General features: G+C 37.7%; 6 protein-coding genes and 1 long non-coding RNA gene across 7 annotated transcripts; all 7 read right to left on the reverse strand.

The window, feature by feature from the left end:
- Window positions 1-648: 648 nt before the first annotated feature.
- LOC117371981 (troponin I, fast skeletal muscle-like) lies at window positions 649-7,297 on the reverse strand. The gene is made up of 7 exons (XM_033967681.2): window positions 7,222-7,297; window positions 2,271-2,306; window positions 2,127-2,163; window positions 1,929-2,057; window positions 1,768-1,857; window positions 1,510-1,686; window positions 649-1,317 (listed from the first exon to the last, which is right to left on the reverse strand). The coding sequence occupies exons 2-7, from the start codon at window positions 2,279-2,281 to the stop codon at window positions 1,237-1,239; spliced, it is 525 nt and encodes a 174-aa protein (XP_033823572.1). The 5' UTR covers window positions 2,282-2,306; window positions 7,222-7,297; the 3' UTR covers window positions 649-1,236.
- A 539-nt stretch (window positions 7,298-7,836) lies between these two features.
- LOC129456316 (uncharacterized) lies at window positions 7,837-8,546 on the reverse strand. Its single transcript, XR_008648714.1, has 3 exons — window positions 8,485-8,546; window positions 8,367-8,422; window positions 7,837-7,904 (listed from the first exon to the last, which is right to left on the reverse strand). It is a non-coding gene; the product is annotated as an uncharacterized LOC129456316 (long non-coding RNA).
- A 664-nt stretch (window positions 8,547-9,210) lies between these two features.
- LOC117371980 (troponin I, fast skeletal muscle-like) lies at window positions 9,211-14,237 on the reverse strand. The gene is made up of 7 exons (XM_033967680.2): window positions 14,168-14,237; window positions 12,429-12,462; window positions 12,252-12,288; window positions 12,027-12,155; window positions 10,074-10,163; window positions 9,809-9,985; window positions 9,211-9,456 (listed from the first exon to the last, which is right to left on the reverse strand). The coding sequence occupies exons 2-7, from the start codon at window positions 12,434-12,436 to the stop codon at window positions 9,361-9,363; spliced, it is 537 nt and encodes a 178-aa protein (XP_033823571.1). The 5' UTR covers window positions 12,437-12,462; window positions 14,168-14,237; the 3' UTR covers window positions 9,211-9,360.
- Window positions 14,238-15,685: 1,448 nt separating this feature from the next.
- LOC117372593 (uncharacterized) lies at window positions 15,686-20,132 on the reverse strand. Its single transcript, XM_033968417.2, has 4 exons — window positions 19,498-20,132; window positions 19,348-19,419; window positions 19,072-19,256; window positions 15,686-18,660 (listed from the first exon to the last, which is right to left on the reverse strand). The coding sequence occupies exons 1-4, from the start codon at window positions 19,580-19,582 to the stop codon at window positions 17,788-17,790; spliced, it is 1,215 nt and encodes a 404-aa protein (XP_033824308.1). The 5' UTR covers window positions 19,583-20,132; the 3' UTR covers window positions 15,686-17,787.
- A 2,903-nt stretch (window positions 20,133-23,035) lies between these two features.
- syt8 (synaptotagmin VIII) lies at window positions 23,036-30,660 on the reverse strand. Its single transcript, XM_033967754.2, has 9 exons — window positions 30,501-30,660; window positions 28,003-28,158; window positions 27,768-27,931; window positions 26,504-26,599; window positions 26,249-26,416; window positions 25,424-25,591; window positions 24,949-25,066; window positions 24,479-24,612; window positions 23,036-23,708 (listed from the first exon to the last, which is right to left on the reverse strand). Exons 2-9 carry the CDS (start codon window positions 28,145-28,147, stop codon window positions 23,460-23,462), a joined length of 1,242 nt encoding a protein of 413 aa, XP_033823645.1. The 5' UTR covers window positions 28,148-28,158; window positions 30,501-30,660; the 3' UTR covers window positions 23,036-23,459.
- Window positions 30,661-32,188: 1,528 nt separating this feature from the next.
- On the reverse strand, window positions 32,189-37,893 carry dldh (dihydrolipoamide dehydrogenase). Its single transcript, XM_033967753.2, has 14 exons — window positions 37,744-37,893; window positions 36,825-36,900; window positions 36,652-36,731; window positions 36,489-36,557; window positions 36,336-36,405; window positions 36,118-36,218; window positions 35,882-36,022; window positions 34,972-35,073; window positions 34,697-34,887; window positions 34,023-34,193; window positions 33,437-33,626; window positions 32,904-33,041; window positions 32,733-32,822; window positions 32,189-32,402 (listed from the first exon to the last, which is right to left on the reverse strand). The coding sequence occupies exons 1-14, from the start codon at window positions 37,780-37,782 to the stop codon at window positions 32,337-32,339; spliced, it is 1,524 nt and encodes a 507-aa protein (XP_033823644.1). The 5' UTR covers window positions 37,783-37,893; the 3' UTR covers window positions 32,189-32,336.
- A 2,690-nt stretch (window positions 37,894-40,583) lies between these two features.
- Window positions 40,584-45,270, reverse strand: LOC117372885 (nuclear factor 7, brain-like). Its single transcript, XM_033968761.2, has 3 exons — window positions 45,177-45,270; window positions 44,469-44,917; window positions 40,584-42,364 (listed from the first exon to the last, which is right to left on the reverse strand). The coding sequence occupies exons 2-3, from the start codon at window positions 44,907-44,909 to the stop codon at window positions 41,423-41,425; spliced, it is 1,383 nt and encodes a 460-aa protein (XP_033824652.1). The 5' UTR covers window positions 44,910-44,917; window positions 45,177-45,270; the 3' UTR covers window positions 40,584-41,422.
- Window positions 45,271-56,570: the final 11,300 nt, after the last annotated feature.

Genomic DNA, 56,570 nt, shown 5'->3' on the forward strand with positions numbered 1-56,570 from the left:
TGAAACCACAATGGATAAAGCTTCATGTGTCTGTGGCTCAGGGAAGCCACTGTCAGCTCTACAGATCCAGTTAAACCCGCAGAGAGCGTGCTGGCGCTTAGATAAACGCGCAGGATTACTGTAGATTAGCATAAAGGCAGCATGCTAATGCTAATGCTAACAGGTGATCCAGCACAGCTGTGAGACCCGTGTGAGACTGACTCCAACTGCTCTTTCTACTCACACTGACTCACACCCAGAGGACTGGTGAGTGTCTGCTCTCACTTTAAACGCATGGAAATAAACATTTTAGAGTTGTATACTCTATTAAAATGTTTACAGTTGAGTTTTCTTATTAGTTAACGCTAGCATAGCACAGGTATGTGCTAAAACTAAAGCTCAGTTAGCAAACAGTAATATAACAGCTATTTTCAATAGGCAACAGTTTTGTTAGTTACAAAAATAACAAAAAGTAATATACAACTGATGGACAGCATCAATACTGATGAACATTTAATTTGACAATAGATATGATTACATAGTTGTTATCGCTATAAATGAGCAGGTGGTGTGTGACAGTTTCATCTTGCGCAGTACAAATTTGGGAAAACATGCTTGTCATATGTTTAGCAAGTTTTTGAACAGTAAAACCATGAGTTACACAGTGTGTGGAGTAGTCCACTGCTTAGCAGAAGTATTTAATTTAAGAACGGCTATAGAAGTGTTACTACTCAGAACAATCTGATGAACACAATCCTCTTTACATACAGAATATACATCACAGTGCAGTGAAAGTACAGGCAAAAGCAAGTATCACTGAACAGTTTTATTCCATCTTAAACACCTGTGACTATCCTTTCCTAACCATAGATCTACATAACATATTCCCTGTTCAACTGTCAAACTGCCATTGAAGCAAAACACCTTATCTTATGAAAGCCTGCTCTTCAGCTTCTTATACAAATGCAAAGATCTTATTTGATAACGTTGTTATAGGTAGCCAGCGCATACAAAAGCCTCTTTATTTACACTGAGAAAGTTTGTCTGGGTTCACATCTAAGTATTGCTTGGTTTGATTTCCTCCAGTGCAATCCCGCTTTGAAAGACAGACAGACTTTCTGTGTAAATACAATGAAAATGACAGGCCAGGCTACTGTAATGCTGCACATATAGAACAAAACTGTTCAGTTTCAAAGTCATGGCCTGAATTATGTTCTGGAAGTTATTCCTGTGTCTCAAAGTAGAGCTAGGTTCAATTTAACTATCGAACATCTTCTTTCTATCAGACTTGTCTTCAATGTTCTTACGCCAGTCTCCAACATCACGCAGCTGCTTATCCTGTAACACAGAACAGTTATTTTTATTTTAAAAGTTAAAATAAGCAGGCTGAGTGGGCATTAAATCCTGATCTTTAGGACAAGCTTAAATTAAGTATGAAATGTAACTTTATAAAGTCTATCCCCTTGAGCACATCTGTTCTTTGTTTTTCAATACACTTTTATGTTTTATGTTGTTTCAGCAAACACTCACCTCCTCTTTGACCTCCTTTTTGACCTGCTTCAGGTTGGCCCTCAGGTCCATGTTGACTGTGTGTTTGGAGCCCAGCAGAGCTTTGAGCATGGCATCAGCAGACATACGCACTTTCTTCAGCCTGGGCCTCTTAAACTTACCCCTCAGATCCACTATCTTAATATTGAGATCCCTGACCTACATGAAGAGGACAAATTAACACAGCTTAATTTAAACAAAGTAAATTTTTTGTTTTGTTTTGTTTTGTTTTTTTCTCACCTCATCAAGAACCATGTTTAGTTTGAACTCTAAGCAGTATCTCTCCTCTTCACTAAGGTCGATCTGCTCATGAAGTTTTTGACATAGTTCCTAAAATATACCATATTTATTGAATACATTCTGTATGATTTTAGTGTGTCATTTGTGGCAGTAGGTCTCACTATAAGCTCGTCTTTGGAGTAGGGCAGCTCCAGAGGGGGACACTTCTCCTTCAGGAACTTCTCCCTCTCCTCAGCCTTCGCAGAAGCTTCAGTGTCCAGTAAAGTATTGGCTACAACGAGCATGCAGCTCTGCAAATGCAGCATGATCAAGAGGTAAGCATGACATCACTTCCACAACTCATGTGAGTCTGATGTTACCTTTAGAGTGTGTTTGCGCCTAGCAGACAGTCTTTTCCTGTAACCCGAAACACAGTTCATTCACTCTATGAATCTGGGTTTACCACTACTATACTGCTTGACCCATTTATTTTGATTTGGCAAATAAATGAAAAAGATACTCACTCGGAGGCCATCTTGGGGGAAGTATTCTTGTAAGCTCTAAAATGCAAGATGCGTTGTCGTTAGACCAAGCTTTTACAACAACAATTTTCATAACTTTTGCTTAACTCAGAAAACTTCAGTAACAAAATACAGGGCTCTTCTTTGCAACCCGGTCAAATACACATCATAAGAAAAAGTATACACATATATGCCACGAGTATCCCCACATCAATCCTGTTAATATCTCAGAATCAGCTAGGGGTGGGTGATATCGAAAAAAAAGAATATGTCCATGTTTTTAGCAGTATCCCAATAACAATATTCAGACAATATTATGTTACATCTAGCTCATGCCAGGTTAGGGTTAAGGCAGCAGTCTAGAGCGGCTTTCAGGTCATTAGACGTGTGTTATCAAGTGAACCATGTGGAACTGTGTTGCTTTGGTCAAATGCGTGCCACAGTACACTGTAGTTGGTATAACAGGCAGTCTGCAACTAACCCACTTAAAATACATGCAGAATCCACCGCACACTGAGTTATAAATCCATCATCAGAATGCACAAGACCGCAAGTATTCCAAAACATTAAACGTAATGAGGGGAGCTCAGACAGCCCTCTGAGTTATTGTTGTTGTGTTGTTGACTCCAATCAGGAGGAGTCAACAACAGAATGAACCAACCTTTTTTCCCATAGAAATAGTTTCTAATCGTCTGAATACAGCTTTCAAAGACTGTGACCACAAGAGCACAGCAGTACTCCACTCTTCATGTAAGTGGCACACTGCACTGCTCTAACACAGCCATCACAATAGCTCTGAGTGCAGTCTGAGGAAGGCATTAGGTTAACAGAAATGTGTTAAAATGTATTTTTAAATGTATTAACTAGAATCTTATTAAATTGAGTGATAGTGATGGGTAACTTATTACATAGCTAAATATATATATATATATATATTTTTTTTTAATAGGCAATCTTAATTACATTAATAATTTATATTTTATGTCAATTATATATTATTATACAGAACCACTGTCCACTGATCTATTCTGTCATCACCACCCAATCTATCTTAATCAAAACAATTGCACACTATCTGCCATTGTAATAGTTCTTCTCACATTGGGGCCTGATGAATCGTGATAATTCTAGCTTAAGTTGTCAGTCTAATTCTAGGAAAATTCATGGAACTGATCTGTGTAACCTGCTTGGTGTTAATGCGTGGCAGAACCATAATGCTATTTTTGGCGGCTCCAGTAGCATAGCTTTGTCTATGAGGGTTCAGCATTGTGATCCAGATAGGAACAACTACTAGATACTCGGTAAATGTGGCCCAGTTACTCCCAATGCACAGAGGGTGATTCACGTAAACTTCCCTGATTGTAGAGAGCCAGCAACAGGTCAAAAAGTATCTTTAGATCTGTACAAGTGTCAGAAAGAAAGGCCTTTGTTTGAATATCCTCTAATGCAGACTTAAGTCCAACATAACAACCATTAGCCTCTTTCAAAAGCTCCAAAGTACTGATACCATAATCTTATATAACTGTGCCTCTGGAGAATGAAAAAGTAGTGCTTACATTATACATGTTAAGGCATGTTAAGGTCCTATAATGACTTTTTTGTTTTCCTAATGAACATTTTGCTGTTTGACTGTTATGACCCTAGGTCTTAAGGTCTTTTCATTTGTTAGTATTTGTCTGTTATGTTTACTGTGTGACTGAATCTGTCACCTTTCCCCCATGAAATCCTTGCTGTGTGAGCCCTTGCTGGTGATTGAAGGACTGTTTCCCCGCCTGGCCAATCCTGTGGCTCACCTGTAGCCACCTCCCCTACTTAAAGGGATCCAGCACACCTGCTTGGGGCTGCTGGTCTGTGTGGCCAGTATGCCATTCTGTATGTGTCTCAGTTAGTTCATTAGTCACTTGTTTGTCCCTGTGTCTAACTTTGTGTGTGAGACACTAGTTTAGTTTTCTTTCTTCTTATTTTGTCACTCAATTCTGTTTGCAGGCATGTGACTTTATTTGTTTTGGGACACTCCTGGTTTCTTTTTGTGTTATGTGTCCCTTAGTTTTGTCACTCGTTTTTAGTAGGCCTATGCGACCAGTTTTTAGAGACAAAATGCATCTGTAAACATGTTATTTTTGGTTTCTTAGTTTTGTTTTTTGTTTGTATACATTTACATAAATATTTTAGTCCACTTTTGTTACTTTGCCTTTTACAACCCTGTAAATTAAATTACTACTTTATTTCACAATTTTTCCAAACAGTTTTTGTTACTTCCCTGACCCTAGACAAGCTGGGTTGAAACATTGACATATTAAGGAAGACAAGAAGTGTTTCCTTTTGCATCTTGAAGCAGGGTGATCTCACAGACAGCTAGAGCAGGTTATGTAGCTGTGAATAATCGTAACAGGCAGGAAGGTCTCTGGAGATCATATATATAAGTATGGGATAAAACATGTATTGTGAACCGTGCAGGATAAGTCTTTGCAGAGACAATGCCTCTTGATTGAACCTCTCCTATAGCACAATCTTGTTTGATAAATCAATAGTAATAATATAGCATAAATAAATATGTTTGTTTGCTAATAAACTGTTTCATAATGAATCAGGATGTTGGTAAAATATCAGATTTCATAAAATTGTGTTTATAGATATATTAGATTCTAAAAATGCAAACCCTAAAAAGGCTTCCAGGGTGAGTGGTGAAACATCTTCAATTTAAAAAAAAATATATTTTTTTTTTTATCATGGATAATCTCTGACAAATGTTATGTTGGGTCTTAAATGACACTTCGTCTTTACTAAAAAGCAACATGCCAACCCCAGATTTTCATGCTTATGATAAATTTGTTAAAACTCTTTAACAGAGCTCATGACAGTCGATTGTCAAACTTTCTCTTTTACTGATTTTATTCTACATTTAAAGTGTAAAGTCTGGACAGTGGTGTAGCTCTCCAAGAATATCCCTCCCTTTTGACAGGTTTACAGTAGAAATGCCTATCCGGTTGCCTTCTGTATACTTTAAGAGATAAGGCAACAGACACTACTGGAGTTGTTTGTAATGTTTAGGAGCTGGTGCGGACCTGCGGATTATCCATCTATTCCTGTGACCACAGCTGTTCCTCACGTCTTCATTATATGGGTAAAAATGACAGGGGCTTGTCTTAAAAAGAAAAGACATCAACAACTAAACAGACAACTACTGCAGGCATCTCAAAACCCAGAGCTGCCTGCAGAACAAATGGCAACTGTCAACTGTAAACTAATAAAAGGTTGGCGCTATCTCCGGGGATGACATTGTATTTTCAGAACCACAAAACTCTCAGGACTTGACACCATGTTGCCGTGGTGAAGGGGTCCTATCTGCGGGGTTTAAATATGGTCCGAAATTCTGTCTTAAGTGAACGTGTGGCGTGTATTTCATGAGGGATTGTCCCTCAAGGGAGGGTTAGGAGGGCGTGTAGTAACCCAACACTGTGGAACATCCCTTGGACAACTAAGACATTAGAGCAGAGTGCCGAAATAACCTGACCTCAGAGGAAAGTTCACTTTGTCGGCCTCGCACTCAGAGGAGAAAGAATAACTGTCTGAAATGGGTTTGCTAAAATAGTGCCAGTCTTACCGGGCTATAAAGCGGTGCCAATGTAAATACTTGGCATTGCCCTTTGCTTAGATATTTGTATTTCAAAATAAAATCTAAAATTAAAGTGCATTTATTTGACAAGACAATACAGTCCTATTACTGTATCACTATGTAAACAAATAATGTGCTTTAACCGTAAAACATAAACAGGAAGAAATTGGCCTTTTCTGTGTTATATGTTAATAGATTATTTGTTTAAATCAATAAAAAATACTTAATGGCTTTAAATACTTAAGGTTTGTTATCCTTGACCCTAAATAATTTTTACAATAATCAAAAAATGTCTTTGCACAGAGATTACATAGATACATAATCACATAAATAAGTAAGAAACCAATTCAACCAATTCACTGAAATTTTAAAAGGTCAGTGTTATGTAAACAGAATTTTAATGTAATTTGCCACATTAAGTTATACATTCCTGTTCGTCAATAAGAGGATGCCTTATCAAAAGTAGCATGTCTCTAACTGATAAAGATTTCCAATAACAACCTCCTATAGCAAACTAATAAATCCGACATTTATGTTCAGCACAAATCCAGATTAACTTTATCAAAGATTCTAATTTTTTTTTTTATAGCTTGGAAGTCCTTGGATTATCATGCAGTTTGAGGATGGCAGCGGTTGGCCACAGATTAGAGCAGATTTTCCTGGGAAACGTCAGGGCGATGACAGCAGGATAAACACTTGACGGATTGGTTTTCAGGTTCATGCCTTGTAGTGGTGTTGCCTTTCAGCGAGCCTCTTCACTAGACCATACATCACCCCTACGCCACCGGGGACGCCTAAAAATGTATCCCGGCTTTTCTAAACTCAGATGAAGAACTAGTCCCTCAGCCTTCACAAAACAATGCCCAAGAACAAATTGGGACAACTGGACATTTCCATCGTCAACACAGAGTGATCGAATTTTTAAGGTTGTAATCAAATTGACGTCATCTGTGTGGAAATAATCTGACGTCAATTAGAAGCAAACCATAAAATCTCGAAATTCCTGATTGTTAACAGCCAAGTGCTATGGATAGCACCCTCACACTTCAAGATGCTGCGACAAACATGCAAACAGTTAGGGTGTCTCAATAAAACGGTCCACAGGTTATTAAGATAAAGGTGAAGGAAAGATTTATTGAAAGATTTGAATATCAGTAGTTTTAGTTTACAAGCATTAGTCTGAAGTCAAATTTAAAGCTAACTAGTATATTAAAATTGATGAACACAAACGTTAGCATCAAGAAAAAGTTGAACATGTAAAGTTAACAAGCTAGAAATTAAAGCAAATTAAATTCAAAAGCAAATTTCTTCTACTCTGTCAAGCAGGTCCAGACCAACCTTGTCCGAGAAGAGTTTTGGCTTGCTAAAGTCCAGCAGCACAGACCAGTCCCGGAGCACAGTGAGTGCTAAGAAGGTATATATTGCAATCTGTGATAGGCTCTAAATCCTCCACTTTCTCTTTATGGAAGTGGATTACTGGTCAAACCAATGGGCTGGCAAGGTCATGAAATACAGTACAGTGTCATCTGTCCCCTTCCTCGGCCCGCCTCATTATAAATAACCCACCCTTTAAGATTGTCATTCGTATTATCTAGTGTCATCTGTTGGACACAATGGACCACAACTACATCAATTTATAGCAAACGTTTTAAAATTGAAAATATAATAGCGACAGGTCTATGTAAAAATGTGACCATACCAGCTTTTCTGATATGCATTTTAGAGTCTTTCTGCTATGTTTAAGACTAGTTTTTGTATTTTGGGGATTAATATTGAACAAAATGTAACAAAATAATTTAGTGTGTTGTGTTATTGTTTCATAAAATTGGGACAAATTACCCATGAAAAAAAACTTGACTATTTTTTCCTTTTACTTCTATATTCTAATATTTTAAAATGACAAAACAGATATATGAATCATTGTTTAAAAGCGTTGGGAACTCACCATGAGTTGTTGCAGGCAGCCGCTCCGGATTAGTGCAAACTACATGCCTGCATTGCAAACAAGCTGAAACAGAAAACTCACATAGCAGAGCATCACACGCTGTTTTATTATACATTACATGGATAATTAAGTTGAAGTAGTAGTAATAGTAATTTGTACTATGTAATTCAAATAATAGAGATGCACCAATCCGCCTTTTGTCAGTCCCTGTCAATATTAATACTGTATCGATGTACTGTACAGTATATCTGCTGGTACCCTGATAAAGTACCAATACTAGTACCAATACCAGTGCAGACTAAAAATAGCATTTATTTCCTTATATCAGAACTACGGTATGTACAACTGACCCAGATGTATTCAGTAACTGTTATCTATCCTTCAAGTGACTACAGAGCAGCCTTATATGAATTTCATTTTAGGTTTTAACACTATGGAATGTTCTGGGCCCACATCAACCAGTAAAGGATCTTATTCCATTAATTTGTTCGCCCAACCAGCATATCAACTGATTGTTTATTTAAGTGCTTTTACGTACCTTCAACATTTCATTTTTCTGACTTCCAGGGTGCTGTAATCTCTAAGTCTAACCTGCTGAAATAAATAAATAGTGTGAAATAATTCATTAGTTAAGTATCATATTTCTTTTAGCCCACCTGCGTCTTCGTTAAGGACGTGTTTAGGGTGGCCCCCCATTTTGCCAGTCCGCTCAGTCACTCTGACACCCTTAGAGGCTTTGCACCTATTAAAACGGCAACCTCCAGGAAACAGGACTCAAACCTGGACTAGATCCACTGGTGTTCAATGTTATATCACATGATACCGAGAAGTGACATCTGATCATTTATGTTTGTGCATAAGATGATCAGTGAGATTTTGGTTCAGTTGAATCACTTTTAGGCTTCAGTTTGAAAATGTAGAAATTAAATCTTTCCTTTTAGTTCATGATTTGGGGTCATTACATAAATCTAATTGCTGGGTTTCAGATGGCATCATAATATTCTAAAGGCTAATAATATTTAGTACACATGGGGACAGATAAATTAATGCAGATAAAATGCAGATTTTTGTCATATAGTGGTTTTAGCGTCCAGTTACTAACAGAAATGATCAGGTTCAATATTTGTGAATTTACATTTTGGATATTTCAAGAAAAAGTATACTGCAATCAATAGGGAAAAGTGGCTCTTACCCCCCATCTGAGTGTATGACAACATCACATTGAAAACCACCAATCTGCCTCCTATGGTAATATTGTGACATAGGCTATACTCGGCAATCGTCTGTAACTGAACTCTAAATGCCTCGAAAAGACATTGGGCATTTTTCCATTTTTTGTGAGTGAAAAAGTTAAGCAGTAAAGTGTGATAAAAGTTGAAAAATGTTTTATTGAGTCCGGTTTTACAGCATGGCCTATAGCTTCTTGTGCCTTTAACATGCACTTGTGTTCAGTAGATACAGTATTATGACTATTATAACGTGTTTGCAGGAGAAATGGGATTGATATAAATTAGGTAGATAAAGTGTGTGATCTAAGCCTCAGCCTCAAACATCTTCTTCCTTCCGTCCATGCCAGACTTGTCTTCAATATTTTTACGCCAGTCACCAACGTCACGCAGCTCCTTATCCTGAAACAGCAAAACAAAAACCTATTAGGGAAAATTAAACTAACCATTACGGTATGAAATTTCTGATCTGCTTTATGAGTTATAAACAACACATATATTAGTTAAAATATTTGTCTAGTATTGAGTAGTTTTTCAATTTTAGATTTTTAATTTTATTTCACGTAAGATTATATGCCAATAATAAACATACATATATACATAAATACATTGAAACCAGTAAAACAACTCATTGATATTGCAGTGCGGTGAACACACAAAATTGCAAATAATAATAATAATAATAATAAAAAAGAAATTAACAAATGGGTAAACAGGTAAATCCAAGTGAGTGTTACGTTTATGAAATTCTCACCTCGTCCTTGACCTCCTTCTTGACCTGTTTGAGGTTGGCTCTCAGGTCCAGGTTGACTGTGTGTTTGGAGCCCAGCAGAGCTTTGAGCATAGCGTCAGCAGACATACGCACTTTCCTCAAAACTGGTTTCTTAAATTTGCCCATCAGATCCTGGACTTTGATCTTCAGGTCGTCAATCTAAAAAGGCACAAAAGCTGACATATTTTAGTTGTGTAATAATCTTACCAAAAATAACAAAGAAAAAGATATCTGAGCAGTTCTGTACCTCTTTGTTGGACTTGGTAACTTTCATCTCCAGATCGTATCGCTCCTCATCAATCACATCGATTTTGCGGTGGATTTCTTTGCACATTTCCTGGAAGGAGAAACCATATTGTGAACTAGTTACTACAAATAATAGCAACATATATATTTTTGAGCGACAGATAAATATATATATATATATATTTTTTTTTATTCTGTTTGGGACCGATTGCAGTTAACTGTTCAAGGAAGATATACACAGAAAAGAATGACTGTTGTATTCCATTTAAAACAATTTGCATGTTTGGCCTGTACGTTCTCTCAACCCACAACCTTCCATAAACTTTCATTTCAAGCACATAAAATACACAATAAAAAAGTTGTTCAAGTTAGATTATATCATTGCACGACACAGCAGATATCTGACAGGAGTTGAGGTGTAGAATGCTGATTACGATTAAGGTGACTTTCATCTGTTCAGCTCTCTCATGGCTGAAGTTCCTGTAGATGTTTTTCTTGGCACACACGAGTCTATGGAGCTCAACAGTTCAGCTCACCTCTTGGGGTTTAAAAGTAAAATTACTACTGAGCGTCCCGTGTGCCTCAAATGTTTGAATTCTCGGGAAAAACATGGAGAAAAATGAATTTACTTCTGGAACCTGAGCAGGTCTCAATGTGTTTGGGACCGTAGTCTATGTCATATGGAAGGAGCATATGATATACAATCCTTATAATACAGAATAGAGCATTTAAAGGGTAATACCAACTTCTTATGAAATGATAATATAGTATGCCTTTCTTTTATTTCTCAGTGGTTGCTGGTTGTAGCTGCCTGTTGTTGGGAAAGTGTGGCGTGCATCTGCTCCCACAATCCTGGCTCCAGCCCAGTGGCCCTTAAATACCGGCGACGATCCACCCCACCACTGGAGCCATCCACAGCCAACGGTATGTGATATTAAGCATGTAATAAATGTCAGCTCATGGCCAGAACACTCTCCTCTAAATCTGTATCAAAAAGACATAAAAAACATTTATGTTGCCGTAAAATTAAATGTCCACCATTTCAGGTCCCATACACAGTGCAGGGGTACGTGAGCCAGGTAGAGTATGTGTGGTTTGGCTTGTGTTGAGTGATATGGGCACATCTCATCCACAAATCGGACCTTGGCCCAAACAAAGTCATTTTAAATCCCGTGTTAGTGTCGACTTATGTTTCATCCAGCAGCTTATCGTGCATTGGCCTTGATTGAAAAGAGATTCACAAAACATCAATTCGTAAAAGCCTTTGATTTTGGGGATACAAACACAATGGATGATTTTCAGAATCTTTCATAGATCGGCCATAATGTTATTAATGTAGGTCCATATTTCTTTTTTATTTTTATTATTGATTTATTTATGTATATATGTAGGTATTTATTTTTTAAATAAGTGGAACCGCATAGTGCCACTTTTTTGAATAAGTTATTACACATCAGTCAGCTATATAAAGTTAGCCTGGCAGCCAGACTCTTGATCTAGAAACACAACACCCTTTCCTCTGTTGCCAAGTGTTTCAAGTCAAACTCAAATAAAGTTGTGCAATCAGGTATGTTTATTTCAGTGATACGTGGGAAACCGACAAGCTGATTGGTCATCTATCATTACAACAAAACTTCTGTCACTGATAAACGTGAGTGTTTAATGCTTTGCTCATTGATTCAGCAGAGGTCTGTGATGCACAACTGTTTAATTTTCTTTTTTTCGTGTCAGCTGCCATTTTTATTTTGTTTAGATTTTTTTTTTTTTTTTTCCACTGCAATAGTGTAATTTATTTTTTTTATTAGAGTAGGAAACGCATATTAGGCTAATAGAATATAGTTATTTGATAATTGTAATTCTACTTTTTCATTATTAAATCTTGTATAAATCCCATTTATAATAAGTTTCATTAACCATCTCATTGTATTGTTCCGTGTGTTACTTGGGTTCATACTTGTAGCTCTTGCATGCTCCGGGGCAGGGACAGAGGGGGGCAGTTTTCATCCATGTATCGCTCCCTCTCCTCCTCTCGCTCTCTCTCCTCCTCCTCCAGCAGGCCTTTGGCAATGGACAGCATCAAGCTCTGCCAGGGGAAAAACCAAGCAAGTAACTCAAACTATCATCACCTTGTGTATTTCCACACACTGGACCAGTCTAAACATCCCCAAAAATGCCCTACCTTTAAATGATGCTTCCGACTCGAGGACATCTTTTTTCTTTTTCACCAAAGTAAATTTATAAAGACAAAAAGTACTTACATTGATAAACAATTCAACTATATCCACACATGTATTGTATATAAAAATAAATACACATGAATGCGATATAAGGGGAAAAACAGGTTTGTTTTACTCACTCTGACATCTTCGCGGTTTGTTTCACTTCACACCCTATAGAAAAAATATTTCCAGAAAATCAGGAAAGCATTTTTTAATATTTAGCTCCAAATAAATGATAATGCTGTATATCAAAAACATGCCAAGACAACACATTCATACTAGAAAGTGTTTTAGGAAAATAGGATTTAAACCACCAATTTCTCACAATCCAGAAGCAACAAAAACATTATTAGGCAAAACTTGACTTAAACTTCTTCTGTATTGAGTCCGTTTTAGGTAATTAAAGCACGTTTTCATTTTTACAAAGTATCATTATATATACTCCTGTGAAGTGTCTATCCCTGTGTAATGCTGGGTGCACAGGGCCATGACAGTCTGAGGATGAACAGGACAAGAATACCTCTGCCTCATCTTTTCCCAATATAAAGTACACTTAGATGTAACCCAAAACCAACTCGAGCATCATCAAGTCCGCCTTAAGGAAAAAGCCCTGTCTATATCGGGACACCCAAGGGGGGTCCAGTTGTCTCACTGGGGAATCATTGTAATGAGCAGTCTGTCTTCTGGGAGATTATTTCAAACACTTGATAGCTCCTCTGTTAGCCCAAACAACTTTGACTCGGCACGGATGTCAGCTGGACTAAAATTAGAGTGTCGAACAATCTAACAAAACAAAAACTTAACAACAGTACATTTCCTCAAGTCTAAAAGGAAACAGGAAACTCGTTGATTCATGAAATAGTGACTAAAATGCATATTTACACATCTACAAAACAAATATAAGAACAGCAGTCATAGCCATATTTAGAAATGTTTCAATACAATGTAAGGAATTCTATTGCAGAAAATGCCGCAAAATGCACAGTAAACATATATATTGAAATACATTACAGTAATGCCAAACAGTAACATTTTGGGAATCTCTACATATGATAAAGCCCAAATTTACGAGTCTTTGTACCAACACAATCATTATTGAAAAAAGTGCATCCAAAACATCTTATAACCTCCAGCAAAACATAACAAATTACCATAGTTTACCTTGGTAACAACAAACAAACAACCAAATTCACTTTCACATTTTATATCCACTCATATTAACTCCATAGTCCCTTAAAGGTGTGCTGTGTAACTTTTCTGGTGAAGAGTACACCACCTGCTTGTCTCCATTTTATTGTTTGCTTGAAGTGTTCCACTGTGTGGCATTAACTGTATTTAACAAGCATTTAATTCATTGTAGGCATTTTTTCTGCACTATACATTGAAAAGTGGGTCCACCTCTGTGCAGGTCTGACCTGTAACTGCGTCCTACTGTCTTGCTGTGGAACATTCCAGGCAATGCAATAAAATTCTTACATGGAAAACAAATAATAAAATCTCTTCTATGTTTTTGCCCTAATGTTACTATTCAACCTGCAATGTTCTGAAAAGTAAAGCACTTTGACCATGCTTACACAAATTCAAGTGATCCTTGAGGTCAGTGACAGCAAATCACTCCAAACTAACTGTGATGACACGGCGGTAAACCCTGGGACTATCATCTTACAACTCAACACAACAACGTGCCCCGTCCCAACAAGCTTCATTGAAACAGCTCTCTATTCTCTTCAGAATCATAGTGTAAACCGTATCACTGCCAGAAACAATAAAACACACAAATTGTATTGTATATAGATGAGGTCTCAATTGTGATATGTCACATTGAAAAATATTACCCATGGTTTGCCATATTTATGATTATTGTATTATGTCTTACCTTATCTGCTGGAAACCGAGACTGAATTCAGGAAGGCCTTTTCTTTGGCCAGATAACTTGGTATATATTGCATTCCCCAAAGGCAAAGGGAACCCCATCATTCTCTTTATGGAAGTTCGTTTTCTCCAGACCAATCGGCAGTGCAACATCTGAAATCTTAGATCCGACCCCCCCACACCCACTCCCCAATCTCCTCCCTACGTGTCTATTATAAAACACTTATCCCCCAAGAGTACTATTAACTGTGCAAATTCCAAGGGTCTTCCCCAAAAAGAAGGCGCGGTTAGAATAAAAAAATGTCATGAACAGGCCAATTAATAGACTCAGTAATGTCCCTTATTATATCTTTAAAATAGTTGTTGTAACATATAAATTGTACCAAATGTATCAAAGAGGTTTTCCAGTGAGTAAGACGTAGCAAGTGTTGTGATGAAAGTCAAAGGGGAAGCAGGTGGAAGGGATGAGTGGGTTTTCTAAAACAGTCATTTAAGAAGCTATAGGCAGGCTATTAAGAAGCTGCTAACAGGAGCTGGCCAAGTGGGAACATAATACAAGGCAAAGGGCTGTCAAACATACCAAGGCGATTTATGTTGTATTTTAAAGTTATTATACATTAGGATTAGATACAATTTACTCAAGACGCACTCCTAACCATCCGACGTGCTTAACTTCTTTATTTTTTTTTGCAGTTAGGTTGTCTGTAGGGATTTCACAATATAAAATATTTGTGTTTTTGATTATTGGAAGAGACAGTTGTTTTATAGTTGCAGTTCTTAAAAAATAAATAAATATATATATATATATATATATATATATATATATATATATATATATATATATATATATATATATATATATATATATATATATATATATATATATATATATATATTATAGACAGTACAAACTATAAAAGACGTTAGATATTTTGACTTGAGTCAATAGGGAGTATATACATCAGGGTTTGAAGGGCATGACTGGACAATAAGAATGGCTTCTATTCTTATATGAGAGTGTATAGTTGTGGGTCTATTATTTTGGCCTGTATAGTCAAGACTATAGATTAACAGAATAATTTTGACACCCTAGTTTATTAATATTAATGTGAAGGAAAACTACATTTTTCTGACTATTATTCTTGCATATTAATAGTATTTATAATCCCCATTTTCAATTGGGTGCAAGTGACAGGTGGATTAGCCAATTGTGGACACACATAGTCCATTCATATTTGAAAAAAACAAGGAAAAAGTATCACAGGGATTTTTGCAGGATCAATGAGCAAGCACTAAACTGTTAAACTAAGGTGAGATAAATTAGATTTTATTTGTAAATAATAGGTGACCAGTAACATCGTTTGTTTCACATGTCACTGAAAAAAACAAATCTGATGCATGATCACGGCTTGGGACGCAACAGAGGGCGTGGAGTCCAGACAGATATCACCCTATATAAAAAAATACAGATAATATTCTGAATTTGCTGGGCATGGTAGTAATAGTTCACTCATGAAAAGTAAAGCCCATTAATTTCCTCTTTTATTGGTGAACAGTACAAATATATCCGATTTAAGAAATATGATAAATACATTGCTTCACAGACCTCAACATCATATTCACTGAGAACATTCGGGACCACTGAGAAATCACCTGAGAACAAGTTAGAAAACCATTTAGTCCGATGGTGGTAGGTGGAGGTATTCTTTACAAAAACATTTACAATGGAAAATCAAACATATAATACTACAACTACTACTGCAGTGCCTTGTACAAGTTTTGAACACATCTTGAATATCGTCACCAACCATAACTATACACGCACTGCTAGAACTATATTACAGCCAGGACCACTTAGCACTATTTTCATGGTTCAATAATTTTTTGCTCCAAAAAATAAACATCCAGAAAATAATGAACATTTTACAATATACCATTAAAATCTGAGTTTCCATATACAAAGTGTGCAATTGTCACCATACGGTCACAAAACGACTCCAAACAAGGCACCATACTTTTAGCATCAACTCTTACATCAAGATTTACTGTGCTCCCAGGGAATATTTCAGATTGATACAATGTCTTACAAAATATAGATTTTTATTAAGGCTGCCCATAAGAAAATACACATTATTAGGATGCCATTTCACTGTTCCCCAAAGATCTTTTGTATATCACGTAAACGATACCAAAATTCAATAATTACTGTTAATGCGCAGATGTTTGATGTAAACTGTTTTATCAGTATAGATTTGCTATTTATTAAATTCCTAATCTTGTGAATTACTACATGATTCTGTTGTCCCAGTCATCTAATTAACCGTTTTCAGTCATTTTAAGTATATCTTATATATTCATCAATAGTTTAGCTGTAAAATAACAGCTTATTACTTTAATTAAATCATATAAAATACAATGCCTTAAAACCATTTAGTAAAACTTGAACGTCAAGTCCAGCCACTGTCAGTCATACATCTTACTATAGAAAGATGAACTGAAGTGCTGCTTCATTTTATCAGGAAAGGTTGACCAGGATACAGGGAAAAAGTTGAGGAAATACCTTCCATTGTGGATAATTGTACTGTTAGTGCAAAGTCATCTCTTGCAGCGTTGACCCTGAATTGCCGTTCAGTGGCATAGACACCTGACAATACTTACAGTCCAAAGATGCACAACCAACTTCACTGCATACATACACCAAAATCACATGAGCCCCACCAAACTAAAGAAATTAAACTAAAAAGCGGGCTACAAACTTCCTCATGGAGGACACGATCTGGTCATTACACCTTCTCTTAAGAAAAAAAACAAAACAAAAAACAGACAAAAAATAGATTTAAAAATGTGTCCATGTGCAATAGTTCATCAAAATATAAGCAGATCATACATGTCCAGTCAGTACTGATAGTTAACTGGGCTCCACTTAACAGCAGAGCAGATACGCCAGCCATTTTAAATTTCAGCCAAGGGATAAAATTGTTAAATACAAAATAATAATGTACTTGCACATATTTCACCAGGTAGTAACCACACAAAAATATAAAATTTCAAGTAAGATTATGCATTGAACCTAAAACAATGTTTCAACCAAGTATATTAAAATTTCCTTGTGATAAAATAGAAGCATGCATACATGACTGGTGCATTTGGTGCATCACAAAGTAGGTTTAAAATGAAAGTAGATTTATGTATCCACAACACTGCCAGACAAAGAAAGTGATAAATCTGAGAAAACAATTGATTTGTAGGAGAACTTTCAATTTCCATTCTGTTACTGAAAAATGTTGGCTGCATCAACACCAAATCTTCTATTTTAGGGACTGTTAAACAAACCTAATTATGTGAATAGATTCTCCAGCCGTATCTGAATGACATCAGTTATCTCTTACAAACTGCAGTAATGTATATTGTTATCAGTATGGCACAGATCTGAAGCAGGACTATATGAATTCTACAGCCAGCACTTTTCACATCTGTACACCACATGGCTGTATGCAAGTCTATTTTCCCGTTCACATTTATAGGTACGAGGAAAAAAACATCAAGTTTTACGACCACCAAACTGATGTGGGACAAATATATGCAGCTGGATCATGTGTGTTATTGTCCATGTTTATTTTACAGTCATGTCCATGCCACTTTGCGAGAGATGGCCTGTTTGAAGCATTCAGGATCCACATTGCCTCCTGGTCGCAATGCTTTTTCAAGGCTCACCAATACATTCTGATGGCACTCCCTGATGTTCACCGGATACTTGGCTCTTAGCAATTCATAGGCAGCAATAAGCCTCATGTTTTGCTTCACCATTAGGTACTGAATTATGCAAGTGGGGGCAAGAGAAAACCCATCCCGACAGTGAACAAGGACCCTCTTCTTCTTTTCTGTGGAGGCGTCAATGCATTCATTGATATCCTCAAAGCACCGCTGTTTTAAGGCGGGACCGTCTCCCAGAGCATCCGGTACGTCACTGATATCCACCTTAAGCCTGGACCAGCTGTGACGCGCCCCTCTAGAGCATGTACAAGGGATGAGATTGAGATTTGGGCCAGATTCACCTGGCACGTTACTCATGTCTATTATACTGTCAATGTTGTTACGACACAAAGTACGGCCATTGTAAGCAGCGTTTAGATTCCCGACAAAGATGTAGTCAGTTACTTTAGAGATGACTGGTTCGGAGTACTGGAACTGTTCACTGGGTTTAGGGTCAGGGACATCCGGTCCCCTGGCTCCAGCGGGACCTGTTGCGGCTCTTCGACTGTAGTTTCGCAGTTTTTTGGAACCGGAGCGAGATGGAGGGTTGGATTCAGACTCAGAGCTGCTGTTCCAGGGCGGAGAGAAGAGAGAGAAGCGGCTGGAGGACTTGTTTTTGTTGAGGAACTCAACAGGACTGGACAGACCCGAGCTGTAGGTGGTGGAGGCTGAGGCGCAGAACAGAGAGGCACGCTCCAGAGAGCCAGTGCTGCTGGCTGCCCCTGCACTGTGGGCCTGCTCCATCTGAAACACACACAAGGAAGTGGGCAATGGATTCTTTCAACAGTATTTCAGTCCAATAACTGCTAATAATAATGACAACAGAGTGGAGCCAATAAAAACAGAGTAGAGCCAATAAAAACATCACAACAATTACTTACAAAATAAACCACAGTTTTTGAAGAACTTTTTTACAAAATGATTATCACATTTGATATAAGTAAATTAACTCTTTTCAGTAAATCCACTTTAATCTTTTTCTCCAAGTGTTCTTCCTACTACAAGTACACAGTACTTCTTTACCTTACCTGGAGTAGACATCTCTGTCATTCTGTTCCCATATTCTCCCTGACTATTACCAAGTCTTGAGTAAACACATCAACTTGTTTACTCAATCTTTAGTAGATATATCTAACTTTATAACTGTTACTCTACCTGGGCTTTGAGATTGTTCTTCCATTCCTGGGTCTCCAATGCCTTGAATCGCCCACTGCTGTCAGAGGAGACAGACACGCAGAGGGGCCGGTGCAGTCTGGGGGGCAGCTGGGGGGTGAGGGCCACCGGTACGGGGCGCACATCTATCTGGTCGTGCCTGTTCATCATCAAATCAGGACAGGAGCCTGAGTTGGGCGAGAAATTTAAAAGTAAACAATGAATGATATCTATGGGTTAAAAATTATTGATATAATTTTCCCTGCATAAGTTACATACCTGCACATTCAGAGCGGGTGATGGACTGAATTTGGAGTGTGTTTTGGGTTTTAAACAAGTTTTTCACTATGCCTAAAAAGACATGCATGCAGTATGAATTAGACGTGGGAATGGCATTCATGGAATTATTTGAAAGTAGTGCGAGCTTACCAAGCCGCCCATTCTGCTTTTGGAGGACCTTTTTATCCAGGAGTTTTTGAGCACTTTGTTTGTTCCACTCTTCCTCAGTCCCCATGGTTCGCCTCCTGCTGACAGGGGCAGAAGAGGTTGTCTTAGGCGACCCCCCATCTTAGCCAAGCCGGGAAACACTTCACCTCCATGGGATGCACATCTTGCAGGCTCCGTGCATGGACCCTAGCGTCTGCAGCTATGTTAGCCGCTAAGCACAGGCTAACAAAGCTAGTTCTTTTGTCAGTTCAGGGTTTGAAAGTCATGCTGTCATACTGATGCAGACACTTAGCAAACTACTTCTGAAACGAACCTGTGACGTTTACTTGCAATGGCCACAATTACATATTTGTCCTTTTGGTAGTATGCTAAAGGATAGCCATAGTAGTACTGCGAGCATAGCGAGCTACCCACCGCTTATTGGCAACCCTATCTAAGGGAAGCTGGTTTTGTTGCTCATTCACGCCCAAAGTAAGTCAGCTGCTAGACTTCAAGACCCAATGCCAGCAACAATCACTTAAAATGTGATAATTTATGCGGTGCTCGATGCTGGCAGGCTCCCAAACAGCTCCGCCAGCCGAGCATCTCCTCCGCTGTGAGCCCAACCACCTGTGCGCAACTGCGGCTTTGCTCTTCAATGTTTATCCCTGCTCACTGCCTCGTAGGAAATAAACCAACACCGCGTGCAGATTTATTATCCTTTCTTTTATAGTAACTATATTCTTTTGGGGTCATTGCCACTTATTAACAATAACACTGAATATAATATAATATAATAAAATAAGGTCTTTTGGAGGATAGTGTTTCGCCTTCAAGTCCTAACTTGGGGAAATTCTATTTTAAACCATCCAAAGTGTTGGAAGTTCTCATTCAGTTAAGACAATGGATATAATATGATCTTATTATACTTTCATAGACCACTTATAGATCTATGTTGACCAGCATTTATTAACCACCATTTTACACAGTAGCAAGTATTGTTCTTTTTTGTTGCTTTCATTTATCATAAGGAAGCAACAAAAAAGAACAAAGATTTCAATTGATAACGTCAAATTAATGTTAAAAATAATAGCAGTTTAAGTCCTGTAATATTTACCTAAAATACAGAACACAGATCACTGCATTTTGCCATCATAATTTTACTTTTTTCCATGCAGCGTAAAATAAATGTAGTTATCACACTGTGGCAACCTTCTGCTCCCTCCCTCTCCATTTTCTTGCTTACAGGTGAAAACCATCAGCACAAATGGAGGCTGTGAGTTTTAGAATATCCCAAAGCATAAAAATACATGTTTCATTAAAAAACAATCAATCAACTCACTAGACCTCACTTCTGTTTCTAAAAGCCCAACATACAAGAAGTAGCGAAGTACAGTAGAATTAAAAAACAATGTTACTTGCAGATATTCCCATTAGTGACCATTGTAGATATAAATAAAATAAAAAAAGAAACATTTTTCACATTTTGTACACGCCATTAGCACACACAATTGCAGTATGTTTGCAAGGATTTTTCTATACTACTTCTTACTTGTTTGCAGGTGCTAGATGTCCAGCTGTCCTCAGTGTATATCAGATATCAGGAGCTGTGTGAGAGAACAATCAACAGTCATCTACAGGCTGATCTGATGAGCATCTTGAGTTCATCTGCTTTGGTAATTGGAGGATGGCCGGGTATCTCTCCTGGTTCCCTGGTAACCCACCGACCTGCTGATGTCACTGCTCTCCATAATCAAGTGAGTGGATCCAGCTATTATTGCCTTTGTCAATACAAGGAAGGAATATTCACATCATAAAAGAGGAGCTAGAAAAGCCTGTCTGACCCTCCCATAAGTTCAAATAATACCAGAAGCTTGCATCAGAAAGGGCGCCTGAGGTACAAAATCAGTAAATTGCAGTGCATCTAAAAGTATTGTACTATATTTGTGCGAGTCCCAAACCTGGATAAGCCATATATATATATACATACATACATACATACATACACACACACTTGAAGGCATACGATTTGCTATACCTTCTCTGTAAAAGCTAAAATGAAATGTTATCTTGACTCAAGTTTATGTGTTGCCTTTCTTATATGGTTGAATGCTAAACTATTGGTGTAAAATGACCTGTTGTGTGTATAAGTGTGGCATTAGCTAAGAGCTGCTGAGATGCTAATACATTTGCATATCAATAGGCTCCTTGAGCTGCGAGACTCGTCAGCATTGCGTTCACTCAGAGCCCCTCTCACCTGCTGCCTTCTTTACTTTGAGTGTGAAAATGACAACAGTGTTTAGGATCAGACCATTGCGGCAATGAAGGGAGGTGTATACAGTTTTGATATTTGATTTATTTTTTGTTAAAAGACTTTTTCCAAACAAGGAGTAGCACTAATAAAAAGCCATCTGAATGGTCTGTTGTTGTAATATTGAAGTATCTATATCTACTGTACAACACCCAAAGACATCTTACATTTCATGGAATTAAAAACAGATATTAAGAACTCAAGAAGTACGATTCATTGCCTCACATTGACATAAAGAGTTTGTTTGATAGTTTGATTCCCCATTGTCTAAACAGATGAGAAAATACTCTTTTTGCTTGTTGCTTTATTATAAACTCATAAAGGTGCTTGAAACATTTGCTATTTGAATATTAAATATATTAGATATTCAAATAAGGATCACCTAGCCGACCACAGTCTCAGCAGAATCTGTGGAAAACACTGAATTATGGGTAGTAGTGGGGGAAGCAGTATTTTGTACTGTGAGAAGTACTTTTTATTAGAGCTGTAGTCAACTAAAGAAATTCTTGACTAAAGACTAAAGACATTTCCTGTTGAGTTAACTCATAGCAAACATTCTCCTATCTATTGGTGTCCCATATAATTCATTATAATCTAAATAAAATGATTAGCCAACTAATACAAAATTTGGTTAACTAAGGCTCCATCAACTAATTAAACGACTTAAGGCCTACTTTTTTATTGTACTCTAGTCAAAACAATTTGTCTAGTACTTTTACTCCTTTGTATTGTACTTTATTTTATTTGATGTCAGATTCCAACATGTAGCAAGCACCTGAAATTCCCAATTATTTGTGCACTTGTGACTTTACCCTTATGTCCAGGAACTGACTAACAAGGCTGTAGCATTGTTTACTTCCTGGTCTGTGGTTGTGGTCCCTGGGACTTCCTGATGAATCTTTGGTCTCTGAGGTCCTGATCCAGCAACTGAGACTCCTGCTGAGCTCAGCTTAATTAGACTTAATTTAATTGACTTTACTCCTTTGAAATGGAAGACATACATAGACTCATCTGATGGCTTTTTAAGTTAGAAAGATAAATATCCCTTACCCAGGAGAAGAAGGATGCATTCAATGACAATTAGATTTTTTTCTTCAAGGACAATACTTTGGCTTCTAGTTTGTTTCAGTTTTAAGCTTGTTTGATCCTGACATGGTTTAATCCCTCTTCTGCCTTGTTTTACCCTTATGATAGTACTCATTAGAAATTATTTCTGGAGGTGGTGTAAAATGTTTGTAAATCACTACAAACGTTTTTGAATCGGAAAAAGTGGAATTTAATATACAGCTGTGACAAATAAAGTGCTTATACAGAAATAATTTGCTGATTTGATTTTGATACATTATTAAGAATACTATTAAAGGTACACTGTGTAACTTTTCAGATGTAGAGTCAGCCGTTCTCTTCATTGAGATGTTATTTGCTTGCCTGGAATGCATCTAATTGGATTTATTCAATGACATGCGATCTTAGTGTGACTCACTTTCTGTTCTCCATGGAGATCGATGAGTTATTACCATATTGCACCACATTCCAGGCAATAAAATAACATCTCCATGGAGACAAGAAGATGGCAGACACGCCACCAGAAAAGTTACATAGTGCACCTTTAAATTTATCATTTTAAAAAAGAGTCCTTGGGAAGTTTGTATGATTAGCGCTCTCCATTGAAGGGCAGTTTTCCGGGCATGGGCACCTTCCTCTTTAGGTTGAGGGTGGAGTTGACTTGTTGGGCCGATAGCAGACTGTGCCACTGAGCAACCGGGCGCCTCGGGTTGGACAGCATGTCGGCCCAGTGCCTCAGCTGGTTCCCTGACGCATCAAAGCCCAAGTATATCTTCCCTATGGCATCATTACGGCTCACTGCATCGTAGTCCCACACTGCGATCACCAGGTTTACCCTCTGGAAAAGAAAGTAAGGAGCTAAGCAAACAGTAGGAATTGAGTTGTAAAGGAGTTGGGAGATGTCAACCTGAACAACACTTATTTAGCATTGCCTTTTATTATGCAAACTTCCTTTTTGATTCAGCCATTATTGCTTGTTGTATTATGTAATTTCATTATTATCATGAAAATTCAAACACAACAAACGCAACATTAAATGTAGGTCTGTCACAATAAAAAATTGGAATAATTTTTAAAGTGCGATATTTTGCGATAAACAATAATATTGAAACCAAACTATAGAGCAGAATTATCCCCAAAAACTATTCTAAATGTACAGTATTGTAAGAAAAAAAAAAAAAATTAAAATTAAAATTAAAAAGAACATGAGCTGCAATAAATAAATAGCAGATTTCTACACTTTTTATATCAATTAGTATATTATATCAATAATGAGTCATAGAAGTTCATAATTTAATCTTCTACAGCTCAAATCTCATAATTTAATCTTCTACAGCTCAAATCTCATTGTAGTCTCACTAGGACAAAGAAGAGCCACAATAAATCTGCCATTTATTGAACGATAAGTCGATATAGTATTCATCGTTATTAAAATACAACAAAATATTACATACCTTTAAAGATGTTTATCAAATCAAATTTGATATTTTATTCTCTCTCATCTACGTGTCATACATCATAATTTACATTTTTCATATGCATGCAATTGTTACTTTTGATTCTAAAATATTTGATTGAATAATCCAGACACTCTAGATAAAATTTTACCTGAATCTGTTCGAAGGTCACAGTGAAAGTAAAGGACTCATTGTAATATGGATCCAGAGTGTTTTTCTTGACTGACGTCTTCCTTTTCTTCCATTTCCTCTTGTCCAAGGTTAGCTGCACTTTCACATACGGATCTACAAACACAAAATGTCTATATGCACTTGAAAATAGATCTGATACATCAATACAATGACTATTGTATGACCACATTTAAACAGTGCCTTAAAATGGTGATTTATGCTTTGAGTAAATGTTTCTGTACTATTTTATGCGCAATATCCATTATGGCAATGCCTGTAATCTCTGTATGGTCCACTAGATGTCAGCCTACAATTCCATGTGGGAACCTCTCCCTTGGATACAGGATACAGTTAAATTCATATTAAACTATCCACTAATGTTTATATTTTTTAATTGAAATCTAAATTTAAAAAAAGCAATATTGTAATCAAATGTAAACTGTGAATAACCTGAGCTCCCTCCGATGTCCATAGGTTTGAGGTTTTTAGCTTCGAGGATGACCACGGTCAGTTTGTTTGCTGTCGGAACATAGCGCAGAGAGAAACAAATTTCACCCCGATTCTCCTCCTGAAACAAATATTAACAAATTTGATTATTTTACTCTTGTCAATAACAAGATGGGATGTACTTGTTCTCTGCCTTAGTCTTGGTTTAGGTCCCTGATTTATACCTTGTTTAGGTCCGATTTGCACTTGGTCAAAAAAATGTATTTTTATACTGTATTTAGATTGATTCATGAATGTTTGACTAATCCTATATTGTCCTGCGTATGAGTGCTCAATGTCTTTATTTTTTAATCGTACATTTTCAGCCCATTTTATTAAAAACTATTGTAAATTACAAAAGTGCTGTCTCTTGTATTAGAATTCTATCATGTAACTATAGAATGTTTCCTTAGTGGGACCTTGTGGACATCTTATAAACCTCAAATTTGGACGGTTCGCTGAGGTCCTGCCATTCCTCGATGACATTCTTCAAGTCAAAGTTCTCCATCTGCAGTCTGACCTCTCCGATGATGTTGTGTTTGGAGAATCGGTTAAAGTCGTACACCTGCATCACCACTGTAGACTTCATCAGGGAAGCTTTAGTTATCTGTAGAAACAAAACAATATGAGCATCAAAATAGTACCTGATCAGTAAGTATACAAAAAGGTAGGTGTTTATGATCAGAAGCAGTCCCAATCTGTGCTCAGCTGGATAAAAGTACTTATATATTAGATTACTGAAGAAGACAATTTTTTGGTTTTTAGTTGCTTGTTGACGTATTTATTTAGGACAGTCCTTATCAATATAACAACTAAAACAAATCAATGCTTTTAAAAATTTTATTCAACTGGCTTTGATACTAAATGCAAAATTTCATGCTAGGTTTCATTACATTTTAGAGTGACATTTACAGCCATATATATAATGACCACAAGAAGTTGAAATTTCAGTATTCTTTTTTAAGCGAAACAAAAACATTTTCAAGAATGTTCAGAATAAATTATTAAACTATTCATCTAGATTATTGATGAAAACATAGTCAGTAGGACCACAAGACTAATCACAATCAAATCTAAATCGCTGGTTGAAAATTAGCAAATCGCAAAGGCTATAATTTTTGAATTGCCATACTTTCCTCCACAAACAACAAAATATACAATTAGATATTTTTGCCAAATCGTTCAGCCCTAATAATCAGTTTGAGGCTGTGTTATGAGTCTTGGTGATTCAGTTGTGAGTATAAAAGCATTCTTTGAGCTTTACCTGGAAAGTGAACTGCTCATTGAAGACAGGTTTGAGTGTGTTCTTCAGCACTTTGGTCTCACAGGTCTTGTCTTTGTCGGGGCAGATATATACTCTGACATAAGGGTCCGAGCTGCCCCCCAGGTCCATGGCCTTGAGGCTGTCAGCCTGTTTGATGCTCACTGTCAGCTGCAGTACATACAGGGTACACACAGTAGAGTGGAGTGAGTGGACAGACTGGTTTTAGAGTTAATAAGTTACTGTTTATGTGATTACCTCTGACTGCGTAGTGTTGTACTCCAAAGAATACAGCAGCTTCCCGCGGTACTTTTTAGCCGAGCCATAGTCAAGATCAGCCACATCGGGCTGGACCTAGTGTACAGAGAAGAAGAAGCAAGACCTATATAATACATGTTTTATATAACGAATAACCAACTTGGTCTGATTTATGCTCTATTGAGTTTACATAGATATCAGCAGATATCTTCTTCTTTCTTGATGAAATTCCACAATTGCTGCATCAGAGCAAGATTATACTTTTTCTTTTTAACACAATAAACAACAACAAATAAACTGATAACTGATAATAAATGACAACTCCACAGTAAAGACACTGTTAAAGTTCTAGTTTATAATCATATCCAACTTTCACTCAAAACACCACTCCCCCAGATGCATTCAGTGTGGGTGGAAAAGACTACTTGTTTCTGTGTAGACTCTGCACACCTGACTAAGCGACAGGTGCACTGGAGGAGAGACACTTGACTGAAAGGTTTTAAGACAACTCTCACTCTTGACCTCTGACCTTGCTCAGGTATGAGGACAGCCCCTTCTGCTCCCCTTATGTAACTTAAGTTAATGCCACCTTAAAAGTAATCCACCAATCACAACAGTGAAATAATACCTTCATAATTAGACCCCAATGTAACCGCAGTATTATACATGATTCACTTTGCACCAGTCTTTCGTGAGTTAAAACTTTTTTTTAACAAAATAAGTGTCGTATAAAAGAGTTTACATGAGGGTACAGTTTAATCAAGCATATAGCGCTTCAATGATTCAGTCTGTGCTGATATGAAAACCACACTTTTTAAACAATTACTATTAAAAATATGTTTTTTATGAAGATGTCTGTTTAATCCCTCAGTCATCCAGGTCTGATCCATAGCAAAAGATGAAATTTAAATCTGTCAACTGGACAAATCATTGTAGGAGAGAAGACGTTTTACTGCTCATCCAAGCCGCTTCTTCAGTTCATTTTTTTATGAAGCAGAAATATAGCCCCTACTCATAACAAATCTGCTGCTGCGTCGCAATTCTTTCAATGGAACAGATAAAGAGATTACCGTATCCATAGATATCTGTGACTTATTTTGTGTATTATGCTAATTAGTTGTGAATCATTTGTAAAAAAAAAAAAAAAAAAAATTTAATTTGTTGTCTTTTAATTTAGCTGTCATATACCCAGGTGATAGACACATTTTAGAGCGACACTTAACATGGATAAAACATAATTAGACAGATATAAAACTGATCTTACAAGTGCTGTGGTGCTGCCCCCATTCACTCCTTTGAGATTGATCTTCTCATTTTTCTTTTGCTTCTTCTTACTTTTGCAGCAGCATTTAATGCAGATGGAGAGGATGATGATGAGTAATATCAATCCACCAAGGACAAACAGCAGCACGGTGAGCCATCGGGGCACTGCGGGGACACAAGGACAGGACTTAAGTATGAATTTACTTTATAATAGCAGTATATTACAAGTTACATACAGGGAATTTTGTCCAGGAAGTTGAAGAAGGCGTTTTCCACCTGTGCGAGAAATGGGTTGATCGTTGTGTTGGTGTAAGGGGTAGTGGTCCAGGTGGGAATGGAAGTGGACGGCACATATGTGGAGTTTGAAGACAGAGCTGGCATGGTGGACAAATCTGCAACAAAAACTGACATCAGTGGTAGAAGGGAATGAAGCAGAAGTAGTAAAGTACTGTGCTTAAGTCGAATTTTAGGTATCGGTATTTTACTTAAGTACAATTTACAATGGATACCTTTTACTCAATTCACTTTTGAGAGCAGGTATCTGTACTTTCTACTCCACTACATTTTGTACTGAACTGTAAAGTAAGTAAGTACTTTTCATATGATTTGAGGGGTTATGTTTTCACGCTTTGGCTTTGAGCAAACAAAAATACACAAAATTAATAACAAAAATTAAGATATTGACTCATATTGGTACTGTTGACCAAAATATCTGTATTTTTTTTTTTTTTATCAGTATCGCTACATTTAACACTTTAACAAATTAACAACACTTGTGTGAAATACTTTTACTTTTTACTCTTAAAGTATATTTTTAAACAGATACTTTAATACTTTTACTTAAGTAGAGTTTATCATGTGATACTTTTACTTGAGTAACTTTTTACCTTTATATCCGTACTTTTTCTTAAGTAACAAAATTGAGTACTTCATCTACCACTGTGTGAGATATAATTAGATATGTGGGTGGAAATTAGTTTGTTTATCCACAAGTTGCTGGTTTGATTCCCATTTCCCATTATCAGCTTTGCTTAGTCGGCCAAGACACTTCCCCTGATTTGCATTGTTGAATATTTGTGGACATACCATCTTGACAGTGGCCTAGGAAGCTAAGCAGGGTTGTTGGATTTGGTTAGTACTTGGATGTCTAGATCTGTTGCTTAGTGTCATGGTGTCCTTAGGCAAGACATTTCACTAATATGGTGGTATGTATGTGTGTTGGTGGTGGTCTAAGGGGTTGATGGCATAGATTGGCAGCACTTTGGGTGTCTTGAAAGGCGCTATATAAAGCCTATGCATTATTAGTAGTAGTACTTGTAGATAGGGGTGGATCATATGACAAAATTGAAAATCATGATCTGTTTATGTTTTCTGTTGTGCAGAAGATTAAGCAATCACAGTGAAGAAGACACATTTAATTACTCCCCCTCGTCAATATAAGTACATGTATTACCGTTCAATTGAAATACATAACATACCCTGTAAAGGTTTAAGTATTCTATTACTGTTTGTAGTTTCTGATGGTTTCCTGGCTGGGCTGTAGTGACGTATAAAATCTACTCCAGCACCGTTACAGAGGAGCGCCTACAGCAGGTCTCCACCATGAACAAACAGTAAATAGAATGATTCAGACTGTGATAACAACTATGCCAGATCCCACAAAGAAATGTAGAAAAATCTAAACTTTTTACCAGTCAAGTCGTAGAAAAATGTTTAATCAGTTTTAACATTCTCTGGATTCTTACATCAAGTTACTATGTGTAAGTAAAAATGCACTTGGCGTGTTCCATGATGGTAATGGGCAGTTTTAGTGAGAAGGAAGGAAATGGTGCTAAACAAAATCAACACTTTTCAACGCAGTGCATGTTCTAATCAGAGAAAGGAAATATCCCCTCTCTCCACCCAAACTCACAACTTTTAAGGCTGCAAGTGAACACAAAGTTGGCTTTGTTTTGAGGCTTACAAGATGAGTTCTAATTTCTGATATTATTCTTTTTTTTACACCATAAAACATACAGTGTCAATACAATAACTATTTGTCTTTTTTTCCTTTTTTTTAAATTTATTAATCACTCCATTTAAGCTTCCTTGAAGTGAAAATTCAGTGTTTCATCCTGATTTTTATACAGATTTTTAATTTTTTTTCCTTACAATGGAATGCTCTTTTCAACAGTGTTTCAAATAATGTTAGTTTTTTAAGTAATCAATTTAGTTATGAATACAGATATTGAGACTTGAGACTATTCTCAAACGTTTAATGCAGGTTTGTAAATATTTATACCTATTCAAATTAGAATCTACTTTCAGTACTAGTTTTAGCATCAATCTATAGGCTCTTTGTACTGATTGATTTTCTTTATTTCAATATTGTTTAATGTGTTATCACTGATGTCACGTATGCATGTTAGACCTTCACTACTGTACATAGGGAAACTCATACCACATATGGAGTGACCTCAAAAACAAGTGTGTTTGCCTACAGGAAGGCTAACAAGTCTAGGCTATTTGTCAAATAAGATGCACGTGCTCCGATGTGTAAATAATTGTCCTTTGAAATCCAAAAACTCATTTGCTAGCGCGAAATTGCACCAAAATGCAACACAATCTCTTTTTTTACGCCTTAATGTTACTGGCGTTACTTTACATGTCAAACAAAACAGTATAACATGTAAAACAGTTAATATATACATATGTGGAAAAAAAACAAACAAAAAACAACAACTCCAAAACCTACCTGTTACAATGTTAAGAAAAGAGGTTCTGTATCAGAGTTTCCTCTCTGGTCCATTTGTTCTCTTGGCTGTTTGTTCCATGTACGCTTATGGTCTAACTTAAGTCCATATCATAGCAATGCACGCTCTAGACTGCACTGTACCACACCTGAAGAATACACATTTCACCACTAAGTCAGTGTTTAAACAGAGGTGGAGTTGAGGCAAAAATGTATCGTTTGACAGGCTTTTTGTGTCAACGCTAGAGGGCTCTCTTTTCCAAGCGCATACTAAATTACATCAGTGGTTTCAAAAGTACGGGGCCGAAATATAATTAGAATGGAAGTGTATGAATAAAACTATATTTAACATACTTTTTTACTGAAAATAGTATGTTAGTAAAATGTTGTGCAATGCAATAAATGACTCAACTCAAGAGGCGCACATTTGATGAGGCATTTAAGCTATAGGGTGGTGCAATTATTCTAGTCTAATGTGCGTATTTTATACCTTATCAAATAGATTTCAGTTCAGTAAAATCTACTGTCCAGTCAGGAAGTGAAGATTTATCCATTCAAAGGAGTAATAAAGTTAAAAGTATGTGCATGTTTAGTGGGTTGCATCATCACAGTGGGAAAAATCTATACAGATGAGTTGTAATCCAACACAAGTCTACACAGAGGGGTCGTACAGTGGTGGTTACTGCTGCTCAGTACCTACACAGCCTGGAAGATAATGTTGTTGTGATGGATGTCTGGATCGGCAACCTCCTCTTCTCTCCAGCGGGCAGCCCAATGAGGACAGAGCTCCTTCCCTCTTGTTCAGTGTCTTCCTGTCCCTCTCCATGTTGTGCAGGGCTCAGCAGACCACAGAAGCTACCACAATCATCATTTTTAGTTGGAGTGTTAGATTGAGGGAGGAGGCCTGTATATCTCTAAGGGTGATGCATTGTTTATGAAAGACATAACTTGTACATTTTACCTTATCACAAGGATTTGGGAGAATTTGCCACATTATTCATAGGCACACTACTGAAACAAATCTTATTGTATTAGACATATTACAGAGATCCTAACCACACCAGGCCAAACATATTTTCATTTTGGCAATTAACATGAAAGTTTACTAAAGCATTGATCTGCCATCCTCTTCAAATTTAGACCACTGGCTCTAAGAATGTTTTGTGGTCACATCAATACAATGTAATAAAGCCCATATCAACACAGCACCTTTATTAGGCAACCATCTACTACTGACTGAATATACTGTTGATTCAGGCAAGTGTTTGTTTGTAAAAGCCAACAGCCAATGCCTTTACAGTGGAGTAATGAAAGCAACAGTATCATGTATTATAGTATTTTGAGTTCAGACTAGGACAAATTTGAGTACACATTTACTACACAAATTCACAGTAGGCCTGTTAGTATTTTTATTCAATCTTAAATAACAGCAATATCCCTTAAATGTGACACATCTTAAAATTCTATAGTGCTATGACAAAATGGGGGTCACTTTAGAGTTGTGTCTTTAAAATGTCAATGTAAAAATATCGTTCAAGTGGCCATATCTGCTCTTTAACTGTTGAGATGGGGTTGTGTAATTTATTATAAAAATGAAAACCATAGCCACAAAAGCAAAAATAATATTTATATATATCTACCTGTAAATGTATGTCTTTAATATAAGCTCTTGAAGTTTTGGAAAAGAAAGGTTTTGAAGTGAAGCCCAAGCCCCCTTTATTATTTCTTTTGAGAACAGTTAAATAACAGTAGAACTAAAAGGCGCAGAGGAACAGAGCATTTGGAGACAGTTCAGATATTGGTATTATGTACACTGGAGGTGCGACAGCGGCTGTAGGTTTAGAAGTTGATGGCTTTGCCGAAAGAGGCCGCCAGGTTTGCTTCCCTGAAGGCCTCGGATACAGTCTGTGGAGAAAGAAAATGGAAAGACTGTCACAATAAACTCATAGTGAAAACCTAATAATAAGGGAAGCCCCAGAGTTTAGCATGTCTAGTAACACAACTGGACAATTCATTCATATTATAGTAAGTACTGTAAATTACATAACACCACCCCCCCCGATTAGCTATAATTGCATTAAGGCCATTAGTTATCCCATAGCCAATAGGCCCCGATTATTCCTCAAATGTCAAATTCAAGTTTAGGGGGAGAAATAACTGGAATGTTGAGCTTTAGCAGTGCTCCAAAAATATTCATGGTTAATATGACCATAAAAATACAGTCAGTATACTCACAGGATGTGCATGGCAAACTCTAGCAACATCCTCACATGAAGCGCCATACTCCATGGCCAAAGCAGCTTCATTGATCATCTCTCCTGCCCCCTACAGGACAAACAGAAAACAACACCCTTTTTACACTCCGGAGAACTAATGTGTTATTGACCAGCATGACTTGATTCTTACAGATCCTAGGATGTGAGCTCCCAGCATCCTGTCTGTCTCCTTGTGGCTGAGAATCTTCACCAGGCCGTCTGTGTCTGCGTTGGTTTTGGCTCGGCTGTTGGCGGCGAAGGGGAACTTGCCAACTTTGTATGGGACGCCCTAAAGTAAGAAGACAGTAAGGTAAGCCCTGTGCCACAGTTATAACTTATGATGTAGAAGAAAATATATACACATTAAAAGAAAAGAATATCACATTTTATATTCCAAAAATAATACAATGTAAAACAAATAAAGTGTTTTGTTTGTAAATTTCACAGGTATGGAAGTATGGAATTCAATTTTTTGATAGTGGTAAAAATAATTATCTTAAAAATATTGGATTTTGTTTCTTAAATAGACTGAGAATTTAAAACTTGTAAATAAATTCAAGAGAACTTAAGGAGTCCAGTTTGTTGCTATACATTAATATAAATGAAATAAATAAATGGGACAATCATAATTTGAGACGGACATCTTTGTAAACAGTGTGTCCTTGTTTCAGTGTCTGGACTCACCTCCTCCTTGAGCTGCTCCTCAGTCTTCCCAACCCAGGCCACCTCGGGGTGAGTGTAGATCACAGAGGGGACGCAGTTGTAGTCGATGTGCACTGCACCTCCAGCCATGCCCTCCACACAGATGATGCCCTCGTCCTCAGCTTTGTGCGCCAACATGGGCCCAGCTACCACGTCTCCAATGGCATAAATACTGGAGAAAAGGTACCATAACAGTTAACTCTCAAACTTCAATCAAGTAATACATGAGGAATCAGTTGATCAATCAAACTGATGCCTGAAAGCTCATTTCAGTTTCATCTTTTATTTTATTTTTACCCCAATTTTTGGATAATTGATGGGGCTCACTCTTAGTTGGTGCCAAAATTAAATTATAATTATCCTGGGACATGGAAAATAAGTGAGCGCCATCCTCAAATCAGCACCACAACCCCAAACAAGTTAGGAAATGGACCAGACATTTACAGACATTACACTACATGTAAGTTTAAACAATGACGTGTTAAGTCTGTTAAATTTTGAATTTTTTTATCTGTTATAATGAGAGAAAATTGTGAAGTTTGACCATCGCTAAATCCAATATCTATACCTGGGTACTTTGGTCTGGAAGCGGTTGTTGACGGGGATGCGACCTCTGTTGTCCAGCTCAATTCCTACATCCTCCAAACCCAAGTTCTGAGTGAAAGGCCTCCGTCCGATACACACCAGCAAAACGTCACAAGTTAAGGTCTCATTCTTCCCTCCTGCTGCTGCCTCCACTCTGCAGGACACCACAAAAGAAAACACAACATTTAAAGCGGGACTAAACACCTAAACTCCACCCATAACCACATTTCAAATAGAGCTGCCAAACTGGGTAGTGCCTGGATGACAGGGAAGGGGAGAGTGAGGAGGAGTAGGGCTGGGGTTTTGGAATTGTCTTAACCGGTATCTACACTTCAAACTACTGCCCTGCAGCCACACATTTCTAATCCGAAACATCTGGCTGTAATCAGGGAAGTTTTGCGTGATGTTACGTAGTACTTCAAATTGCAGTGGGCTTTTGCCCATTTTTGACCACAAAGGTGCAAATGTTCCTAGTTTGCACTAAAATTGCCAAAATGTCTAGGTACAGTAGGCAATGCAATTAAAAACACCATACATGTTTTAGTAGATGATTTAGTGTTTAGTCCCACATTAAAGCTATATATATATTTTTTTTTTCATTTTTTCTTTCATTTCTTCATTTTTGCATTATTTCTACAAAAAAACTGTCAAACTCACGCCACATCGATCTTCCCATCGGGTCTCTTGGTGGCTCCCATGACTTTAGTGCCGAGTTTGAACTTGAGGCCCTGCTTCTGCAAAATTCGCTGGAAGTTTTTGGAGATTTCCATGTCGATGCCCATACCGCCCACATGACCAAGAAACTCTACAGCCGTGACTTTGGAGCCTAATCGCTGCCACACTGATCCCTATAGAACAAAAATCATACATTAAAAAAACATAATAGACAAGTTACACTGTTGATGTGCGATAACTAAAATGATGATGCAGACCAGTTCCACTCCAATGACTCCAGCTCCGATGACGATGAGCTCCTCTGGAACCTTCTTCAGACACAAAGCTCCTGTGGATGAGACTACGGACTCTTCATCAATCTGGAACAAAAGACATACACTCTACTTCAATTCAGTTGTTGTGGAAACATACTATGGTTTTATAAGTTAATTATCATAAACAATTCATGCATTATTTTAGAGTATTCAATATTTGGCCTACTGCTATGGCTGATAACCGATATTTGGCTTTTAAAATCCATAGCAAGGCCAACAAATTTATTGTAAGTCGAAGTAAAGATCACAGCTGAACTTTTCACTTTTGTAATAAGAACAAAATGTATTTATCTGGGATATAAAATAATTGTGTTACATGTTTGTGTAAACATACAGCCATAAAACACTCTTCTATTCTATCGCCCAATACCGATATTAACAAATTGGTATCAGCAGATACCGATACCAATAGAACCAATATATTGCCCATTCCTAATATTTTTACATTACTTTTCATAACTATTAAAGCTATCAGTAATTTTATGTGTGAAAAAATAATGACCATTAAAAACCCCAATGCTATGAATTAAAAATAATTTTATTACGATTTATTAGTTATATACCAATTTATGAGCCACCTATTTTGCTTATTTTACTTATGATTCTTCACAATAGTTTTACACAAAGTATCAATGTTGTAGGTGTTTTGTGCTGCTTTTCACAACTTCCCTTTCCCTTTCAAAATAATACAAATATTGAAATATAATAACCTAAGACGTATTGCTTTATTAGATTTTGGATAACTAATCACAGCTGCTATTTTTTTTTTTTTTGGTTTACAAGTTAAAGCATGTCTGGGTTGATCATGTTTGGCTCTTTCTACAGCATCTCTTACATTTGACAGACACAGTACCTGAATCCCAGGGAAAGGCGTGACCTCAGAGCCTGTGGCGATGAGGATGTTCTTGGTGTTGATGACCTGCTCTCCGTCTGCTGTTGTTGCAGTCACCTGGTTCTTCCCTGTCACTTTCCCAAACCCATTTACATGGGTCACCTGGATAAAATAAATCAAGTTATATTTACTAATTTAATAGTTATACTTATTAATTTTTAATCTGGAATGAGTAGTTTTGACAAGGCAAAACTTACTTTGTTCTGTTTAAAAAGATGTGCAATTCCTCCAGTTAGTGCTTTGACTGCATTAGACTTCTGTGCCATCATTTTTTCAAGGTTCAATGAGATGCCAGAAACTAAGGAAATGACAAAAATGAAATTAGCCATGTTTGAGCCAGAGAAAAAAGTAATAATAATGCAATATCCATCAAAAAATTAAAGACGTGGAAAATTCTAGAAATTGTGCAACTAACTTTCTATGCCTCTGCTTTCAAAATCTTTTCCATGAGCCAAGTGGTACAAGTAAGAGTTGTTAAGAAGTGCCTGAAAAATACAGCAAACACAAACCAGTGAATTAAAATGTAACTTTTTTTTTTGAAAGACAAATCATATGGAGATGTGTTTACCTTTGAAGGTATGCAACCAACATTCAGACAGGTTCCACCCAGCGTTGCATTTTTCTCCACACAAACTGTCTACAAGAAGAAATTAAAGAAGAAATTGACCCATAAGCAGTGCTGCAGAAAATAAAATAAATGTAAAACAAATATAACATTTTGCAAATTTTACCTTAAAGCCAAGCTGTGCAGCCTTGATAGCAGCAACGTACCCTCCTGGACCAGAGCCCACCACTGTGACGTCAGCATCAACTAAAGATACAGAAGTAACACAGATTTTTACAGCTAATAGGTAAAGTTCACAGAACAATATTATATGGCAGATAAGACTAATGTGGCTCTTACTTGCTGCCTTGTCAGCATAAGTTCTGACCGACACTGCTGCAGCTCCATGGAGTTTGCAGGGCAGCTGGTGGCCCCGCTAACAAAGAAGAAAACAGTAGCAATTGATAAGATTGTGCATTACAAAGCATATATTCATTTAAAATTATTTTAATTTTTGCTCTAGGATTGCTTGAACTTATCATTCAACAAGCAGCCAGTGCAGTGATTTACAAATTTCATTATTTACCCTGGATGCCCTTCCAAACTCAGTCTTTATATAAAAGGTAATGCATCTAGAGACTCCAACTGTGTTATCTTTATTGACAAAATTTAATGACTTGGGCATGTTCAACATACTACAAGAATTCCATGCAGAAAATGCGTGGAAATAAAATGTCAAGAAGCACAAACTAGTTCAGGATATTTCACCCACACTTTGGGTAGTTGTGTTATGCAACAACAAATAAGATACCTCAGTTAACCTTGCAAAACCTTACACAACCTGATGTAAACACGTACAGCAAGTTAGCAGTAATGCACATTTACATAAACCTAATGATGTTGATGGATTCAATTTGTGAGAAGTATGAGCACGTTTTGGCACAAATGACACATGATTGGGTTCGTTGGAGGTGCAATTAACCAGGCTAGCACAGATTGTGTGATAGCAACTTAGTTAGGGAGCGCTTTCTAAAACAAACAAAACTACCAATGAGTGATCACGCGAACCCGGTTTTAATCCTGCGTATCTCCTCAGTTACATGTTTGCTTGTTACATGACTAGAGCTTGGCAGTAAACACCGGTCGAGGCTAAGGCTAAACCTAACCAGGCCAGATCATGCGCCGGGGAGGTCTGATGCGCACAAATTTGTTCAAAGACTGTTAACGTGATGTGTTTAATAAGTTGGACTCGTATAAGGCTTTTGCAGTCCCCGCTTACCGTGGCTAGGGAGCGATATAACTGCGTCCAACTCTGCATTTTGTCTATGTCCCCTCCACAGGATCAGTCACCTACAGCAGGCCGACCAGCCAAGGACTCCACCTTTTGCGCATGCGCACTACCAGCTGTGAAAAAGACGATGGAATGTCGCCGGAAAATGACGTATTATTATTATTATTATACGTGTATGTTACAGGCAAAGTTGATAATCAGGCATTTTATACAATCTATACTCCAGAACACCAACATCAAGGAAAGAAATAATTCCCTGGTCAGAATCGACAAACAAGCCAAATTTCTCTGGCTTGTTCTTTATTGTCAGGTGGTTAAACACGTAAGGACTTTCTCTGTAATATTTATTATGTGTGCATTGTATCACCCAAAAGCCTTTTTTGGATCCCGTTTTATTTCTTCTATTTACCACTCCCCACCACTCAGTTCTCCCGCTGACACAAGTTTCAAAGTAAAACGAATGTGCGAAACTTTGGCATCCAACAAAAACTTGATCTTTTTCAAATCTGTCCAAGCTGTATGAGATCTTTCTACTTCCAATAAAATGGGACCGTGTGGATACCTATGTTATATATGCCTCACACACAAAAAAAATGTAGGCTATTTTATTGTGAAAGGGAAAACACGAGAAGTGGTTAGTTCTTGTTATGAATTCTGCTTACTTGATTATTCCGTTAGAAGTTGTAATTAAAGAGATTTGAAAAGCTTCTCTTTTCTTAAACTTCTACAATAACTCTATAATAATTCTATTGGCAGACTCATACAGACTAGGATAATCAGACAGTATCAAGTGACACATCTTCTTGCTCTGGTTTCTTTCTCTTCTTTGTCTTCTTGGGAAACTTCATGTCTATCTTAGCCATAACTCTCGCCAAAATCCCTGCACAGATTACATCAAAATGAGCATGAGGCTTCGATTGGCATTGAGCTCAATTGTGAGAACTCTTTAAGCAGGTGTAGGGGGTTGTCCATACCATAGACTTTTGTCTGAATGCAAGACCTTCTCCCAATGTAGATCCTCTGTCCTTCAGCTCCGAGATTTCACTCTAACCCCTGAAAAAGGTCTTGTGTTCACTCCTCTGTGGCCATCCTCTTTGCAGTTATCGCAGTCTTGAAGTCATCCAAAGCAATTTCCACACTTTTCGTCAGAGCTGTAAATATGTTCACACACCTTTTCAGCTCATGTTCAAGATCGTGGTTGCAATTGTCCAACAAGCCTTACAGGGACTTGATCTCCCACTTTCTTTCCATTTCTTGAACTTCGATTTTTTTTTTTTTGTTCTAGAAGTTGTTTGTGAATTTCAAATGTGTTGTTCAGAGAAATAACATTGTGCTACTTGTGGCCTGAGTTTGTACAGAGGACACAGATCAGCACAAGATCTCCTTCGCAGAATAGCTCCAGAGGTTTGTCATGCTTGGAACTCTGTCCTCTAGGTTGCTCTCTGGTTCATTGAGCTGGTGTCTCCTTAGATCGGACATCTACAGGTGGGGCTCAAGGTGAAACTCGTAATAAGAAGCAAGACAAAACAGCCACAACTTAACTGCATTTTCTTTGGGTCAGTGCACTGGTCACATGGAATTTCTTCTGGTACTGGACCTGGAAGTGGGGATGACAAGAGTAATAATAAGCAATTCACACAGAATAAGTACTCCAACGTTAACTCATGTCATGTTAACTCATGACATGAGATGGGCAAATAAACTAAATTTAATTGACTAGAGATCCAAAAGTCAATCCTCAGCTTTGGGCTTTTTCATTTTTAGTTAAAGGTGCACTATGTAAGTTTTCTGGTTGAGAGTCTGTCATCCATTTGTCACTGTTTCATGCAAATGTTATTATGAAATGTGGTATAAACTTATCGTTCAGTTATTCAGTTACATAGATTTACATGGCCAAAATTACTCAATGGTGTCATCTGCTAGTCTCCATGGAGATTACAAAGTTTTATGTTATTTTGAGAAACATTCTAGGCAAAGCAACATCATGTTTGGACCCCAAAAAATGTGCATCCTTTAAATTTCATCAGAAGTAACATTATTTCCTTTCAGAGATCTGGTACCATGCAAGAGAAGTGGTAATCTAGACACTACAGTGTGACTAGAATTGTATGTAAATTCTTCATATTTCTTCTTACAATAATCAAAACACTGAGTGGTTCGAACTTGTGTTGAGACTCTTAGAACAGAGCTGCTATTTCTGAGATGAAAAATTGACTCTCAGCTGAGGTCTAGAGCTTTTTAGAATAGCTATATTAATCCTGTGATGAATTATGGAGTGTATAAAAAGTTGATGCGTTGGTGTTAGGGAGTTGTGAAAGAGATTTTTATAAAAATATAAAAGTGTTAGGGAGTTGTGAAAGAGATTTTTATAAAAATATAAAAAATCTGGATTTGCCACTCAAATTGTCTGCACTTTTGCAAACTTTTTTATCCCTACTTGTCAAATTTCCATCTTTACCTGACAGTTCAGGTATGACACCCCCACCTGTTGGTTCAGTAGCAGCTCATTAAATTATTTTATTACTTTTAAAACCAACAAGACCCCACCCCCATTGGCCTTTTTCTATCTTAGTCTCTGTAATGTTTCTATATGAATCCACCTAATACAGTATACCTCTGTTGCAGGAATGGGTGCAATATCTTAAGAAGTGCTGCTGAGTATTCATAGAGATAATATGTTATGATGATAATATGAATTGGATTAGGTTAAAACATCTGGACTATTTTCTATCTTTTATAATAATAATAATAATAAGGCTGCCATTGCAGCCATGCTGTATGCGTTTTTAAATAACAACAAGCAATGAATCTTTGGGAGAAATAATTTTACCTTTAATGCTTTATTGATGTAAAGCCTAAACAACAATGCAATCAGATGTAAAATTGTATATATATATATATATATATATATATATATATATATATATATATATATATATAGACACACACACACATTTCTATGTTACTGTGAGTTACAAGATAACAAGATAAAATGGACATCTGATTGTGAAAAAATGACAGAAAGTAAATCTATTTTGAACAAGGTTACACAACAGAGATGCATGGGTTTGATTTGAAGAATTCTGTAATTCTGTGACCACCATTTATTCACCATTCAAAATAATGTTTTGACTTGAACTGAGTAATTGACACAATGAGTTTGAGTTTGACTAAAACAATGCAATGACCTGAAGTAGTGTAAGTTCGTTGCTTTTATAATTTTTTCACCACTTGTGCAGAGTGCTTTGAATGCTTAGAAACGCACTATAATAAATTGTATTATTATTAAGTGTAAATTATTACACTTACATATCTATACAAAGGCTTCTACAAAGGACTATTAAGGCAGAGTTTGCCACTGAGTAGTTTCCAGGGACTAGATTGGATACGTTTCTTATTGAAAGTGAAATTGGTGAAGGAGTAGAGCAGAGTTGGAGCTTTTACGTCATAGAAATTATTCTAATCCATTGCATTTTTATTGGTTGGGCAATAATATGAATTGTTTTAATAGATGTTTATAAAACTGGATGTTTATATCACATTCACTTTATATTCAGGAAGTCTTATTTGATAGAGCTGTTGAGCTGTTAGCACGATTTAGTATTGCTCTGTATCTAGGTATATATATTTTTTTTTACAAGCATGGCACAGATACTGTATAACTTCTCTACTGAAGTACACAAGATGAATCAGGCGGCGTGTGGAGCTTTATGCCATCATTCTCACAAGGACTAAGGAAAGGGTGGACCTTGTGAGTGAAATTACAGCCTGTGAATGTGTAGATTAGATCTGCCTGATTGGCGTCATAAAAGGAAACCAAGCCTTCCTCGTAATCCACAAACACTCCCACTTTCTCTGGCCTGGATTTTAGCGACAGTCGCACTGTAGGCTCGGATCCTGCATAGCACTCTTTTTTATTTCTCATACATATGGTCCAGTATGCATTTTGGGGGCTCAGTGCAACTTCCTTGCTAACATGGAGCTCCTTAGCCAAGCCCAAAACCCACTTGGATCTGCTTCTTACGTCTACCTCAAAGTAAAACTTACCAGCGGAGAAGCTTTGACTTGCGAGCACACATTTACATTCTGGCTTTTTATCGCTGTCTTTTGTATTGCTTTGATTGGTTGATTTGGGCTGTACTCTGTCAGGATCGAGCATGATGTGAACGTTATATTTTTTGACTCTTTGTAACTCACAGATAAAAGCCCTACTCATTTGTTGGCTGAGTTTCTGATCTAACTGCGCCATGGCTCTCACAGCTGTCCCTTCATAAGTTGGTTTACGAATATTCAAGTTTGCCCAATCTCTTGTGACAATTCTAGCACCATTTCTCAGCCCTGTCATCTCTTGTTCTAAGTCTTCAATATAGCTCTTTGCATTGTCTTCTGTGGTCTTCTTCTTCCTGGTTATGTCTTGTATGAGGTTGTCTAGATCTTTTGCCACACAATCTTTCAGAGCGGTGAAGGTTTCGACGGCGTTTGTCATTTCTGTATTAGCTTCTTTGTTGTTGAGCTCCATCAATTGGCGCAGTTGGTGGATGGTGACTTGTCTCATCACAATCATTTCCTTAATTTCAGCATCCATCCTTAATGTCGTTCCTTCTTCAACCTTTGAAGAAAGAAGCGATTGTATTTTTTAATTTTTTTTTTACAACATACACATTCTTAAAGCCTGATAAATACACTGATCATCCATATCCTGACCGTTGCGAGTACTGGTGGTGGTCAGTTAGGCCACGGGCAGCCACTATTTAGTTTATGGCCATAGCACCTTAAAAAATGCCCCACCCTGTTTGATCAACCTAAGGGGCAAGTTTGATTATTACTGACCGTACTAGCATGTCTAGTATGAATGTGGTGTGTGAGTGATTGGTGGTGGTCAGAGGGGTCAGTGGGGCTGATTGGCAGCCTTGCGTCTATCAGTCTGTCACAGAGCATCTCACCACCAGGTCTGGCTAGAATGAATACTGCAACGTAAAACATATTTGGAGGGATGGGACAAGACAGAATTTTCATGCGACGAGACAAGACACGAAATAGGGTCCACGAGACAAGATGAGATTTTGAAACAATTTACAGATCAATTCACAGTTTTTGGTCAGATGATTCTTAATTGGTTTAATTTTTCATATATTGTGTTGTGGATGGGTTTTTATGAGTTGGCAGAGTTATAAAAATGACAAAATGAAGTCATTTTCATCATATGATTTTAATAGCCTAAATGCATTAAACCACCTTTATGCTTTAAACACCAATTCTGGAGTGTAAATTCCTACATGCATCACTACTGATTATTACAAAGTACTCAACATACAATGTGTCTATTACACTTAATTTTTATCATTTACATGATTAAACTAAAACTGGAGTTGCTCCTCTGTTCTAGGTGTTGCACCAGCTCCTCCCCATCTCCCCCACTGCTGCTGCACTATACGTGCATGGAGCTGAGAGGGACATCCACTCATTCAAACAGCTTCCTCAGTTCTGGTCAGATTGCTGATGGACACTGCCTTATATCTGTTTGAAGGGAGGAGTTAATTACACTGAAACTAACATAGACTACCTATTTGTACACCATTCTCTGTTTGTTAGCTCGCTCTATTGAACTACACTAAATGTGTACTGACTTTTTCAGGGTTTTAGGCTATATGGGAATTAACACACGAATAGACAGAACTTAAACTTAAGAGCACAAAGATGCACTGCACGGGAAGGGTTGGCCACTGACAGCTCTTGAAAGAGATGCGAGAGGAGAATGCAGCTGCCGGAGAGTGTGGAAAAAAAAGTTGTTTTGAAAGTTAGTGCTGCTGTTGTCATCTGCTGCAAATACACACTCACTGGAAATCTCCTCAGATGTCCAATTCCTCCATGGGTTTATTCAGCGCTGTTTGAGCCTAGCTTGAGCTTGCTGTGTGCTTCAATGCCCATGTGCAAGCTTCTAAATTGGCTAGCCTCGCTTTGTAAAAGCAAATGGCACTGCATGACCTCCGTAGCACACAACAACAACACAAGTTAATGAGATGTTTGGAACCGCGATTGATGCAGTCTGCTCAGTGTCCAGTAGGGTTTACTAAAGGATACTGTGACTATAACCATGCTTCAAACAGTCAGAAGTGAAGGAAAAACGGAATTATTTGGATATAGATATAATTGGTAACTATTTTAGTATTTACTTATACTTTTGACACATGATTTTAGATTTTACTGGACAAGCAGGGCTTGTCTTGATTGCCCTGACTGCATGCCACTGGCTCTAGGTGGAGAAGTCTTTTAGCTACAGCTGCTCAAAGATATGCAGCTTTCCAGACCTGGAGCAAGTCGTAACCCTTTCATGCCAAATGTAAAGACGGAGGATAAAATCTTGTAAAAGATTGTTTTTCCCATGTGTGTATGGTCTCGTGGAAATTTTAGCTCATGAGATCTCGTCCCATCCATACATATTTGTGTTCAAAGAAGTGCTATATACTTTGAATGGATTATTAATATTGATCAGGTAGCTTTAGTTACAGATTAGTAACTGAGCAGGTGGCAATTGAAGCGTAAGTGGAGCAAAAATAGCATTATTTTTTGCTCATTATGTTAATTTCCCCAAATTTTCAGCGTCTTTTCACATGCAAAATATAGCAGTTGAGACTGAGTGGTCTTTGAGTGGTCTTACTATACCTGATCAATAATCATATTTATACATAAACAGAAATGTTAGTCCTACTTACCATACACTTCAGGTTTCTTTGGGGGTCGACAAGTGTGTGTGTTTGTAGATTGTCTATAATCAGATGTGGCGCAAGGTGGGACTCACAGAAGGAGGACTGGCATTCTTGACAGGACTTCAGGGCTCTAGATTTAGGATAGGTACAAAAATCACAGAATACTTCTTCTGGATTAGTTTGACGCTGTGAGCTGTTAGTTAGTTTCGATTGTCTGAACTGGCCAGCCATCTCGGAAATGAAAATATTGATTTTTAAATCCGGTTTTGGATTAAAAACCTGTTTGCAATAAGGACATTGGCTCGTGGCTTGAATGGACCAGTGATGATGAATGCATGTTTTGCAGAAGTTGTGACCACAGGGTAAAGTAACAGGATCTGTGAACACGTCCAGGCAGATGGAGCAGAGGAACTGGTCCTCAGACAGCTGACAGGTCGCAGTAGCCATGGCGCACACTGAGAAAAAAAAGTGAAAGTAAACAACTGTGCACAGCTACTAAACCACGAAAAAGTTAACCATTCAATACTCTCCCGAACAACATAAGCAACTAAGATCAGGATTTTAGTATCATCACCTGTATAACTTGTATATGGAAGTATCTGTTTTTGAAGTGCATAAAATGTGTCAAAGTTTAGAAGATAGGACGAGTTGTTGGTAGTTCATTAGGCTATTCTAAAAATCTATTGATTCAGCATTATTGTTGGAAAAACTGACCTTTTAGTTTGGATGAAAGAAGAATCTAAAAGTAAACAGTTATCTTTGCGAATAAAAATGCCGTCTGTTCCCTCTGAGTCACCAGACGTTGGTTTCACTTTAAAAATAACCTCATGTCCTGTTCACGTTTGTAGTGCACCTCCCCCAACAACAGCTAAAATACAAAATACACTCTCAAATAGTCAAATGAATCATCAGATTAAAGCTTGTCGTTCAAATCAAGTTTAACTTATGTTTTCTGTCTTTAAAGTTTGCGACAGGCAGGTGTGAAAAGGAAGGACTCCAGTTTGCAGTAATATACAATATCCACTAGGAGGCGCCTTCAGCACAGTCACAGTCCTTACATTCACTTTCCAAGGCTCGTTTCGAGTACTTTTCACTATATTTCTTCATTTGAACACTACACGGTTTTTTTTCTTCCATTTGAACACATAACGCTTAAAAATTGATTTTGGCTATTTAAAGCTGCAGTAGGCCCTAATTATGTAACTTTTTTTTTGCCACAAATAGATACATATATGATAAAAAACAAGGATGAAATTAGGATAATAGAAAAGGTTAGGTCATCCGGCGACGATTTGAGGTCTGAATATGAGGACTAGTCTCACAGTTATGCTAATTGTCTTTTATTGTAGAATAGAATAGAATATGTCTTTATGTCATTGCAACATGCCACATGTACAACGAAATTTACAAAGTGTCGAGCAGTTTAAGGTGCTAAGGAAACAGACCACCCTCATACATACATCATACATACATACATCCCACCTATTACCCAAACTCATACAAATAATAAATATATAAATACATACATATATTTAGTAAGTGCGGATATGTTTATTTAGTGTGGTTATGATTGTAGGATAAAAACTGTCCTTCAACCTATTTGTCCTTGTTCTGATCATTCTGTATCTCCAACCCGACGGTAACAGTTCAAACAGAGAGTGCCCGGGGTGTGAGGTGTCCCCAAGGATGTGTTGGCCCTTTTTGATACAGTCAGCTCAGCACACAGCCCTGTGGGATGCCGGTACTGAGACTGAGGGCCCTGAATGTGTGTTGGCCTATTTTGACCCTCTGGCTGCGGTCTGACTGGAAGCTGTTAATTGACAATTAATAATTGTCTGCCGTTTGTGAAGTGTATAAGCATTTCTTTAACTTAGTAATGATAACAAATATGTTCCAATACATCAACCTTTATGGGCTATTCTGTAGACAAATACAGTTTGGGCTACTGGCAGTGAAGAGCCATGGGAATGTTGTCATATCTGCTGTGTAGCAAGACCCAAAGGACTATTTGATCATCTGTTGTTACAGCCTAAGCTGTCATTCTGAATTGTGGCATTAGTATTGCTGGTCTTTTGCGGTATGATGCAAGTTTTATTCGTGGCTCAGGTCCTATTTTGTCCATTAAAGGTAGACTATGTAACTTTTCTGGTCACCTGCTTGTTTCTATGGAGATGTTACAACTTTGTCGTCAATGTTCTACAGTATGTATGGCATTCAACTGTTCCATCTCCATGAAGACAAGCATGTAACACCACAGGCCACATTACATGTCAGATCTGTGGAGAGATAAGACACACAGTAAGAAAAAGTATGCTTTTCAAAGTATTTTTGAGCAATATATAAAACCTTAATTGAAATAAATACTAGATCCATCCATCCATTTTCTGCCTCTTATCCCAGACTTCCCTCACCCCAGACACTTGATTCCAGCACCTCCGGTATCACCCCAAGGCATTTATTATTATTTACCATTCACATCATCTTGAGGAACATCTCATGAAAACACAGCTTGTCCGCCCGGGCTCCTCTTTATTCTATACGACCTGTGCCTTCCATCTTATTCAATTACAACATGACGCCAACACACTCCCTACCACTCTCTGGAGAAACACTGGCTTTCAGAGTCAATTGTGGGGCTATGTGAAGAGCTGGCCTGGGTCTAGCCCCTGTTTGGAGCCCTTTCACGTGCTAACATAAGAGTTCCCCTTTTCTGCCTAAGTCGACATGAGCAAAGTAAGCTGCGTGAATGGAACCGGAGAGCTTTTCCATTTGACGACTGGCAGCCTCGGGTCTTGCGGTTTTGTGACACTATGGCGCACTATACAAAAGGCTTTCGGGGAGTTTGAGGAGAAGGAGGTGTTGCCTGTTACGGGGGATTTAAAATTGAGTGAAAAAAATGGGGTTCAGGTTTTTTTTTTGTTTTTTTTTTTGGTTGGACCAGAGCAGATGTACAGGGCAGGATTAGGCGCAGAGTCCCGGGATGTTCACTAGAGGTTTTGCCATGGGCTTTTGTGGTGTTGGCTTCCTTTGGGGCGGCAATAAGCTGGCAAGGATCATAATAGTGGAGCAATGTCCCCCGCTGCTGCCCATTCTCACAGTGTGTCTGCTCAGAAGCAAAAACGAAACCAAGAGTAAACTAGGTCTAAACGAAGACTAAACCAGGGCAAAACCAAGGCTAAACCAGTACTAAATAATAGATGGAAGTCTGGAATGGGTATCCTTCTCTGTTAACAGAGTCTCTTGGCTGTAGTCCTGGTTCAGAAATGCTTTAGTCCTGCAGAAGTCCAACATTAGACTTGATTTTTCATAATAGTTTAGTCCCATAGATCAGAGCTGTTTAACTCCCTGTTGTTTGTGTAATCCCTCAGTCATCCAGGTATGATCCATACTAAAAAGAAAAATTTAAATCTGTCAACTGGGCAAAAGATTGTAGTTGTCGGAGAGAAGACATTTTGTTGCTCCTCCAAGCTGCTTCTTCAGTTCTGGTCAGATCACTGGTGGACACTGTCTTATATCTATCTGGATCTATCTTCAGACAGATACAAGGCAGTGTCCATCAGTGATCTGACCAAAACTGAAGAAGCCACTTGGATGAGCAGCAGTGAAACGTTTTCACTCCTACAACTTTTTGTCCAGTTGACAGATTTTAACTTTTCTTTTACTATTAACTCCCGGTTATTGTTCGTTTCAGCTACTTCTTTACATGATTAATTTGACTCATTGGATTCCAAAAAACATTGTTCTGTGTCTTATTTATTCACTATTTTAGTTTAACTCATCAACTTGTGTAACCCAGAATGCAAAATGTCTTTTCAGAATATTCAGTCTACTAAACCCCATAGTTAGCGCTGGTATATACACCATAGCCACAATCACATTACAGGGCAATATCCAATTATTTTTGTATTTCTTTTTCTCCATTACTGTTTTTTTTTTTTTTTTTTTTTTTTGTAAGAGCAGCTCTTAAGGTCAAAATGAAACTACTGTGTGCTGTCTGCATCTAATTATAAACCATTTTCATAAGGTACGAACCAGGAAGCAAGGCTGGTGTGCTGTTAACATGCTAGTTATTGTTAGCAGTTAGTGTCTACTCTGAGCTTTGAAAGTTGTGAAAAGCACTTATAAACTCATCTTCGTGAATAATTATAATACTAGGAATGTGTTAGGAAAGTGATAAATGAGACGACTGCAAAAAGTTTAGAATGAACTAGTTCCGTTTTATATGTTTTTTCTGTTTTTCACAGTAAAAATCAGGTAGGTAGAGCACCTTTAAGAAGACAATGGGGAGAAAGATTATATGTTATTTAACTTTTATGTTACTCTGAATGTGAAAAATGCATTGTGGCTCTTTGGAGAAGCTAACCAGCTGTTTTGCATGCTGCCATTTAACCTAACCTTTATAAATAAATCTGTTATTTTAGTATTTTATTCTCGATTTATTTCTAATCCCAGATCCTTGTATCACTTCCTGGTCCTCTCCTCCGATCATCCCAGCGCTGAATGGGCAAGGCAGAATATTCTCAGAGTGCATTGTGGCCAGGAATGCCATTGAATTTGGTGTTTTTCATGGATCCAGCCTCTTTTGTGTTGCAGCCCAAGGAAGTCCATTGTGCGGAACAGACACCCTGAGAAAAGAGGCGAGTCCACTGGTTCTTCTGCAGCGCAAGGCCTAAAAAAAAATCATGAATTAAGCTTTACCATCGGAAGCAGCCAGCCCCAGAACCCGCAGACAATACGAGTAGGCAACTTTGAAGGCCAGTAACAATTAAAAATGCAGCCTCAGTGTATTAATTATGCATTCACACTTTTGTCTTCGATTCCTCCAGGCATTTGGGGTTGGACTCTACAGGTCTGTGGAGATTATAGTCGAGAATACAACAAACTGGAAATTCACTTGAGTGGTGGTTCTCAAACTCTCAGACAGTTACGTCAAAATATAATATTACTCAAGTATAAGTATAAAGTAAATAATGCACAAAATTTTCAATGGATAGACCACAAAAAGGAGAAAAACTAAATCATATCTGAAGGAGCGGTGCAAGAAACAAGTTGTGTTTTTTTAAAAACATATTTAAATCAATGAATATTGTCAAGATAAGGCTTTTGTTACAGAGTGCTGTTAAACTGCACAATATATTACTGAAGTCTGACTAAAAGTATTGGTGTCAGAAAACAACTCCAAGAGGGAGTTAAAAAGAGGTAAAAAGTTACTCAAGTAAGCAAGTAAATGTAACTACACTACCTCTAGCTCCAACAAACTACGAAATGTTTCTCCCCACTTTTCACCCCCATTTTACATGTATGTCTGTCTTGTTCATTAAAGCTCTTATATTATCCAAAATTCACTTTTGGGCTTTAAACCATGTTACACTGTTGTCATCTCATCAAAAACATACCTGGAGTTGTGTTTTGTTTCATTCATACATGCGTAGTAACACTTTATCTTTAGTCTGTTTACATCTCCAAACCTCAAAATGCTCTGTTCCATCTTGTGATGTCATGAAGAGGTAATTTTTAAGTTAACAGCTTCTTTTACCTTTAGTTCAGTAGAGATTGGCACTTTAAGGTCTAAAAGTATCCAAATGATTCTAGTGAAGGTGGAGTTTAAAAACACAGTGGAGTATTTCCTGTATTACCTCATGACATCATGAGGTGGAACAGAGTGTTTTCTGCTGAGTTTGTTTGTTAAATGTGTGAATGAAACCAAACACAAAACCGAGTATGGTTTTGATGAGGAAACATTATAACATAGATCAGAAAATAGCACAATATAGGTCCTTTAAAAGCGATGAGCTGACAATCAGTATCAAAAACACATCAGTAGTAACAATTTCACAAATGGATGGCCCCACTCATAGTTTCCTACTTCAAATTATGAGTAGCTGAAAGCCCTACTGTTCTCATGGATTAACAAACTAACTTAATCTTACAAGAAAAAGATATGTTGCTTTGTTCAATGTCAAATTTGTTTCCTTATCCTCATTTCTGATGGATATATTTAGGGTAATTATGTAAAACCAACACAATGTGGAGCAGGAAAAAGACTATAGGAGAGTCATAGGCTTCACTCGGCCCCTTGTTTCATTACAGGTGATGGATTTGAACTGGATGCTTTGATGCCACAAATGAAATTTAACAACCTGGCAACAAACTTTTATAGTCACACCTACACCTGTTTTTAATGTTTTATATGGACTTATATCCTTATTAGTTTTATTTGTTTTTTTGTTTATATTATATTTTGAACAAGGCACCTATGAAAAACAGACTCTTAAGTGCTCTCATTGGGTTCCCTTGTATAAATAAAAATTAAGAAAAGGTTTGTGGAATTGTGCATTGCCAGACTTCAGAAACTCAGCGCTATGACTGAAAATACATGAAACGGAACACAACTCCAGGTATGCTGTTTGATTAGGGAACAACATTACAACGATCTGTAATATTTAAGGCGTCATAGCGGGAAGTCGGAAGATTGTTTCACTCATTAAAAACATTGAGCCCCGTTAGTAACATCTCTAAGACCATGTTGCTAGGAAACTCGGAGTTACAGCTTGCAGTTACTTCTCCCCCCAGCTTCAAACAAGGAGGGCACATAAAGCAGCTTTCTGAATGCACTGATGTCCATGTCGCAGCCAGGTGGCTCTCTTATGCGCCCAATCAGCACCAAACTGCCCGTGTTAAACCAGTGGGAAGGTTGATTCAAGGAAGGCCAACAGCACTTTGAAAAACTGTACCGAATCCAGCCTTGTTTACAAGCATGAAGGGGAGCAAACTGCAGTGCCGCCTCCTGCTGGTTAAAAGATAAACTTCAAATGGAATGAGTTGGAAAAACTGGTTGCAGAATCCAACAGAGACATCCAGCAGTCAGTACTCGTAAAAGAGTAAAATAGTGGACTGACTTTTTTTTTTAACTGGGGGTATTGACAAAAATTGATTTATTTTTTTTTTAGCTTTCTACCATCTAATAACGTTAATCCTTCTTCAAAAACATGTTCTAAGAGGTTTTTTGTGATCTATTTAGTAATTTAGACCTATTCGAGTCTGCCCAATGCTCAACCTGCAAACCTATGTCAGCCAGGCTCCCACATGACAATTCTCCATAAATATACAAAAGCATGATACAAAACTACACACAACAACTTCACAAACCTGGTGTGATGTGCAGTAGTTTCATTAGCTGGATGCATGCTGATTGTGTTGCAATGGCGCTCTGAAGGGGGAGTGACTCATGGCTCAGAGCATCAAAAACAAAAGTGAAACTTATAAAACTTGTTAATAGATTGTTTTCAGTGAATATATTATTTTCAAAACATTTAAAGGTAACACGGTGATGCTAATATGTTATATGTTAACAGTTAACACCCCATAGAGGTAAAATACTGTCTGTTTAACCGTCATGTCTTATATTTTACATTGTACACTTAGTAAGCTATTTGGACCAGTCTGAAGTAGTAGTTACATTTACTTTTTAGTACTTTGTACTTTTGCTGAAGTATATTATTTTGAAGTAATGGTACTCTTACAGTTCAGTGCAGCACTTTTGCAATTTGTTACTGTTTGTGTCGTAATTTTATAGAAAACCACGCCCACTTATAAAATCTAACCAATCTCAGTTATCTGGCAGCCTGATGCTTAGAGGCTAAACAAAGGTAGATGTTCTTCTTATGAATTAGCCTTTACTTGTTTTTTTTTTTACTTTTTGCATACTACCCACCACTGACTCAGAGCAAGAAGGTCCCTAAACCAGATCTGACTTTTCTGCTCGGAGTTTTGCTACTTTTGGTCAGGTTGGCGGTGTGTATAGTGACAGCGACTTCGGACAAACGCTCCATGCTTGCGTACTTTGCTTAAAGTTTTAACCCAAAGACTGTATAAAGAAGCACCTGATTTGTCTGTTATTAACGTTCATATCTTGATTTACAGACACAATAGTGAAATAAAAATACCAGGATCATGTAAAGAACAATTTAAGACCAAAATGACGAGCCTGACAGCAACAGTTACAGAGAGAGAGGCGACAATTTTTCAATGTAACGTGAATTGGAGCCAGAGTCGATGGAGCCAGAAGCCCATGCTCACTTCCTATTTGAAACATGGCAGCTAGCAGGCTAACGATGTCCATTTATATATACAGTCTATGTTTAAAACAGGATAAGTGGAAATACTTTAAATGTTGATGAGCTATTGTGTTTTCTCTGAAGTCTTTCTAAACTCGTGCTAGACACATTTCACATTCCTTACAGATTTTCCACATGGCCTCTGGTGCTGACAGCTCTCTTAAAACTGCATAGATTTAGAACGCTTTGTCAAAGTGACTGAACGACTTTGTTCTGCGATTTCCTCACTCGGGTCCAATCACATTTCTGACAGCATTTAGTGTGAAGTGTGAGAGGTCAGAGGTTACATGTGTTAGCCGCATGCTAAACAACCCGCTAACATGTGTTTCCTATGCACAGCCCAAAAGTGTACGTCTCATTAGCAGCCGCTGCCCAGATTGTTGTGCATTGGATGGATTGGAGTGTCAAACATTCCTGGCTCTTTATTAAGGTGATCTGTGACCCTGTTTGTCCCAAAATACTGCAGTTTTCCATTGTGCGCCTGTGTGTGGCTAAAGGGAGCTGGTTGCTGAGTTGAGGGCTCTTGTACAGATAAAAGCAGAGCCGGACCTGCAGTTGTGTGAAGCCTCCTCCACTGAAGAGGCAGCAAAGGAGCGTTTTGTTTGATCCGCTGGTATGCACAGAGCTGCCCCAAACACACAAAGATGGTCGGTAATAACAGTTAATCTTCCCAAATGGTTAATGGCTGCCAACCGATTCAGGACTGTCTCGACAATACAGAGCGAACTTCAAAGTCTGAGGGGGCTGAGGAGAGGCCGGTTCCCATCACCTAAATCAACACGACTTTTGCAGGAAATAAACACATACAGATTATATAGTCTTGCATAGTTTAATAGCCCTGTCCATGTTTAAAAATGTAAAGGTGTACTGTGTAACTTTTTTGGTGGAATCTCTGAAATTTTCCACAGTATGATATTAAACTTTTCTGTGTATTTATTACAGTTATTTTCATTGCTAAAGAAATATCACAAAAAACATGCATTCTCACTATGAGTGGACTCACCTGTCTGCAGATTTGACTTGTAACTTATCCCGGTGGCATTATGTTCTTGTCTCCATGCAGACAGACAAGTTTAAAGTAAGATATCCTTGTTAATCCCTCAAGAAAGGTCATGGAAGGAAAGTCATTTTCTGCATTTCCACTATCCTTCAACCAGTGCTGCTGGGGCAACCTGTCAGGAGCTTTGAACAGCACCCGGGGACTCATCTCCAGATCTTGAGCGCCTCTCGGCTGGAGGACTGATTGTGTATGTTTTGGGTGGATGGAGGAAACCAGAGTGCCTGGAGGAAACATTTAAACCTTCTTGACCTGAGCCTGAGTGCCGTTCACTGACTATGCTGACTGTGATACTATGGAGCAATGACAAAGTAATAACATCTCCATGGAGACAAGCAGGTGATTAACCCTCCACCAGATAATTTACAGTGCACCTTTAATAAACACATATTTTACCAAATTGACTCTTCTGAGTTTTTAACCATGTCATATTGTTGTCCACTCATTAAATCATTAAATACATACTTGGAGTTGTCTTTTTTCTTTACGGGTAAGTTGGGTTCCTAGGCCTTAAGTTCTTTTTGTTGTTTGTATTTGTCCATTATGTTTTGTCAGTGTGTCCCCGAATCTTCTTCTTTCCCTATAATCATGGCTGTTTGCTTCCCTTGGCCGTGACAGTTTTCCAGCCTGGCCCACCTTCAGCCGCCTCCCACCCTACTTAAGAATATTGGGGACACCTGCTCGGGGCTGCTGGCCTGGTGTGGTCTGTATGCCAATTTGTGCGTGTCTCATTTGGTCAGGTCACTTCAGGGGTAGTGGCTTTGTGTTTTGAGATACTTTGTTGTCAGTACTGACTGTTTGTTCATCAAGATTTTGTTACTTACTGTGAAATTTGTGTGGTAGTTAACTTACCTTTGTTTTTGTTTAAACCGTTGCAAGGTACCCTTTGTTTCAGGATTTTTAGTCCCTTCTTGTTTAGTATACCCTTACCTTCCCTGTTAATTAAATTACGTCTTACCTTATCACTTTCCATCTTGGTTTTCTTTTGTTACTTCCTTGTCCCCACACGAGCTGGGTCATAACAACTGCCTCAATACAAAAATGTTTGTATTGGTTTGTACAACTGCCCTTTAAGTCGAGTGCTCTAAGTAATAAGCCTCTTTCACCACATTTATTGTTTTGCTATTTACAAAGTTAATTATTTGTTTTTTTAATATCAAAATGCACAATACTTTTCACAGACTTCGCAGGGAAAGAAATGGGCAGTTCTCTTATCTCAAGCAAAAGTCATTAACACCAGACTGTGTATGTCTTGAGTTCAAATGAATCCTTTGAACTCTATCCAGTGGAGTAATCCCTTGTTATTCATCAGCAGTAGTGTCACATGTGTTTAATGTGGCGCAGTTAGTCTCCTCTTTTTCTCTGCGCTGACAAAGGACAAACCTGCTGAGTACATCCTTTTTCTGAGCTCTCGGTTCCTCCCTCGGATGAAGTTTCGTGGGAAAAGACACACATCCATTCACACAATTAGACCAGAGCAGACCCTCGGGGAGAGAGCGCTCAGAGACTTTTATAGGACATCAGATTGAGAGTGCATTCACTGCTTTAACCTTTACTTCTGACTTTGTGTTCGAGCTCCTGCAGACCATACCTGCTTGTTTATGACCAATCTCATCAGATCTCTAAAGCTAAGCAAGGTGGGGCCTGGATTGTACATGAATGGAAGACGCCTGGGAATACCACGTGCCACGATGGGGCAGCAGTGGCTCTGGTGGAAACTGATGTTGTGTTCTTAAGCAAGACAATTCCCCCACAGTGCCTAGTATTAATGTGGTGTGTGCGTGTGTTGGTGGTGGTTGGAGGGGCCGATGGTGAAGATTGGCAGCTTCACCTTCTGAGTGTCCAAAAAAACGCTATATAGATTGAATGCATGGCTATGATTATGACAATTTTGATTATTATTATTACTAACATGAGCTCAAGAATCTTCACTTTACTGCACATTTAGAGTTGCCTTAAGTTAACGATTCTATTGACGTGTGTTGACTCCTGCTTTAAGATCTATACCGTGGCATCACTGCTGTTGCTCTAACGCTCCATCATTAGTGCAGGGGCAGACAAAGGATAATCTCCTCGTGTTGGAAACAGGATTGAGGTAACCAGGTCATGTCAGTCAGACTCATTACCACTGTATAATAACACACCCCCACTTTCATGCATGTCAGGGGTCAGAGGTCAGAGGTCCTGGAGTTGGTTCACAGGGCTCTGGGGATCAGTGAGGACCCGCACGTGCCGGAGTAAGCGCGAGTCAGGTTTAAAACAGTGACACTTCATAATCACATCATACAAGTTTATACGAGTGGCATAACTGTGCTCACTTCATTATGATTTTGTCAAGCTTTTTCTTTTTATTATTTTGACTTGGCTGTTTTAGTTTTGTTTAAGTAAGTGTTTGTGTGAGTTAGTGATTGTTGGTAGCGTCCATCAGTTGCTTACTACCAACTATGAGGTGAATGAATAATGCATGAAATTGAAAGTTCCTTTGAGCGAAATCTCTATGTATGATTTTTGTATTATAATGCTTATCGTAGACGGTATAAACATTTGCAACAGAAAAAAGAAGCACTGCATAACTTCTCTGCTTACAGGGAGTGGATATTGCTTTGCTTAGAATGTACTAGTGTGGCATTAAACTCACAGTTACAGGTAGACTGTATCATCATAGACTGTATTAAGAAGTGGCTAATTTGGAGCCACTATGAATCATCATTTATGGACAAAATAACTAAATAAAAATACCCAGTTATGTAAAAGAATGCCTTGTCTAAAGATATGTTTATTTTTTTTATTTTGGTGCAATAAAAACAATCGCAAGATTGATAAGTTTAATGTCATACTGTTGAACTGAACCGTTGTAGATTTGATATTTCAGTAATATTTTTTGCTAATAACATAAACATGGAATTTTTTTAATGTTCTCAATATCAAAACCAT

The sequence above is a fragment of the Periophthalmus magnuspinnatus genome, chromosome 6 (assembly GCF_009829125.3).
Source record: "Periophthalmus magnuspinnatus isolate fPerMag1 chromosome 6, fPerMag1.2.pri, whole genome shotgun sequence".
In the NCBI taxonomy this organism is placed as follows: Eukaryota; Metazoa; Chordata; class Actinopteri; order Gobiiformes; family Gobiidae; genus Periophthalmus; species Periophthalmus magnuspinnatus.

What these genes read in the sequence shown, in the direction of transcription:
- LOC117371981 (XM_033967681.2), bottom strand. An exon ending in TAAACATGGTTCTTGATGAG is followed by an intron (nt 1,687 to 1,767) that starts GTGAGAAAAAAA and finishes CTCTTCATGTAG; the next exon opens with GTCAGGGATCTCAATATTAA. An exon ending in AAAAGGAGGTCAAAGAGGAG is followed by an intron (nt 1,318 to 1,509) that starts GTGAGTGTTTGC and finishes TCTGTGTTACAG; the next exon opens with GATAAGCAGCTGCGTGATGT.
- LOC117371980 (XM_033967680.2), bottom strand. An exon ending in GGAGCATGCAAGAGCTACAA is followed by an intron (nt 10,164 to 12,026) that starts GTATGAACCCAA and finishes TTCTCCTTCCAG; the next exon opens with GAAATGTGCAAAGAAATCCA. An exon ending in TTACCAAGTCCAACAAAGAG is followed by an intron (nt 9,986 to 10,073) that starts GTACAGAACTGC and finishes GTGCCTTTTTAG; the next exon opens with ATTGACGACCTGAAGATCAA.
- LOC117372593 (XM_033968417.2), bottom strand. Translation starts at nt 19,582, where the DNA reads ATGGGGACTGAGGAAGAGTGGAACAAACAAAGTGCTCAAAAACTCCTG. An exon ending in AAAGCAGAATGGGCGGCTTG is followed by an intron (nt 19,420 to 19,497) that starts GTAAGCTCGCAC and finishes ATGTCTTTTTAG; the next exon opens with GCATAGTGAAAAACTTGTTT. An exon ending in CACCCGCTCTGAATGTGCAG is followed by an intron (nt 19,257 to 19,347) that starts GTATGTAACTTA and finishes CGCCCAACTCAG; the next exon opens with GCTCCTGTCCTGATTTGATG.
- syt8 (XM_033967754.2), bottom strand. Translation starts at nt 28,147, where the DNA reads ATGCCAGCTCTGTCTTCAAACTCCACATATGTGCCGTCCACTTCCATT. An exon ending in GCGAACCGTCCAAATTTGAG is followed by an intron (nt 25,067 to 25,423) that starts GTTTATAAGATG and finishes TATTTGTTTCAG; the next exon opens with GAGGAGAATCGGGGTGAAAT. An exon ending in GGACATCGGAGGGAGCTCAG is followed by an intron (nt 24,613 to 24,948) that starts GTTATTCACAGT and finishes TTGTGTTTGTAG; the next exon opens with ATCCGTATGTGAAAGTGCAG.
- dldh (XM_033967753.2), bottom strand. Translation starts at nt 37,782, where the DNA reads ATGCAGAGTTGGACGCAGTTATATCGCTCCCTAGCCACG. An exon ending in AGGAGCAGCTCAAGGAGGAG is followed by an intron (nt 33,042 to 33,436) that starts GTGAGTCCAGAC and finishes TTCTTACTTTAG; the next exon opens with GGCGTCCCATACAAAGTTGG. An exon ending in GAGCTCACATCCTAGGATCT is followed by an intron (nt 32,823 to 32,903) that starts GTAAGAATCAAG and finishes TTTGTCCTGTAG; the next exon opens with GGGGCAGGAGAGATGATCAA.
- LOC117372885 (XM_033968761.2), bottom strand. Translation starts at nt 44,909, where the DNA reads ATGGCTACTGCGACCTGTCAGCTGTCTGAGGACCAGTTCCTCTGCTCC. An exon ending in AAAGAAACCTGAAGTGTATG is followed by an intron (nt 42,365 to 44,468) that starts GTAAGTAGGACT and finishes CTTTCTTCAAAG; the next exon opens with GTTGAAGAAGGAACGACATT.